Consider the following 56,111-nt stretch of genomic DNA (forward strand, 5'->3'; position numbering starts at 1 on the left):
CTCCCTCTTTGCAGATGACATGATCTTGTATTTAAAGAATCCCATAGACTCCACTCCCAAATTACTCAAGCTGATTCAAAACTTTGGCAAAGTAGCAGGTTATAAAATTAACCCTCAAAAATCAGTCTTTTCTGTATGCCAACAAAGAGAAAAGTGTGGCTGAAATTACGAAAGCAACTCCATTCATAATGGCTCCACAAAAAATAAAGTACCTAGGAATTAACTTAACAAAAGAAGTGAAGGACCTCTATGTTGAAAACGTTAAAAAAAAAATTGAAAAAGGAAATCAAAACAGAACTTAGAAACTGGCAAAACCTCCCATGCTCCTGGATTGGAAAGATCAACATCATGAAAATGGCAATACTTCCCAAGGCTATCTACACATTCAATTCAACCTATCAAAATCCCAACCTCATTCTTCAAGGAAATAGAAGAGGCAATCCAATAATGCATGTGGAACAATAAAAGACCCCGAATACCAAAAATGCTCCTCAACAGAATGAATAGTGCTGGAGGAATATCAATACCAAATTTCAGACTCTACAATAAAGCCATAGTAATCAAAAGAGCTTGGTACTGGCACAAGAACAGACTTCAGGAGCAATGGAATAGAATTGAAAACCCAGCAATGAACCTACATACCTATAGCCATCTAATCTTCGATAAGGGAGCTAAAAAAATAGAATGAAAGAAAGACTGCCTCTTCAGTAAATGGTGCTGAAAAATTGGTTAACTACTTGTAGAAAACTAAAGCTAGATCCTTATATATTAGGTTGCACCATAATCAACTCCAAATGGATCAAAGACCTCAGAATTAAAACAGACACTCTGAAAACATTACATGATGGAATAGGAGAAACCGTAGGTCTCCTTGGCACAGGCCCAAATTTTCTTAATAGAGACCCAGAAACAACAAATCAAAGAAAGGTTGGACAAATGGGATTACATGAAATTGCAGAGGTTCTGCATGACAGTGGACATAGCTAGAAAGATCAATAGAAAGCCCACGGATTGGGAGAAGATCTTCAGTAGCCCTACAATGGACAAGGGGCTCATATCTAAAATATACTTGGTACTCAAAAAATTAAATCCACCAACAACAAATCTTCAAAGAAGCAACTGCCCAATAAACAAGTGGGCTAAAGGCCTAAAGAGAAACTTCTCTGAAGTAGAAAGAAGAACGGCCAATAGACACATGAGGAAATGCTCAACCTCCCTAGCCATAAAAGACATGCAAATCAAAACAACATTGAGATACTACCTCACTCAAGTTAGAATGGCTAAAATGAAGAACTCTAAAAACAACAGATGCTGAAAGGGATGTGGATAGAAGGGAACCCTATTGCATTGTTGGTGGGAGTGTAAACATGTTCCACCACTTTGGAAGGTAGTATGGAGGTTCCTCAAAAGACTCCACATAGAGCTCCCCTAGGACCCAGCAATCCCACTTTTGGGCATTTACCCAAAAGTTTACAAACAAGACTCCACATAGAGCTCCCCTAGGACCCAGCAATCCCACTTTTGGGCATTTACCCAAAAGTTTACAAACAAGACCACACTAAAGCGACCAGCACGACTATGTTTATTGCAACACTATTTACTATAGCTAAGAAATGGAACCAAACCAGATGCCCCTCAGTAGATGAATGGATCAAGAAAACGAGTTATATATACACAATGGAATTCTATGCCTCCATCAGAAAGAATGACATTGTCCCATTTGTTAGGAAATGGAAAGGCTTGGAAAAAACTATATTAAGTGAAGTTAGCCAGGCACAAAGAAACATAGGTCTCATGGTTTCCCTTATTTGCAATATCTAGTATATGTCTGAGTCAAGCAGAAAAGGTCAGATAATATGATGTTAGGAAAATGAACCTTAAGATATGTATTCAAATGTTTTTTTCTTTCATGTGATTGTTTCTAATGCATTTATAAGATTATTTCTTTGTTGCTTTGTATGTCCCTCCTTCACAGTATAACCCCTGCTTTCACTGTATTTGATGTCGGTATAATTTGTTGAAGGGAAGGGGAAGACAAATTATTTAAATAGGGATACAGGCGGATCCACTGCAACAATGAGATGTGCAAGTTGTTATGTTGAAAGCAAACTTTACAACTTTGGTGGGGGATCCGGGTAAGCAGGGATGATTTGTGGGGGGGGGTGGATGAGAAGGGATGGGAGGAGGCTACAATGCTTGATAAGAAATGTACTCATAATCTTGCCCATGTGATTGTAACCCCTCTGTACAGTATTTAAAAAATATACAAATAAGATATATATATATGTATATAGGTATATGAATATCTAGATATATGTATATATAAACATGTATGTATATGTCTATATACATTATAAATATATATGCATATATGTATACACAAATATATGCAACACATATATATGCAAATATATTTATTCATATATATATATTTCCTTACTGTTATGCAGAACATTTTAATTTGATGTGTTTCCCATTGTCATTTCTTGCCCATATGCAACAGGATTCCTGTTTATAATTACCTGTGACCTTATTTTCAAGTATTTTTCCTTGTTTTCCTAGGGTAGTTTTAAAATTTCATGTCTCACATTAATATCTGCTCTATTTGGCATTTTATTTTGAAATTGTGTGGTCAAGGAAATAGATTCTATATTCAGTATGTAGATACCCAGTTTTCCCATCCCCAATTTTTGAAGACACATTCCTTTTTTTTAATTGTGAAAATACGACATAGAGGGGTTACAATTACATGGACAAGACAATGAGAACATTTCTTATCAAGCATTGTTGCCTCCTCCTTTGTTTCTTCTTCCCATGCCGGTCCTTCTCCCCCACCCCCACAAATCCTTCCCCCACTGCCAAAGTTGTAAAGTTCATTTTTGGACATAACAACTTGTACATATTGTTGCAATGGGTCCACCTGTATCCCTATTTAAATGATTTGTTTTTTCCCTTCCCCTTCACAAATTATACCAACATCAAATACAGTGAAAGCAGGGGTTATACATTGGAGGAGGAACATTCAATGCAAAAAAGAAATCATCTTATAAATATGTTAGAAACAATCACATGAAAGAAAACACATTTGAATACTTATCTTGGGGTTCATTTCAACTAACATCAACTTACCTGACCTTTTCTGCTTGTCTCAGACACATGTGCTCATTTTGCAAATAAGGGAAACCATGGGACCTATCTTTCTTTGGGCCTGGCTTACTTCACTTAATTTATTTTTCCAAGTTTTTATATTTCTTAACAAATGGGGCAATGTCAATCTTTCTGGTGGAGGCATAGAATTTCATTGCGTATATATACCACGTTTTCCTGATCCATTCATCTACTGAGGGGCATCTGGATCGGTTCCATATCTTAGCTATGGTAAATAATGCTACAATAAACAGTTGTGCTGGTAGAGTTAGTATCATCTTGTTTGTGATTATTTGGGTAAATGCCCAAAAGTGGGATTTCTGGGTCATATGGCAGCTCTATGTGGAATCTTCTGAGAATCTCCATACTACTTTCCAAAATGGTTGAACAAGTTTACACTCCCACCAACAATGCAGTATGGTTCCCTTCTGGACACATCCTCTTCAGCATCTGTTGTTATTAGAGTTCTTGATTATAGCCATTCTAACTGGGGTGAGGTGGTATCTCAATGTTGTTTTGATTTGCATTTCTTGTATGGCTAGATAGCTTGAGCATTTCTTCATGTGTCTATTGGCCATCCTTCTTTCCTCTTCAGAGAAGTTTCTCTGTAAGTCTTTAGCCCACTTATTTATTGGGCAGTTGTTTCTTTGAAAACTTGCTGTTGGGGGATTTAATTTTTTGAGTTGCATGTATATTTTAGATATGAGACCCTTTTCTGCTGTATGGCTAGTGAAGATCTCCCAATCTGTGGGCTTTCTATTGATCTTGCTAGCTATGTCTGCAACTTCATGCAATCCCATTTGTCTAACTTTTCTTTGATTTGTTGTGTTTCTGGGTCGCTATTAAGCAAATTATGGCCTGTGTCAAGGAGACCTAGGGTTCCTCCTATTCCATCATGTAATATTTTCAGAGTGTCTGCTTTGACATGTGGCAGGTTAGATAAAGTACCTGAGAACAAGAATTCCCATTTGCTCTATCTGGCAGGTGTTTACAGAGGTGGCTATGATTTATTGGTCAGGTCCAGGCAGGCCTTAGCAAATGGAGCAACTATGCAGGTGGCGGTCAGAAGCAAAGAGAGAACACCTGTAGATATTATCATGGCTTCTGTTGGATAAATACTTATGGGGCAAGATAACAATGCAGTATATTTCCCTCCTGTTTTAGGGTAATAGCATGAATTCCCAAAATTGCAAATATTAATAACTTGGAGGAGCAAATTAAATATTTTGGCTCTGAGCCAGCAGATTAAGAATGGAAGAAAGAAAGAAAAAAAGGAAGAAAGAAAGGAAGGAAAGAAGGAAGGAAGGAAAGAAGGAAGACATTGAGAACAGGGGTGATGCTGCCTCTTTGTCAATAGGAACCTGAGGCTGACAAGCTGACTGCACAGCTGTCATGGTGCACATGTGCATGAGACACTACTCCCACTGCCATGATTCTTTAGGTACTTGTTGATGAATAGATTCTATTTCAGTTGGTCTATTTATAAGCACACCCTACAACGATGCTTCACTTTCCAGGATTCTTTAAATGGAGTAAGATCTCCAGTTCACCCAGATGTGTGAGAACAAACGCTGCCCTCTGAGGTGTGATAAACCATGTTTGCCCAGTCAGGATGAATTTTCAGTAGGAGTGATAATTAAAGTGTCTTATAAGTGTATGTGGAAGTAATTGGAAGTGGAATGAATTTGAAATTTTAGTGCTATCCCAGAAACTATTTTTCAGAATCCTCAGTGATGAGCAACATATGCAATAGACATAAAATTCACACACTTGATCAACAGGGCCTTACGTTTCTAAGGAGAATCACGCTGGCTGACAGGAGTCTCAGGATGAGGGACATTTGCTGACTTTCCTTGAGATTAATGAGAACAGCAGGAAATCACCCAGTCCCACAGAGCAGGCAAAAGTAAGCTCCTTTCAGCTGGGTTCAATTTTGGTGAATGCTGAACATTTTTCTTCCTTGAATCCAAGCACCACATGGCAGGGCCTTTGTTACCTCAGGTTCTCAGCTCCTCTCAGAGCAAGAAAGTCATCCCTGCACAGAGGCTTCTGTTCCAAATCTCTCCAGTTTCTTTCAGAGCCTGAGAGTTGAGGTCAACCTTCACATCTCCACACTCAGGGAAACCACATGAATATTTAGAAAAATTCCTTCATAATTTTCTTTTGGTCCTAACTCGTTCCTACCTCACCTCAGTAAGATGTTCCATGGCATCTGCCTTCATCCAACATAGAGGCATTGTGATAAATCACTAAGACTCTCACAATTCCTAGATTCTGGGGTGTGAATCATGAAGGCAAAGTTGGCTGCTTTCACTGTGAAACTGGGCTGGGGTGTCCAAAGAAACAGCATGATGTGATATCTGATTGGTCAAACTTCTATATATGTTCTATCCAGATCCAAATTTTTCTTTAGAGACAGTTTTACTAGCTTGAGAAGAGATGAAGACTCTCTCTCTCTCTCTGTCTCTCTGTCTCTCTCTGTTTGTCTTCTTTTTCTTTGTTTCTCTCTTCTTCTCATAGAGAGGCAACTGTATATACTAGTTATCTGTTAAGGGATGATGATTCCACTAATTGAAAGGGTAAAGTCAGAGGCATGTATGTTTGGGTAGCAGTGATTTTTGTTGAAGTAAACATCAACACTTACATTTCATCCTGATGAACAGTGAGAAGTAATATCATATGGCACAATGGTAGCAAAATATGAGAGGTCTTGGTACAGGAAAACTACTGGGGATAGAAGATACTAGTGTTTTAATAGTAGCAAATTCATGAGTCATCATGAAGAAATCAGAGTAAACATGTATCTGCAAAATATGCTGCAACTATATCATAATGATAATCAAACTACTCTAAAGTAGTTTTCAATATACTCATTATGTTTCATATTTTTTTACTTAAAGAACTTAAGTGGCTGGGTACCTGTGCCTCACATTTGTAATACTAGTTACTCAGTAAGCTTAGATGCAAGGTTTGCAATTTGAAACCTACCCAGGCAGTAAAGTCCATGAGGCTCTTATGCATCTGTGTTCATCAGGGAAATTGGTCTGTAGTTTTCTTTTTTTGTTGAGGTTTTTCCTGGTTTGGGGATGAGATTGGGATAACTCCCTCTGTTTCTTTTTCTTGGAAGATTCTGAGTAGTATGAGAATTAGTTCCTTTTTAAAAGTCTTATAGAATTTCAAAGTGATTCCATCTGGTCGTTGGCTGTTCCTTGTTGGAAGATTTTTGATTGCTTCCTCTATCTTATTGTAAGACATTGGTATGTTTAATTATTTTATTTCTTCTTGGTTAAGTTAGGGCAATTTGTATTTGTCTAAATATTCATCCATTTCTGCTAGGTTTTCTTTCCGTAGTGAGTAGTGATTCTTCAAATAATTTTTTTATAATTGTGTGGTTGTTTGGGTATTTGTTCTAATTTTTCCTGTGGCATCCTTGATCTTATTGATTTGGGTTCCTCTCATGTTTTTTACTTGATCTTTCCAGAGGTTGATCAATTTTATTGAATTGTTTTAAAACACTAGAATTTTTGTGTATGTTTTTCATTATAGAAATACTATACAGAGGGTTACAATTACATGAGTCAGGTAATGAGTACCTTTCCTACTGAGCATTTTTGCTTCCTCCTTTCTTTTTCCCCTACCATCCCTTCCCTCATACTTCCACTACTACCCTCCCTCCTCTCAACAAAGTTGTACAGTTCGTTTTCAACATAGTGTCTTGTATATCTAATTGTTACAATGTGTTAAACTGTATACCTATTTAAGCATTTTGTTTTTTCCCTTCCCATCCCCAAATTTCAGAGTGTATATAAAATGTACAGGGCCCTGACAACAAATACAGGAAAAATAGGGGTTATAATATAGGAGAAGAACATAGAAAGAAACAGAAAAATCATCTGGTACATTATAAATGTGTTAGAAATAATAGCAAGAAAGAAAAAATGTGTGTCCATATCTTGGGGTTAATTTCACTTAACCTCATCTTATATGATCTTATGTACATTGCTTTTGACCTTATCTGCTTTTCCTACACATGTACTAGTTATTTCAAATATCGGACCGATGTTTTTTGGGCCTGGCTTACTTCACTTAATTTAATTTTTTCCAAGTGTTTCCTTTTTCTAACAAATTTGTCAATGTCATTCTTTATGGTGGATGCACAGAATCCCCCTATGACCCAGCAATCCCACTTTTGGGCATTTCTCCAAACAATCACAACCAAGGCCATACAAAGGCTACTAGTACAACTTTGTTTATTACAGCATTATTTACCATAGCTAAGATTTGGAACCAACCTAGATGTCTCTCAATTGATGAATGGATCAAGAAAATGTGATATACATATATCTATATATATACATATATAGATATGTATGTATGTATGTATACATATATATTATGGAATTCATCAGAAAAATGACAGCGTTTTGCTTATGAATTTTATTTATAGTTTTCTTAGTCTCTGTATTGTTAATTTCAGCTCTAATGTGGTTATCTTGCTCTATCTTGTAAATTTAGGTTCAGGTTTTTCATGCTGTTCTAGTAGTTTTAATTGCAACCTGAGATTAATTACTTGGTCTTTCTCTATTTTTTTGATGATGTGAGAGGAATAAATTTGCCCCTCAAGACTGCTTTTGCCAGGTCTCATAGGTTTGTTCATGATGTATATTCATTTTCATTGAATAGTAGGTACTTTTTTAAATAAATAAGTTTTTATTGTCAGAATACAGTACAAAGCAGGTGTTAGAGTTACATGAGCAGGATAATGAGTACATTTCTTCTCAAGCATGGTTGACTTTTCCTTTGTTTTACCCCTATCATTACTTTTCTCCCATCGCCACAAATGTACTCCACCATACCCCCCAAACCCACACCCGGCCTAAATTGTAATGTTCATTTTTCGACACAGAGTGGAAAAATAAAAAAAAAAAAACGTTGTTTCAATGGGTCAACCTGTATACCTGTTTTAAAATTTTGTTTTTTCAGTTCCCCTCTCCAAATTATATAAACAATAAACACAGTGAAAACAGGTTATAACCCACCTCCTCACATCCTATCCAAGTTCTTCTCTCAATATTACTTTGTTAAACTTGCATAATTTTTAAGTGTATCTCCTTTTTAATTTTAAATTTTTGTTTTTCAATTTTTTTCTTCTTTCTTTTTTTTTTGTGTTTCTCTTTCTCCTCTCATTCTATCCAATCCATTTCCAACTCTTTGAAATTAAGACTTGGTTAATTTCACTATCTTTTTACCTTTCCACAACCCTCTCACCCCATTTTTCCCCACATTTCTCCTTAAACCTAATAATTTCTGGTATGCCAAATCATTTTTTGTTGTTCTTAGCCCATTAATACATAGTTGTTTGATGTTCAATAGACTGTATCTGTTGCACTACATTGTATCTGTAGCCTTTGACTGTGCAATTACAGGACTTTGTTGATGTTTTCCTTAAAATAGTGTTCTAGCACAAAACTGGTGTTACTTTCAAACCAAATGAGCAGAACAAGCCAGAAAACACAAGAAAAATGGTAAGTCCAGGTATCTCGACTCCCACTCATGATAATCAGATGACTGAACAGATAATGAATAATCCAGAGGAGAGCTCCTAAAAAGCTCTATATACACTACTGGCAAACATGGTGAATGAAAAGTCTGAAAACCTTGCAAAGTACTCAGTGTGAGAATGATAGGGAGAGAGAGGAGGAAAACCAAAGATTAATACAGGAAACCAATGAGTATGAGGAAGCTACTCAAAGATTGATACAGGAATTGAATGAGCAGGCTGAGATTAATCAAAGAGATAGAAAGGAATTGTGTGAGCTGGCTGAGAACAGACAAAGAGAAAGTCAGGAATGGGGTGAGCAGGCTGAGAACACTCAAAGAGAACTACGGGGATTGGGTGAACATGAGGAAGATAATCAAAGAGTAATTCAGGAATTGAGAGAGCAGGATGAGAATAGACAAAGATCAATAGAGGTATTCATGGAATCCATTAAACACAGCTGAAATAACTCAGGGAGACCACAAAGGGCATGCTGAATGGAGCCCAACAGAAGGAATGGGAGTACAAACAAACCATAACCACATAATAAAAGAGAGTAAACACTGAACAACAAAATAAGGAAGTAAAAAAGTTCATAGCAGATCTAAAACAAAGCACCAACAAAGAATTTGAAGCCATTGAAGCCAACCGATTAGAAGGAAAATTAATTAAAAAAAAAAACAAAGTAGAAAGATATGACAGTAGGTTAGACCATGCAGAAGATCGAATCTTGAGGATTGAAGTCAGCCTAGCTATAATAGAGAAAGAACACACATCTATGGAAGACAAGTCAAAGAAATATGATAGATCTATTCAACACTTGGAACAAATCATCAGAAGGTCTAATCTGAGCATAATGTGTGTAGAGGAGCACCTGAAAAGAAATGAAACAGAAAGAAAGGAAGGAAAGAGGGGGAGGATTGGGTCGGGGTTCGGTGGGGAGGATGGGAAGGGATGCGGAGGTGAAACAAAGGAGGAGGCTACAATGCTTGATAAGAATTGTACTCATTATCTTGCCCATGTAATTGTAACACCTCTGTACAGTATTGTAACAATAAAAAAGGAAGGAAAGGAGCAAGGAAGGAAGAGGGAATAAGGAAAGAGAAAAGTAACAGAATGGACTCCAGAAACATAACTGTCTTTTCATAGATTTTATAAAACCAAGAGTACTTGAGATAATACCATATAAATACCTTAGTATTTCCATTTATTGGTAAATATTTTCCATTAAATGTATTATTAATAAATTGTCTGTTTTATAACTTCAATGTCAACAGATGCTTTTAAATTACCTATAAAATTTAAGCCACCTGACAAATATAGGGGAGAACTAAAATTATTTCTTTGTCAGTGGAAGGCCTCTGCACTTGTGATATGGTACAGGAAAAAGCAGTGTGGTAATGGAAGTTTACTAAAAATATACACATTCATATAAACTAAAATATTTATGAAAACCTAAAACAAGCAAAGGTCACTTGTTTACATAGTTAAACTTGAAAATTTGCAAGCCTAATAAGGCCTACAAGAAATTTTTATACAGCAATAACTTTTTTGTTTAAATTTTAATTTTTTGTTTTCTTAATCTCAAAATATATTCTCAGCTACTTATTTTTATTTCTGTTTTTCATCTAGCATTTGCTAAAACAATTCACTAAATTATTGTTAATTACAAATTATTTCAGCAGCAAAGAAGTAAAAGATTCTTCAAAAAACTCCTACTAAGTACAAAGCTTAACAAAACAGAAGATTATTTTAAGCAGACAAACCAAAAAGTTACCTCACCAAAAACAAACAAAAATCATGAACTCAAAAAGCAAAAGCCATCATTGATAATCTCACAGTGCTTCTGGGAAAACAGTCATCTACAATATTCAGGACCACAACAAGAAAGTAAGTTTCCTTAGGGAGCTCCAAAATAGAATGAGCACTTCCCATTCTCATTCAAACTACAACAGAAATTTCCAAATACACCCATTTTTCTCAGCTTCTCAGAGTCTTAGAAACTAGTATCCAAAGCACAGTAACTGTGATATTTTTTGGTCAAGTCTTTCAACGACAACATCAGTTTTGTTTCAGGAAAGAGCCTTAAAAGGCTGACAAGTCACAAATGAAAGGAAACAATGGAACAACAAGGCCACGGATACAAGCAGCAAACCTTACTAGAGGGACAAATTTTTAATTCATAGGATACAAACCATTCCATTTTCTAGTCCCTCACTAATAGCAAAGGCTGTTGGCCCTGATTAAAAGGAATGGGAAGACTTAGAAAACATTATATTAAATGAAGTAAGCCAGGCACAAAGAAACATAGGTCCCAATGTTTCCCTTATTTACATTAACTTGTAAATGATGGAGACAAGCAGAAATGGTCAGATAAGTTGATGTTAGGTGAAATGAACCCCAGGATAAATATTTAAATGGTTTTTTCTGTCTTGTGATTGTTTCTAACATATTTATAAGATGATTTCTTTGTTGCTTTGTATGTCCCTCCTGCATGGTTTAACCCCTGCTTTCACTGTATTTCATGTTGGTATATTTTGTGGAGGGGAAGAGAAAATAGAAATCGTTCAAATAGGGATACAGGTGAACCCATTGCAACAATGAGATGTGCAAGTTGTAATGTCCACAAACGAACTTTACAACATTGGCCTTAAAGAAGGGTGGTGGGGGAGAGAATGGGAAGGGGAAACAAGGAGGAGGCAACAATGCTTGATAAGAAATGTACTCATTGCCTTGCCCATGTAAATATAAATCCTCTGTACACATTTTTACAATAAAAAAAGAAAGTCACTGGGAGGGAGAAGTAGGGGAGGTGAGAGAGGGAAGTGATAGTAAGGAAAAAAACAACAAAGGAAGGGGTAACAATCTTCAAAAAAATGTACTCATTGGTTTACTCATATACAGCATCTTTACCGTGAAATAATTTTTTTTTAAAAAAGGAAAAATCCTAACAGAAATCTAGGCTTGAAAATAGCAGAGAGGATCTTGGTTCTCACATTTCATGCAGATCTGATGATACATGAGAAAAATCTTGAGTGTTTCACATCCAGACAATGAGCTTCCATAATATCCCTATATTATCAACTGAGTTCTGAATTATGTCTGATGTATTTTTGAATTAAGAGGTATACTACACAATGGTAGATGGATAGATATAGATTTAGATAGGTAGATAGATTGATGGAAAGATAGAGATGTTAAATGAATAGAGATATTAAACAAATTAAAAATATCCACAAATTCTATTCTTTCTATATCTTCACTTCTCTGCATGTTCTAAATATAAAGCACAAAATTATTGCTTTACTCTTCTCTCTTTCAATTGTCATGACACAAAGATTGAAAAACTCAAGTGAAATGGTCATCATCCCTGAATGCAACAAGTGATCTATTCAAAGGACAGTAGACTCATCACAGCTTCTGCTGAATGGATGAAACATATTCTCTGGGCTAAACTATGTGGGCACAGAGGAAATATTAGGATTTTCTGAGATGCGCTGGTCCTATAGCTGTTCCAAGCTTTACCCAGCTTTGCTGATTTGCATATGCTCAGAGCACAGCCTACTGCCCCAATGACTTCATAATAGGCTGCTCACACCCTGTGCAGCAGTCAGTCCCAGTCAGCACACAACATGGACATGAGAACCTATGCTCAGCTCCTGGGACTCCTCCTGCTCTGGCTCCCAGGTAAGGAAGGACAGCACTCCTTCCATATCTTGTGTTCTGTGATGCCTGGGTCTTCAGGGAAGGCCTCCTATAACATGACTAACAGTGTAGATGTTTGTGTTTATGTTTCCAATGGCAGGTTTCAGATGTGACATCTAGAGATGACCCAGTCTCCATCCTTCCTGTCTGCATCTCCAGGAGACAGAGTCTCCATCACTTGCCATGCCAGTCAGGGCATTAACTATTATTTAAACTGGTAACAGCAGAAAACAGGGAATGCTCCAAAGCTTCTGATCTATAATGCAAAGAATTTAGCCTCTGGAATTCCATCAAGGTTCAGTGGGAGTCAATCGGGGACAGAGTTCACTCTCACCATCAACAGCCTGCAGCCTGAAGATTTTGCCACTTATTACTGTCTACAGCATTATAGTTTACCTCCAAAAGCCGGGGTGAGCAGCTTTTCCTCTTACCTGCCCCAACTGCCTGTCCTGGGGAATTCTCCCGGCCTCACTTCTGATCACATGTCAGCCTGCTTATGTGAAGAATTATACAAGTCTCTCCATTTCACCAAATCTCATCAAAGGATGACCTAATGATGAAGTCTTCAGGAAAGAAGGGAAGGAACAGGGAGTTGAGCTTCCACACACAATCATAATGATCATGATGTATTGAGATAGCTGACTGTCAACAATAGTCAGTTTCCCCCAACTGTCAGAAATATTCCACCTAAGTGACTATGGAAATACATTGAGTAGCTCTGTCTTCTTTACTCTAAAAGCGATATTTTTCTATAATTTTCTATAATATCTATAATTTTTCTAGAATTTGGAGGAGACAATCTTGTATAATTTTGTAATTGAGGATATGATAGTAAATATTTGAATGTTTAAATCAATCTGATGGTGAAAATATTAAAATATCTCACCACTTTCTATGATACTTATCATCCATTTTTTACATATGTTTCAAACCACTTTGGTATTTTTTCATTATTTCTGTCTTCCTTAGACACTAATAGCTTTTGCATACTGTGAATAGATGTTGAATTTTAGAAGTATTTTAAGATACTCATATATATTGTTTCTAATCATGTTAGGATTGTGAATTTTACATATAAACCTACTGTATTAAAATCAATACAAGTGGAGCTGATGCTCCACTGGTAGAGTACAAGCTGAGGGACAACACCCAGTCCCATAGTTCAAGACCCACTTCCAACAACAGCAGTAAAAAATACAATCATGGAGTTAGGCACATGTGGCTCAGATCTGTAATCCAAGCTACTTAGGAGGCTGAGATTTGAGGATCACAGTTTAAAGCCAGTCCAGGCAGGAAAGTCCAGGAGACTCTTATCAAAATAAACCAGAGTACAGGAAGTGGTAGAGTGCTTGCCTTAAGCAGAAGAGCTGAAGAACATAGGAACAGTGCCCAGGCCAAGGGTTCAAGCCCCACAACAAACAAAAATAATACAATCATAGAATTTTAAAAGAATTTTCCAATTTAACTATATCAAATTATTTTCCTTGAGAGAAGGAGGAGAGAGAAAGTGGGAAGGAGGAATAGGAGTAAGACGTAGAAGAGAACAGGATGAAATTGTCCCTTTCCTAAGACAAATTTTGACAATAAGCAGAGGAGACCATAGGCTGAAAAATTTGACTATGTATGATCAAAGTTCAGAGGAAGTTCTTGTAAAGTAAGCTGAAGATTGGAGGACACGTGAAACATGGAAAAAACAGGACTGTATAGGACTGTAACCAACCTTTGCTATAGGTGAAGTGGCATGAAGCTCACACAAAAACATTGTGAAGCTGGTCAAATTGGTAATACTGGGGTTTAAAACTCAAGGTCTTTGATCCATTTGGAGTGGATTCTGGTTCAGGGTGATATATAAGGATTTAAATTCAGTTTGCATGTTTCTACACATGTGTAACCAATTCTGACAGTATCATTTGTTGAAGAGACTGTCATTCTTCCAACCTTTGTTTTTGGCTACCTTACCAAAGATTAGGTGGCCATGGGTCTCTGAGTTCCTTTCTGGGTCTTCAATTTTATTCCATTGTTCTACAAGCCTGTTCATGTGCCAGTACCAATCTGTTTTTTAAGTACAGCTTTATAATAGAGTTTGAAATATTGCTATTCCTGCAGCAGTGTTCCTCCTGCTAAAATTGCTTTAGCTATTCAGGTTTTCTATTATTCCACATGAATTTTTGGATGGCTTCTTCTTGTTGATTGAAAAATGTTGTTGGGATTTTGATGGGTATTGCATTGAATTTTAGATCTTGGAATTATTGCCATTTTCACATGTTTATCCTCCCAATCCTTTATTATGAAGAGAGTGGAGAGATCAGACCACCATGTCACAAACTTTAGAGGACATAGTTTTAACTGTTCACCATTTAGTATAATGCTGACTGTAGGTTTGTTCTATATAGCCTTTATTATATTGAGGAATGTTCCATGAGTTCCTAGTTTCTCCAAAGCTTCCCCGATTAAGACCATCCACAAGTTTTATGGTTCATTTTCAACATAGTGTCCATGAGTACCATTGCTGCATTTGTTCACCTTTTGTGCCTACATTTCTGTGACTCGCCTTACCCTCCAAAGATATATGAACTAACGAACAAACAAGACAAGAAAAGAAACACTGTAATAAAGAAAATATGTCTTATTTCCATGTTTTTGAGTTCCTTTTTATAAATGTTATTTTGTATGGTCAGAAATAAGGATACAGTACAACCCATTGTAACAATGAGATGTACAATACACTATGTTGAAAATGAACTTTACAACTTTGCTTGGGAGGTGGGTGGGAGATGTTGGAGAGGTGGGTAGGTAAAGGGATGGTAGAGGAAAAAATAACAGGTAATTCTGGATAGGAAATGAGCTCATTACAATACTGGATAGGAAATGAGCCCATTACCTTGCACATGTAACTGTAATCCCTCTGTACAATATCTTTACAATAAAAATTATATGTTTCAAGTAAAAATAAGTACACAGGCATCATATCTTTCTGTTTCTCTTTTAAGAATATCTTCCTTTAATCTCACTTTGTGTACATGCCTAGAGACCTATATTTTAGATATAGTTTCCCCACATGAAAGGAAACATGCACTACTTCTCTCTCTGAGCTTGGTATAGCACACAACAGGATTTATCCTAGTTCCATCCATTTCAAGGCATATGATATAATTTTATTTTTTCTAATGATTATGTACAATTCCTTTTTGAATAGGTAACACATTTCAACTGTTCATCTATTGTAGCGCAACTCTGCTTTTTCCTCAAGTTGGGTATTTTGAATAGTATGGCAATGAACATGGATGTGCAAGTGTCTATATGGTATCCTGGCTTGTGAGGTTCATGGCAGATGCAGAGTGGTATGGCTGGGTTTCAAGGAAGATCTATGTTTCATTTTGTGAGGAACCTCCAGCGTGTTCCAGAATGGTTATGTAGTTCATATTCCCACAAACAGTGCAATAAGATTCCTTTTCCTTCACATCCCTGCCAACATTTGTTATTTGAATTCACAAGTTGGCCAATCTTACTGGAGTGAGATGGAATCTATGAGGTGGTTTTATTTTTCATTTCCTCTATGAACAGGTATGAAGAGCATTTCCTTATGTGTTCCTTTGCCATTCTTACCTCATCTTCTAAGTCATCTATCCTTACCTCTTTGCCCATTAACTAACTGTTTTACTAGTTTTGGGATGGAGTAGTTTCTTAACTTCATTGGATAATTTGGGTATTAGGCTTTGTCTGATGTATTGCTGGTAAAGATCTTCTCATAGTCTGTTGGCTATCTTTCTAGTTTATTAATCATGTCCTTTGCTGTGCAGAAACTTTTTAGTCTAATGCAATCCCATTTGTCGTTTCTCTCCAATCTGGTATGCCTTTGAAACTCTATCCTAAAACTTTCTGCCGATGTCAATGAATTCTAGTGTTTCTCCTACTCTCTCTTGTAGTAATTTTAAAGTTTCAGGTCTAATGATGAGGTCTTTGATTTTCTATGAGTTGATATTTGTACATGGTGACAAACAAGGATTGATTTTTAGTTTCCTGCATATGACTGCTCAGTTTTCTCAAAATCATTTATTGAAGAAGCTATCATTTTTCCAAGGTATACTTTAACTTCAAATCAAACCATATCAAAAAGATGGTTTTATTTCTAGGTCTTATAGTCTGTTCTGTTAATTTTTGGGATTATTTTTGTGCCAGTTCCAAGATTTTCTGTAGTACAGCTCACAGTAGAGCTTGAGTCTTGAGATTGAGATTATATCAGCATTCCTTTTTTTGCTTAGAATTGTTTGGCTCTTTATTCTATCTCGAAATCCTAATTCTTAATCCTCAGGTGACTGAGATTTGAGGATCATGGCTCTAAGCTAGCCCAGGCAAGAAAGTCCATGAAATTTTTATGTCCAATTAATCAACAAAAATGCTAGTTGTGCAGCTGTGGCTCAAGTAGTATTACACTAGTTTTGAACACAAAAACACAGGGACCTTGCCCAGGTCTTGAGGTCAAGTACCATCACTAGAATGCACAAACATACACACACACACACAAACAATCACCAAAAGTATGGAAGTTATTAATTCTATTAATTTTATTTCATCTTTTTTAGGCAAAATTATGAAAGTGTTAGAAATTATTTGAAATATATTAAAACTGCTTTTCTGAGATCAAGTCTAGCTATAAAAAACTGAGTGTTAGGAAATGTACTTGCATGAGGGTTTGAGATCAGGAGGAAAGAGGTAGAAGAATAAATAGAGGAAATGAGTAGAATGCAGTTAAGAATGGAGTGCATATGCCACAGAACTGAGAAAAACAAGGGAGAGGGCTAGTCGAAGGGGGGCAGACATATCTCAAAATGCATTGTATGTATGAATAGTTTTGTTGTAACGACAAAACTTTCTAAACATAATTTAAACATTAACAAACATGGGCTAAGAAGATTGCTGAGTGGTAAAGTGCTTGCCTTACATGCATGAGGCCCTGGATTTGATTTCTCAGCTCCACATAAGCAGAAAAAGCTGGGAGAGGCACTGTGGCTCAAGTGGAAGAGTGTTCCCCTTGAACTGAAGAGTTGAGGGACAGTGCCTGGACCGAGAGTTCAGGCCCCACGACCAACAGAAAACAAAACAAAACAAAAAAATTGTTAACAAACATGTAGATAAGTGTGGTGTGAGAGGAGTGAGAATTTTATAAGGGATCACATTGAAGAGGGATTGTGTTCATAAACTGGTTTGCGGAATGGCAACTCCTTTGTACAATGTCCTACAGAAAATAAAAACATATTTCTTGGGTATAGGAAAACTCAGAAATTGAGAGAGATTCCTAAATTTCTAAAATCTTAATCTTAAATTCCTCAATATCATGGTCACTTTGGCCAAAGTAAATAGCCCTGAAAGCAGAGTTTTTGAATTTTATACATAATCGCAGGTGTAAAGTTCAGACTTCATTTCCCATTTTGATCATGTTGAATAATGTAGATGATGTCAATCGCTTCTGGTCAGTAATAAGTACAGAAGTATTTATCTATTGAGGAATGTATATTTTTTTGTATTGGCTTACCTTTAGTGAATATATTGCTCATTAGATCATTTTCACCTGTTTAATATAACCCCTCACATTGTGTTTATGATATGACAATGAAGTTTATCTACTTTGGTCAGGTGTGAAAATAAAATTTTATTTTTAAATTTTATTGTACTTATTAATTTTAGGCCAGTCGTGGTACTTATGTTAGAGCGTGGGTTCTGTTCTTGAGCTTTTTTACTCAAGGCTAGTGCTTGAAGATTTGAGACAAAGCTCTATTTCCAGATTTTGGGGTTTAAATGGAGATCTGAGTTTCACAGATTTCCCTGTCTTACTTGGCTTCAAACTATGATCCCCACATTTTTGCTACCAGCTACATAGCTAGAATTATAGTTATGAGTCACCAGTGCCTGGCAAGGAATAATATTTTAAACAAAATCAATTCCTATTTGAGAAACATCCAATCACAAAATTTTATATTTCCAACATTAGAGGCCATACAGAACTTTCTATTCTCACCACTCCAGGACAGCTCCAAATATCTCAGTTTTATAAGAGGAGTGCAGATTTGTCAGCAGACAACAGGCTTCTCTCTGGATGCTGAAGATCAGCACTAATCCAGAATATGTATCTCATGATCTCTTCCAGAACAAGTCTGAACAGCTCAGAGTCAACCAGGCTACACTTTCAAAGGAGCACTGGGTTCTGAAGAATCTTCAGACAAACCCATGTTCCACATATCCAATGTCAAGATAACGATCTAGTGTAGACAATAATTGACTGCATTGGAATATCCTGCTTATCTGCAAAGACGCCCATTTTGCTGTATGAATACTAACTGATGTCAGAACACTTGAACTTCATGTGTGAAAACCTTAATTTTGAAGGCTACCACCAGACAGAATCATGTCTCTGCCTGTGGAGCTGAGAGCAAAGGAGAGAGTTAGGATGCAGAAAAGCCTTTCTTGCCCTTGTACCCAAGCCTTGCAGTGACCTTCAGAGCCTGGCTGCTTCTAGAAAATACTCTCAGCAGGTAAACAGGAGTATCTGGAGCAACCCAGCCTCTCACTTAAGCTTCCCTGGGAGTTGTAGTTTATGAATTGAATCAGTGTGGGAGGAGTAATGTAACCTTGTGGACAGCTATAGGCAGGATGCTGAGTGTGAGAATGAACTCTGTCCTAGATCCATTGTAACTGAACCTAGACTGGGCACCTGATTCTATACTGACTGCAAAGTAGATCAGGACCTTAGGAGCTTTCAGGGTTTCTAATGATTCCAAGATAAACTGCTGCTAATGCTTGAATAGTATGGCAAGAGATGGTGAGTCTCTCTATTTCCTGGATATTATAAGGGAGGACAGAGACTGGGTCATCTGGATTTCATATCTGGCCACCAGGCAGAGGACACATGGAAATAAATACACTTACTGATAAGCGTGTTGCAGGAGAACTTCCATAGAATGGCAGATTGAATTCACCACACTGTGCTGAACAAATTTCCAGTGCTGTCTTTGTTTCCTGAAAGTCAGAGCATCAGGAGCTCCTGTAGCTGAGCAGAGAACTTCATGTTCATGTGGTGTGCTGACTGTGAATAACTCCAGCATAGGATATGACTGGGATGTGAAGAAATCCTCAAGTCAGTGGACTGTGCTTTGGGGATATGCAAATAAGCAGAGCCTGGAAAGAGCTGACCACATTTCAGCAATTCAGTAAAGGTCCAGTGTCCTCAAGAATCATCAGTCTTATTTGAGTAAATCAGCTTCAAATGCAGAAAACATGATTGTCTCTGGATGCTGAAGACCAGCACCTGTCAAGGATCTGTGGGTAGTTGCCATTTTGAGCTCTGCCAGGTCCACTGCATTCTGTCCCTGCTCACATTCCATTATGAAAGAGCCTGTCTGTTACAGTATAATCCCCAAAATTGCTACCTCTGACACATTCTTCACATCTCCCACAGATATTACTGATACCACAGATAATTACTCTTTGCTCTAATTCTATTATTATATTTGCGTGAAATTAGAGCAATGTAAAAGCAATATGAGGCAAGGTTCACAATTCTATGTATCTTTGCCTGATCATTCCTGGATGCCAGAGATTACTTTCCTAATCTCTATATACTCTTTTTTTGTTGTTGTTGTCGAGTTTGTGGTAAGGCTCTTCAGATATCAACTTCCTGTGTAGCTAGGATTACAAAAATAAGCCACTGGCCCCCAACTTTTTACCCACTGTTAATCTCATTTTCTTCAGTAGCAGGCATCCTGTTTCTACCAAGTGTTCATTCATTCGCCTGAATTTACTATGATCCAAAACCAGCAAATTCTAACAGGTCCCAATCTTTTAGTGCCTAAAGAAACACGTTTCGCATTGACTGTATTTAAGGCAACGTGGCCCAAGATTGAGGACAAAAGCATGTAAGGGAATGAAAGTAAGTCTTTCATTGGGGAGTTTGGCCATACTGGAGTCCAAAGGGTATCCTCACATGGGAACAGTGTTACTGTTGGCAAAGTGATTCCAACTAAGGAGAATAAGCAACAATATTCACTGTTAGTAGGGAATCCCACTGTGGGAATCAGACCCACATCAGGAGGGGAAGCTACCTATCAATGGGGCAAATGAACAATGATGACTACAGAATCATTGCAGAGAGAAGCAGGTGTGTGTTTGTGGATGTTGTCTACAATAGAAATATATATGATGGTGAAGACTAGGAGTGGTTATCAATGGAAGCATACATTAACCTTGCATTATTCATTGAAATAATTAGAGTCGAGATATTCACTCATAAATGTTTTTCATTTCTACAGAAAGACAATTGATATTAATTGTGGTTTAGAAATGCAATGAAAGGTATTAATATAGGCTTATATCTCTTTCATTCCATCTGTAGAAACATATGTACCCTTGTGCAGATAGAGAAGTATCTACACCGTTCTCCATTGCCTGGAAAATAAAATGACTTTTCAATCCCAAAAATACACCTATAGTGTTGGAATGTCATTATTCACTAATAGGAACTATTAATAGACAAATGTCTTTCTCTCCATTGTAAAACCAAGAAAAAAATGTAAGAAGATACTGATTTAACTTGAATCTAAGGACAAGCTCCAAAAAGAGATCCTAGTACAAACAAAAATGAGACAAGTAGTCAATTTCAGAAAAAATTAATTATAAGAATAAGATAAATGATTTAACCTATTAAGGAAAATATGACCTAAGGAATTGATACTGATGTTTTAATGAGGAATAGCTTAGTCATAAGGTGAAATGGTTTCTCCAAGCCTTAGATATTATAAATGTGGAGAGTGCCAACTCATGTGAGAATTCTGACACCATCTTCATCTTAGTTCAAGGTACAACTCACAGTCACGGGACACAGCAAATGAGAATGCTGGGAGATACTTGTTGGGTCTTCTGTCCCCCAAAAGACAGATGGGGTCCGAGAAAAGGAAAGTGTGGCTTGCGCCCCTTCCCCAGCCTCTCTCAGCCCAGGAGACAATCAGACATAGCAGGTAGAAAACTCATTTTTAACGGAGAGCAGCCCTTTTTAAAGCCAAAAATGGTGGGTGGCATGGCAGGGGAGGAAGAGGAACCAATCACTGTCAAGGTCATACCCGATCATGCACCTAAGCTTTCATGGCCTCATTACACACTAATCATAAGGCAAATTGGGCTCTGCCCTCTCTACTCTCTCTCACTAACATCTTGGCAAAATGCCGCAGTGTTCCTACTTATTTAAACTCAAGGGAAGCTGACCTTAATATCTAGTAGCTTATTTCAAAATTATTTGGTTTGACACCTACATATCATCTGTGTCAATTCACTTTATATCTTTGTGACTTTTAACAGGTGGTCCAAAACCTTTTCATCCCTTTCTATTTGTAGAAAATGTAATAAGCCACTAATAATTTTGTTTGATGTATATTTTTTCAGACACTAATTTCTTCTTCATTATCTATACCACTAAATTTTAACTTAAAAAGTTTTACAGTAATTTTAAATAATTTGGAGGTCCACAATTCTTATACATAGGTAATCTTCTACATTAAATGGTTTTCATTCCAATGGATCAATCATTGTTATTCTTTATTTCTTTCCCCTGTCTCCAAAGAATTGTGTGCTCAGTAGCAATCTAGATTCATATTTTCAATGCTTATCTTTCCATGGGTGATTGATACATAGTACTAATACTCTTCCTTGATACCAATCAGAGGTACCAAGCAACAATTTCCAGTAGCCATGTATAAATATATATATGTACATACACACAGAGACACACACACACAAACATATCCTAATCAGAAGAGAAAACAAACACTACATAACAATATATCGGAAATATATAATTATTATATAGATAGGCTTTTGTTAGATGTATTTACCCATCAGCAGAATAATGGAAGTGTTCAGAGAAATGTAAGGGAGTGTGGCTACCTAAAATGGTTCTGCAGGATATTTGTAATAAATGCATTTTTTTTGTCATTTGTGGCGCTTGAACTCAGCCTGGGTGCTCTCACTCAGCTGTTCAGCTCAAGGCTAGCTCTCTACCACTTTAACCACAGTGCCACTTTGGTTTTCTAATTGGTTTATTGGAGATAAGAGTCTCACAGACTTTCATGACTGGCTGCCTTTGAACCTTGATCCTCAGATCTGAGTCTCTTGAGTAGCTAACATTACAGGACATTCAGGCCATTTTAGTATAAGCCACTGGTGCCCAGTTTGTATTATATGCATTTTTGAGGAATAATATATCCACCCTAGAATGGATTTATTTAGATATAATGATAATGTTTAGCATACTTTTCGCTCTATTCTTAAATTTTTTTAAAACCTTGCAATCAACATTCTTAATAACATCTTAATAGACTCAATATATGTTTCTGTATATGTATTTTGTATGTGTATGAAAATAGGTGAAGAATTCCTCCTAAGTTGATGACCACCCACAGTGGGCATCATTCCCAACGTTGGCTATTCTTTTTAAATTCATGGCAATTTATTTTTATGAGTTCATCTATTTTCTGATCCCTCAGATTTATTTGAAAAGTTGCTTATGTCAAATCTTTAATACATTGGTAACTTATTTCCTCCTCACATTGGCAAATTGTGTCTTTCCATTGTGTTTTTCACCATTTTTCACATTTATTTTATTTTGATTATTAAGGTGAATAACAGAGGGATTATAATTATATGAATCAGATGAGTACAGTGATAATGGATAATGAGATAATATTGTACTATCTCTTCTGTTCCCTCATTCTCTCCCAGTCCCGCCCTCATGTCTCCACCTATGAAATATATAAAGTTGTCTAGTTCACATCAAGGCATGTGCAGTGAGCTCCACTGCTGCCCCAATTCATAATTATTACATCAAATTCCATACAATTCTGTATTCCCTCAACCGTCCTGAGTATGTACACTTGAATTCACCATAGATGAATAAAACAGAATCACCAATAATTAAAAGAAGTAAGACAGATCTTTTGTTTTGTATCATTGAGTTCATTTAGATATATAGGACTATATACATATAATTTTATATAAATATGAAGAGACATGTAGACATTCTGCCCAATGGTTTTTCTCCTAAGAGTATTCTCTTTTGGTCTGATTTTGTGTAGATATTTAGAATCCTGTATGATTTATCATATCCCAATGCTGTCTTAGAATCCACATTTTATTTTATGTTTATATGTGTGTTTTGGAATAGAATGAGAAATAAAAACAGGTTATATCCCAAGTTTTTTCTTGGGCTCTGATTTAGACCAAAACCAAGCTGTCCTCATTTTGACCATTCCTTCCACCAGGTGGCAGGATTTACACACCAGTATCTAGTGAAGAAGATTAGGGGTAGGGCTGGCAACCTTGTAACAATAGGCTCTTAATATATTTAGCCAATGATTTCTCCAGGCCCTTTGCCTGCAGACCTCTGGAACACTAGAGTCAGCCTGTGTAAGTTCGAGATAATAGAAACTTATTCTCTTCACAGGTAGAAAAAGCTCTTACACGCCTCTGGCCCAAAGCAATTTGGCTGGTTAGGAGGGTGTGCTATCAATCTGCCTTGCTCTCCACAATACCTGTTACAGACAACTTCTCTAAGCTGATCTAGCTTCGAGATTGCTAATATTCACAGACAGAAAGGAAGAGTCTGGGTCTCATCCTATTTATTTGCAAGGGTAAGAACATAATGAAGACCCAGAGAAGATATCATAACACTGGAAGACCAATGAGAAAGAAACAACATGATTTATAAAGACATTGTCTCAATGTCCTTTCTCTTACACACTGATTTGGTTCTGACCACCTTCCATGTGAGACTACATGCTTCTTAATTTTTAGCGTTCCACATGAGGAAGCAGATTTTGGATAAATTAATCTCCTTGCATTTTTGAATTATTGTATTTCATAATAAGATTATTAAACATAGCATGTACTTTGATAACATGTGGTCTTAAGTCCAATATTAAAACGTCTGACTGGAGATAGTGGCATATCACAAATACTGAGGTAATTTTGGTCTTTTCTGTTACCAACAAGCATTTTTTTCAGCCCCTTAGTCATCAAACCACAGGAAATGGCTTACTGAGGCCATTGTTATAATTGCTTTCCTTGCTTTAAGTGTTTTTATAATTTACATAGTAAAGCCAAATAAGGGAAAGTCTGCCTCAGCCTTATACCTGATCTAAAGGAGAATCCACATTTCTGGGGGTGGGAGGGATGGTTGAGGGGCTTGAACTCTGAGCCTAGGCGCTATCCCTGAGCTCCTCAGCTCAAGGCTAGTGCATTACTACTTGAGCCACAGTGTCACTTCCATTTTTTCTGGTGGATAATTGGAGATAGGATTCTCATGTATTTTTCTGTCCAGACTAGCTATAAACCACAATCCTCAGATCTGAGCCTCTTGAGTACCTAGGATTCCAGGTGTGAGCCACCGAGGCCCAGTTAGAATCCACATTTTATTTTATGTTTATATGTGAGTTTTGGAATAGAATGAGACATAAAAATAGGTTATATCTCTTTTCTACAGCAGTGAGATGTTCACATGCATAAAGTTATTAGACCAGTTTAAAATGTCCAGAAACTCTATTCTCCCATATCTTTACTTCCTCCATATACGGAATATAATACAATTATTTTGCCTTTATCTTATCCCTTTCAAACTCATTACAGAGAATTGGGATTAGGACACACGGGAAAAGCAGGTCCTCATCCCTGCAGGCACCAGTAGATTTAGGCATAGGACAGCAGAATGATTGTGACTTGTCCTGTTTGAATGAATCATATTCTCTAGTCTAAAACTAAGACACATGGGCATCATGTACCTATGATGATTTCCTGAGATGAGCCAGCCTTGCAGGAATATCCATCTTTGTCCAGCCCTCCTGATTTGCATTTGTCTTCATCACATCCTACTGCCATAATGAAGTCATAATAAGCTGTTCACACCTGTGCAGCAGTCAATCCCAGTCAGTACCCAGCATGGACAGGAGGACTGCTACTCATCTCCTCCTGCTGCTCTGCCTCCCAGGTAAGGAAGGATAAAACTTCTCTCACCCTGTGTGGTCAGTGATGCCTGTGGATTCAGGGAAGTCCTGTAAAACATGAGTAATAATGTGGATATTTGCTTTTATTTTTCCAATGCCAGGTACCAGTTGTGACATCCCGATGACCCTGTCTCTATCCTCCCGGTCTGCATCTCCAGGAGACACAATCATCATCTCCTGCAGAGCCAGTCAAGGTATCCGCAGGGTATCAAACAGGTATCAGCAGAAACCAGGGAATTCCCCAAAGCTCCTGATCTATTACACGTCAAGGCTGGCCTCTGGGTCCCATCCAGGTTTAGTGGCACTGGATCTGGGACAGATTATTCTCTCACCATCAGCAGTCTTAAGCCTGAATATTTTACTACTTATTACTGTCAACAGCATATCAGTTACCCTCCCCCAGTGATATAAACCATAATAAAACCTTCCCAGGAAAACAGGCTGGGCAGCCCTAGCTGCTTTGCCTAGTTCTTCTACCTGTTGATAGTGCTTCTCAGCTGCAGCCAGATTCTAAAGGAAGATTTGTCTGCAATCTAGCATTCTGTTCTTCTTAGCCCCAGCAAAATACCCATGGCACTGAGTCTGTGATTTAATAGTTGAAACCAATTGTTACATATGAGGAGTGCCCATCAATTATTTTGGACATTCCACTTCACTAAAATATGTAACAGCTTATTTTCAATCAGTTTCTTCATAGAAACTAAAACAGCTGCTCCAATAAAAATGGTCTTTTTGAGGTTTTCTGAATTGCCATCTTAAAGAATATACAACACATTTTATATTGGCCACTGATCTTCAGCAAGTCAATGTCTTCCTTTCCTCTCCAAGCACATCTGTGTCAAGTGATATTTCCATTTCTTACTTCACAAATATCCAGCTTACAGAACAAAACATTTCTATAGACGGTCATTCAACTGTTATAAATGTCCTAACCCCTGGACACCAACCTAGATCAGAAGCTTAGGAGCTTTACTAATTTTGGTTGATGTCAATATACCAGCTGGTGTCCACCTGACTCAGGAATCAACTACAATGATAATAAAGACTTCCAATTCTTTTGGCAAGTCTGTCCTCTTCAAACTTAATTTTCATTTGTTAGAAAAGGTGTATACTACTGTTCCTCAGGACAAACATAAAAATACAAGAGCAAGATGATCTCAAAGACAAGGAGAAATGAGATAATATCAGAAAAGTGAGCACACTTTTTGAGAGTTAGTATTTCAAGGAGCTCATGCAGGCTCCTAAATATGTGCTCAGAATTGTGAATGTAAACGTAAGAATTAAGAGGCATCACATTGTAGCACAATTCTCAGTCCAATTTGTTTGTAATATGTAATGGAATCAGAAATGAAGATAAACAGGAGTTCTGACACAATGGCCTTCTATTGGCATCCTCACAGAGCCAAAGACCAGGAGGGAGAAGGAACCAGGACCAGCACCACATCAGCAGTGTTGAACCTGGCTTCAGAGTACTTCAGAAGCAATGAGAACTAATTTGGTGCCCTCTCCCATGGCTCAATCTAGCCAAATCAAAGGTACAAACCCTTGTGAGGAAAAATCTCATTCCACAGCCCTCACATCATTCACCTATAAAATGTTTCAGAATTTTTAATAATGTAATTCATAATTGTAAAACTTATGAAATGTGGTATATTTTATGTCAATATTCTTTTAATCTACATGCTTTCAATGTAAATTTAAAAAGAGAAGCAGACAAAAAATCCATTTAAATCTATGAAAATTTTTGCAATAACAGGATGTGACATGTTTAATACATTGCATGACAAAGTGGAGAATATATTTATTTTGTTGAAGCTTCCAGACTCCTACACATGAGCCATTCATCATCCATTTTTATTTTTCAGATAGATAGCATTCTTTTTTTGTATTATTTTATTTTATTTCATTTTTGTGAACATACTGTACAGTTTATAGCTCTGAGCTCCTATATCAACATATTGGAGAGATCTGAAACCAACAATTTAATGACACATCTAAACCTCCTTGAAAAAGAGCAGCAAGATAAACCCCAATCCAGTAGATGGAAAGAAATAATTAAAATTAAATCAGAATTAAATAAATTAGAATCCAAAAAAACTATAGAAAGAATCAACAAAATGAAGAGTTGGTTCTTTGAAAAAAATACCAAAATTGACAGACCCTTAGCAAATCTTATCAGAAAAAGAAGAGAACAGACCCTAATAAATAAACTCAGAGATGAGAATGGAAACATCACCACAGAAACAACCATGATTCAGAACATTATAAGGGAATACTTCTCAAAACTTTATGCTAATAAGATAGGTAGCATTCTTGTACCTTAATTCGTCTGGCAATGCACTTTCAACTTCAGACTTTGTATTCTCATAATATGGAAAATGAGTTTGGATCTTTTCACAAATATTCACTGAAACTTAACATCCAGGATGAACTTGGGTTAGGAAGGGTTCAAGATTTCCCTTTCTTCCATGATCATAAACCAGGCACCACTCTGAGCTCCACCAATTGTAAATAGGTATAAGTTGAGATCCAGCTTAACTTAAAAGAGATTTTTCTACTGCAGTCCTAATTTTTTCTATGAACTGTACAGTCAATAGATGTTTACAAATATCACTGGGATTGAAAAGTGTCTCTCTCTAGAAAGCTCTTGCGAATGTACAAGACCATTAAGGTATTAGAAAAGAATTAGGTCCTGAGACAAGTTCTACAAACACCCACAGGCAAACCTGGACAGTAATTAGAGACACATTCACTGGATCTAAACACACAGGTCACATGGATTCCCCAGAGCTCTGAATCTTTCTTGAATAGAGTACTTGCATCCTCCACAGGGAGGAGACCAGAACACAGTACCCTGGGACTATGCAACCTGTCCTTAGTCCTGTTTCAATTGGATTCCATATTCCAATGGAAGAAAGTCATTGGACTTCAAATTAACAGAACTCATTTTCCTTTTTAATCATTATTAAGATTTTATTGTGACAATACCATACAGAGGGATTACAATTACATGAGTATAGTAATGCATATCTCTATTATCATTGTTGCCTCTTCCTTTGTTTCCCCTTTCCATCCTTTCCCATCTTCCCCTCTTTCCCACTCCTTCCCCCCATCTCGGCCAAAGTTGTAAAGTTCATTTTTCTTTTTTTCTTTAATTGTGAAAATACTGTACAGAGGAGTTACAATTACATGGGTAAGATAGTGAGTACATTTCTTATCAAGCATTGTTGCCTCCTCCTTTGTTTCCCTTTCCCATCCTTTCCTATCATCTTCCCTTCTTCCCCCCTCCTCCCCTCCCCTTTGGCCAAATATGTAAATTCATTTTTCAACATAACGACTTGTATATCTCATTGTTGCAATGGGTCATTTTACTGGCTGGAGAAGAGATCAAGACTCTTTCTTTTTCTCTCTCTCTCTTACTCTGTATATGTGTGTGTGTGTCTATATTTGTCTCTCTTTTTCTATATCTGTCTCTTTTTTCTCATAGAGAAGCAACTAGATATATTAGTTATCTGTTAAGGGATGATATTTCCACTCACTGGGAAAGGATAAAGACAGAGGCATGTATGGTTGGGTAGCAGTGATTTTTGATGAAGTAATCATGTCCGGGATCAACACATCACTTCATGCTGATGAACTTTGAGAAGTAATATCAAAGGCCCAAAGGTGGCAAAATATGAGAGGTCTCAGTACAGAAAAAAATACTGAGAATAGATGATACCTAATGTTTCAATAGTGGCAAATTTATGAGTCATAATCAAAAAGTCAGAGTAAACATATATCTGCAAAATATGTTTCAACTATATCATAATAATCATCATCAAACTACTGTAAAATAGTTCTCAATATATTCAGTTTGCTTTGTATTATCTTTTTACTTAAAGAAATTAAATGGCTGGGCACCTGTGCCTCACACTTGTAATCCTAGTTACTCAGTAAGCTGAGATGCAAGGATTGACATTTGAAACCAGCCCAGGAAAAATCCATGAGGTCTTACTCATCTGTGTTCATCAGAGAAATTAGTCTGTAGTTCTCTTTTTATGTTGGGATTTTGCCTGATTTGTGGATGAGATTGGGATAGCTCCCTCTGTTTCTATTTCTTGGAGTAGTCTGACTTGTGTGGGTATTAGTTCCTCTTTAAAGGTCTTATAGAATTTCATAGTAATTCCATTTGGTTCTGGGATTTTCCTTGTTGGAAGACTTTCAATTGCTTCCTCTATCTCATTGTAAGATGTTGGCATGTTTAATTGATTTATTTCTTCTTGGTTCAGTTTGGGCAATTTGTATTTGACTAAATATTCATCCAATTCTGCTAGGTTTTCTTTCCTTAACGAGTATAGATTCTTCAAATAATTTTTTATAATTGTTTGGATGTTTGGGTATTTGTTCTAATTTTTCCCGTGGCATCCTTGATCTTATTTTTTTCTTTGTGAAATTTTTATTGTGAAAATACTGTACAGCGGGGTTACAATTACATGGGCAAGATAATGAGTACATTTCTTATCATGCATTGTTGCCTCCTCCTTTATTTCCCTTTTCTATCACTTCCCATCTCCCCCTGTTCCCCCATTCCTCTCTATTACCACCCCCACCAAAGTTGTAAAATTCATTTTTAGTCATAATGATTTGTATATCTCATTGTTGCAATGGGTCCACCTCTATCTCTATTTAAATGAGTTATTTCCCTTCCCCTCCACAAATTATACCAACATCAAATACAGTGAAGCAGGGGATATACCATGGGAGAGGGACATACAAAGCAACAAAGAAATCCTCTTATAAATATGTTAGAATTAATTGCATGAAAGTAAAATCATTTGAATCGTTATCTTGAGGTTCATTTTACCTAACATCATCTTATCTGACCTTTTCTGCTTGTCTCAAACATATACTAGTTATTGTAAATAAGGGAAACCATTGGATCTATGTTACTTCGGGCCGGGCTTACTTCATTTCTTGTAATATTTTCCAAATCTTTCCATTTCCTAACAAATGGGGCAATGTCATTCTTTCTGATGAAGGCATAGAATTCCACTGTGTATATATACCACATTTTCTGGATCCATTCATCTACTGAGGGGTATTTGGGTTGGTTCCATATCTTAGCTATGGTAAATAATGCTGCAGTAAACATAGTTGTACTGGTAGCTTTACTATGGTCTTGTTTGTGATCATTTGGGTGAATACCCAAACGTGGGATTGCTGGGTCATTGGGGAGTTTTATGAGGAGTCTTTTGAGGAACCTCCATACTACTGTCCAAAGTGGTTGAACAAGTTTACACTACCACCAAAAATGCAGTAGGGTTCCCTTCTGGACCTATCCCCTCCAGCATATGTTGTCATTAGTGTTCTTGATTATAGCCATGACCCGGAATACCAAAAATGATCCTTAACAGAAAGAACAGTGTTGGAGGAATATCAATATCAAATTTCAAACTCTACTACAAAGCCATAGTAACCAAAACAGCTTGGTTACAGGCACAAGAATAGATCTTAGGACCAAGGAAATAGAATTGAAAACCCAGAAATGAACCTACAGACCTATAGCCATCTAATCTTCAATAAGAGATCTAAAGAAATATTATGGAAGAAAGACATCCTCTTCAGTAAATGGTGATGGCAAATTTGGTTACTCACTTGAAGAAAACTAAAGCTAGATCCTTATATATCACCCTGTACCACAATAAACTCCAATTGGTTCAAAGACCTCGGAGTCAAAGAAGACACTCTGAAAACATTACAGGAAGGAATAGGAGAAACCCTCGGTCTCCTTGGCACAGTCTGAAATTTTCTGAATATAGACCCAGAAAAATATAAAATCAAAGAAGTGTTGGACAAATGTGATTGCATGAAGTTGAAGATCTTCTTCATGGCAAACGACAATGCTAGCAAGATCAATAGAAACCCCACTGATCGGGAGAAGATCTTCACGAGCCATACCATGGAAAAGGGTCTCATATCTAAAATATACCTGGAACTCAAAAAATTTAATCTCCCAACTAAAATCTTCAAGAAACAACTGCCCAATTAATAAAAGGACTAAAGACTTAAAGAGAGACTTCTCTGAAGATGAAATAAGAATGGTCTTTAGACTCATGAAGAAATGCTCAACTTCTCTTGCCATAAAAGAAATGCAAATAAAGACATCACTGAGATTGCACCTCACCCCAGTTAGAATGGCTATAATCAAGAGCTTATGTTCTGTCCCTATGTTTTATGCTAAAGCTAGCATTCTTCCTTGGGATTTACAACTCAACTTGGGGCTTTTGGCAGTTTACTGGAGATAAGAATCTCACTTTCCTTCTGAGTCTGGCTTCAAACATAACTCCTCAGATTGCAGCCTCATGAATAGCTAGAAATGCATTCACTCTAGAGTCATCAACACCTGACAATGAAATACTCCATAACTTTTGTAGTTGAATGAAATATTTCCCATGATTTTATTAAGTAAGATAATATTTCCCATTAAACAGACAAACACTATTGCCCACAACTATAATAAATATTTGATTCTTAGTTAATTTGTTGTATCCTTTAACTGACAAATCATATTTCTAGATATAACTTTTCATTAACTCACTGGTCTAAAATAAATCTCCTTGATTACATAACACTATCCAATGTGTTTGTATCATCTTCTCATTCTATAGTAGAACTTGAGGTTCCTCAGCTACTGCTTCCATTGGTAAGGACAAAGATCTGAGTAAAAGAACAGATCTGATTTTTTTCTTACTCAAATTAGGACGCACAGCAATCATTCCACTATCATTGGAAATCTAGGGGCTAAATAGATCTTGTTTCAAAATTAAACAGACAGGAAAGTCTTTACCCAAAGGAAGGTAAAATAAGTTCATGCAGATTGGGAACCTACCAGTCTTACTATGTAACCCAGGCTGGTCTAACTATGTGAGTAACCTAGCAACCCAGAAAGGCTTCCTTGTTCATTGGTAAGACCAGCTCACTGACTACTGTAGCAAACTCGCACTTCACAACCTTTCCAGCTCTGGATGGCATGTGGAGACATGCTGTCCAGGAGATGTATTCAGGAAGACAGCTCCCCTGCCCCCACCTCCAGCTGAGTGATTTCACTCCTCTACTAACTCTATTGACTTCCTTTTGGAATGTACTGCTGTTTGAGATGATGTGACAACTTCAAATTGAGGAATACAAAGCATATCTGAGTGACATATATGTGGAAGGGCAACCATGGCATGTTCTCCCACATGGCATCTCAAGTAGAAATACAATTTCAACAGAGAAATTCACAAATTACTGGAAATACTCCAGTTACACTAGAAAATATTCAAGATTATTTTTGTCTTGTGTAGCCACAACTCCCACTGAGTTATAGAAAACCCATGTCTCCTTTAAACATCAAGGCAAGACCTTTTAAATTAATTTGCACATTGTGTCATTACATAACAGTATAGGTTGCTCAAAACTTCTTTAGAGGCAGGTTCTGAGACCTGAAAAGCACTGTCAAACCTCTAGCTCTTCTGCTCTGGGCTCCAGGTGAGGTTGGCAGAAAAGGTTAGTCACAATCTTCACAGCCATTGCTGCTGTTTGATTTGCAGGTTTCTCACACTGATTGATTCAAGTCTTTTTGCTCAATTTTCTGTTATTAAAGTGTCTTCCCTGACAAGTTATAGCTGTCACTAATGCAATATGCCTACATTGGGATGGTCTCAGTACATCTGTGACCATTTGTGAGATATGATTACCATTCCAGGGTCCAATGGAGACATTGTACTGATTCAAACTCCTGCATCTCTGGCCCTGTCTCCTCAAGACATGGCCATCATCATCTGCAGAGCCAGTGAGAATGCTGATAATGAATTTTAGAGAGTTTCATATGGTGTTAACAGAAACCAGGACAGCCTCCAAAACCTCTGAGCTATACAGGATCCAATAGGGAAAGTGGGGTCCCAAACCGGTTCAATGGCAGTGGGTCTGAGACAGATTTCAACTTCACCATAAATCCAGTGGAGGCTAAAGATGCTGAAAATTGCTATGGTCAGAAGAATAACAAGTATCCTCTCACAGTGCTTTGGCTCAAAAAAAATATACTTCAGACAGCTGCTCACTGAGGTTCACTGTCTCAGGTGTTTCTCTTCTACTGAGCACTTCAATCAACTCTTTAAATTTGTTTGTATGAAGTGGTCAAAGTATCAGAAAGAAAATTCAACAACTGGAGTGTGTGTGTGTGTGTGTGTGTGTGTGTGTGTGTGTGTGTGTGTATACAACAAAATCAGATGGATCATTTGGTGTTTTCCTTCCTGAGAACCACTTAGGAATTTCAGACTTTGCACTTTTTTCTAGATGAACAAGGCCCTTGCAAAGAAAAGTATTCTGAATTTTCAGAAATACTTACTCTCAATGTGCTTGATCTTCCCTGCAATCACAATCTCTGCTATGTGGAGGACAAAATTAGGAGGGCCAGAGTTTCAGGACATCCCAGAAAAGTCACAAGATATATTTCTGGAATAAAAGACATGATGGCACATGCCTGGATTCTAATATATGGGAGAAGCATAACAACAGGTGTGTAGCCTGAGACTGGGCTGGAAAATTGTGTGAGACCCAATGAGTGAAAAATAACTTAAACATATAGGGTGGAAGACGTGACTCAAATGATAGAACATCTGTTTGCAATGTCAAGAGTTCAAAATATATTGATATTAATTTAATTACTTCACTACACTAGTAGATGAAAACACATTTCAAAAATAAAAGTCTCTGAATAGACAAAAATCTATCACTCTTCCATATATAGGCTGATATTCCTATATTAATTTGAATTTTGAGTTTACATTAAAAGGCCACTGTACTTGCTCAGAGAACTAAGAAATGTGAGACAGTATTCCTACATTATGTTATTCAGGTATGCCTATGTTCATATCATTCTGTAATCTAGATTCTCAATTCAATCAGAATTAATATACTCTATCCTCACCGTACAGAGGCCATGTCCTCTTTCTATCATACTTTTTGTTCTCATGTTCACCACCTTCTCTCAGCAACTCTCAGCTTCTTTTTACTATTTCATGAGTCCCTCTAATATTGCAGGTAGAATACTTACAGAGAAAATCACATGATCAAGGATAGCCTGGAAGTCATTGTAATATCATATCAAAAAAGAAAGAAACCAAACAGAAAGAAAGGAAGGAAAGAAGTAAGGAAGGAAGAGGGAAAAAGAGAAAATAACATAATGGACTCTATAAAAATAACTGCCTTTCATTAGATTTTATAAAACTGAGTACTTGAGATAAGACCTGGCAAGGACCTTAGTATTTCCATTTATTGGTAAATACTTTTCCATTAAATGTATTATTAAAATTTTTCTTTTGTATAACTTCTCTTTGAACAAGTGCTATTAGATTACGTTAAATTTAAGCCACCTGACAAATATAGGGAAGAATTAAAGTTATTTCTTTGACAATGGAAGGCCTCTGCACTTGAGATATGGTACAGGAAAAATTTATGCGGTAACAGAAATTACTAAAAATATGCACGTTCATTTAAACTAAAATATTTACAAAAGGCTAAAACAAGCAAAGATCCCTTGTTTATATGGTTAAACTTGAAACTGTAAGTCTAAGTAAAAATTGTACCTGGTGACATGGCAAAACACAAAAACAACAAATTTTTGGCTTCTCTGGTAGCAACATGCTTTTGCTTCAGCCCTCCAGCCATCTAACCACAGGACATGTTTACTAAAACCTTGATATAGTTGTTTTCCTTTGCTTTGAAAATTTTCCTATGTAGTAAAATTTTCCTTTACGCAGTAAAGTCAATAAGGAAAGTTGGACTCAGCCTTTTTACCTGCTTGGGAAGAATCACATTTTACTTTGTGTATATGTGTGTTTTAGAAGAGCCTGAAGCATGAATTGTTTGAAAACTTAACAACTTAAATTTCTCTAGCTTTGTCAATGAGATATTAAATGCATAGAGATATTAAACAAGTTAAAAATATCCACAAATTCTATTATTTCCATATTTTCACTTCTCTGCATGTTCTGAATATGAAGCACTCAATTATTACTTTACTCTTCTCCCTTTCAATTGTCATGACATAAAGATTGAAAAACTCAAGAGAAATGATCATTATCCCTGAATGCACCAAGAGATCTGTTCAAAGGACAGTAGACTCACCACAGCTTCTGCTGTACGGGTGAAAAACACTCTCTGGGCTAAACTAAGATATGTGGGCACAGATGAAATATGAGTATTTCCTGAGTTGAGCTGGTCCTATAGCTATTCCCAGCTTTACCCAGCTTTGCTGATTTGCATATGCTCAGAGTACAGCCTACTGGCCCAATGACTTCATAATAGGCTGCTCACACCCTGTGCAGCAGTCAGTCCCAGTCAGCAAACAGCATGGATAGGATGACCCCTGCTCAGCTCCTGGAGCTCCTGCTGCTCTGGATCCCAGGAAGGAAGGACAACACTCCTCCCATCCTGTGTGTTCAGTGTTGCCTGGGTGTTCAGGGAAGGTCTCCTATAATATGACTAACAGCGTGGATATTTGTGTTTATGTTTCCAATGGCAGGTTTCAGATGTGACATCAAGATGACCCAGTCTCCATCCTTCCTGTCTGCATCTCCAGGAGACAGAGTCTCCATCACTTGCCATGCCAGTCAAGGCATTAGCAATGATTTACACTGGTATCAGCAGAAACCACGGAATGCTCCAAAGCTTCTGATCAATTTTGCAAAGAATTTAGTCTTTGGAATTCCATCAAGGTTCAGTGGGAGTCAATCTGGGACAGAGTTCACTCTCACCATCAGCAGCCTGCAGCCTGAGGATTTTGCCACTTATTACTGTCAACAGGATAATAGTTTACCTCTCACAGTGATAAGAGCCATAACAAAAACCTCCCATGGAAGCAGAAGTGAGAGGCTGGGCTGCTCAGCTGCTCCTTTTGGGGCCTCCATCTGCTGATAGAGCCTCTCAGATGTAGCATCACTATGAACACTTTCAAAGGTTATTATTTAAATGTGAAGACTCCTCTTAATCGATGTCCCTTTTCCCGTCCTATATCCCAGAAGCACAAACATGGCCATGCCTATTCTCATATAATGACACCTTTTCTGGTTCACACAGTAAAACAGAAGCCAGACATGAATCTCTAAGAAGAAATTGTTTTAATACAGGACATGAGTCTATTCATTAGGTTCTTTACTGCTAGGTCATCAGAGAAGTGGGAAGGAGAAGTGTGGCATTCTCTGGTTCAGTGAGGCTGTCTGAGGGCTTTTGAGCACATAATCCTGTGATTCTCCACCCTGTGAAAAAGCCAGGGTGAGCAGCTGATGCTCTTACCTGACCCAACTGCCTCTCCAGAGGAATTCTCCAGGCCCCACTTCTGATCATATGTCAGCCTGCTTATATCAAGAATTATACAAGTCTCTCCAGTTCACCAAATATAATCAAAGGATACCTAATGATGAACTCTGCAAGAAACCATAGAAAGAATAGGGATTTTAGCTTCCACACACAATCATAATGATCATAATGATGGATTGAGATAGCTGACTGTCAATTATGGTCACTTTTTGCCAACTCTCAGAAACAGTCCTCCTAAGTGATGGCATTAAAACTCACTTAAATGTCATTGTAATTTGTTTTACCAATCTGGGAAAATGAACTTTTTAAAAAAATAACAAACTTCATTAATTTCTTTGCAGGAAACTATCAAAAGCTGGAAATTGTATGAAACATCACAAGTTGTTCATGATCTTACACAGCAACAAACAACAAATAATTTCTTGACTAGCAAATCAGATGCAAAACCAAATTACAATACCAAAAAAGGAAAATGCATTACTTGGGTTAAGATTTCTTTTCCTTCAATGCGCTAGTGACTCAAAACTGCAATCCTAGCTACTCAGGAGGCTGAGATCTGAGGATTGTGGTTCAAAGCCAGCCTGGGCAGGAAAGCCCTTGAGCCTCTTATCTCCAATAAATCACCAGAAACCGGAAGTGGCACTGTGGCTCAAGTGTGTTTGCCTTGAACTGAAGAGCTGTGGGACATTGCCCAGACCCAGAGTACAAGCCCCACAACCACAAAAAAAAAAAAAAAAGAAACCACAGGAAAGGACAGGACAGGACAGGAAAGGATTGGAAAGGAAAAGAAAGGAAAGGAAAGAAAAGGAAAGGAAAGGTGAAAAGGAAAGGAGAGAACGTAAGAAAAGTTTCAATGCATAAGTATTTTATAAAGAAAACACAGAGATTTATTTCCAGGAAAAATTATTGGGAATGAATAAAAGATCTACGTAGAAACAAGAAGGTTTCAATATATTTATGAAATACTCTATTACCACTGTTTCTTCTGTGCATTATACATTTTGAAAATAGTCATAAAAGTGTCTTCTACCATCAAATCATGTCCACATACTCTGCAGGCAAATTCAGGGTCCTCTTTTCTAGTCTAGGAAACTTTTGGACACAAGGCCTGAGGTTATTCACTGAGTTGAGCCAATCCTGCAGATGTGCCCAGCTCTGCCCAGGCCTTGCTGATTTGCATGTGCCCAGAGCACAGCCCACTGCCCTGAGCACTTCATAGTCTGCTTACACTCTCTGCAGGAGTCAGTCCCAGTCAGCATATACCATGGATATGAAGGCCTTGCTCAGCTTCTGGGGCTCCTGCTGCTCTTGCTCCCAAGTAAGGAAGAACAATGCTGGGATTTACTCAGCCTAGTACAGCAAGGGCCCTCTGGTACTGCAAGGAAGGCCTCTAGTAACATGATTATCAAGGAGGGTATTTGTTTTCTGTTTCCACTGCCAGGTGCCAGATGTGAAATATAAAAATCCAGTCTCTATACTCTCTTTCTACATATCTGGGAAACAGAGTTTCCATGGCTGGCAGGGCCTGTGAGGGCCTTAGCATTTCTTTAGAATGGTCTCAGCAATGATCAGGGCAAGCTGCAAAGCTCCTCATGTATGGTGCAAAGGAATTACTATCCTGGTCCCTTTCAGATTTGAGGACAGTGGATCTGGGGCAGAGTTTACTCTCACCATAAGCAGACTACAACCTGAAGTTTTTCCCACTTATTACTGTCAACAGCATAGTAGCTGCCCACTCACAGTGATACAAGCCATAACATTAAGCTCCCAGGGAAGTAGAGGTAAGAGGCTCCGCTGTCCCAACTGCCCTTCCGGGTGCCTCCACCTGATGCCCAGCTTCTCTGATACATCCAGAATCTGAAGGTCACTTGAAGGTTTTGGTAGAATCATCTCGGCAGAATTCCCTGTACTCTATCTCTCTGTCTACAGCAGTACACACTTGGCAATGCCTCTCCAGATTCAATAGAGCACACAAATCATAAGGGAGGAAACTTTGAGAGTGTTATTTGAGGTTCTTTTGTGAAATTGAGACATGTTAGTTAATTCAAGCAAGTATTGTTTCTTTTTGAATAGAAGAAATTATTAGCCTATAGCCATTCCAAGACTGGCTTATGTTATTGAGTGAAGCTAAACACAGAACTGGAGTATTCTCTGGCGTCCCTCAGACCCAGATCATCTACTTGTGAAACTGGAGGCTTTCTTACCTAGGGCCTTTCTCTGTCTAGAAAACTAGGGGTGAGTACCAATGCTCTCAACTGCTTGTAGATCTTGGCAGGTGATCCTCCATTCCTCCCTTCTGTCCTAGCATCTGCCTGCAGTATTCAGTGCATTGTAATGTAGTCTCTTCTTACTGTCCATGTTCATTCAGACTCATCAGTATTTCCTACAGGAAATACTGGTGGCTTCCACAAGGAAATGATTAGAAGAATCTACAAAGCACAGCAAAACAATAATTACACCAATCTATTCCACACTCCATTCTTTTGTTAGAAATCACCAGGTTGTACACTGGTGGACCAGTTCCTTACTCCTTTTCTTTTTGGTTTGTTTAATTTTGGTTCTGGTCCTTTGGCTTGAACTTAAGGAAAGCCTTCCTTGAGCTGTTTGTGTTCAAAGCTAGAATTCTACCACTTGATCCACAGCTCCACTTCTGGATTTTTACGTGCTTAATTGGATATAATTGTCTCATAGACTTTCCTATTCAGGCTGGCTTCCAACATCAGTCCTCAGCAATTACCCTCATTACTAGGTAGGACTATAGGAATAATCCATTAGTACTTGGCTTCTGACATTTTTATTGTTATTATTAAGGAGTTTACAAAGGACTTACAATTCCATGAGCCAGAAGATGTGTATTTCCTGTTTGAGCTGTCAACTTGACTATTTTTCTGTTTGCACCTACTGCATGTACACTGACTTAACCATGATGCTCTAAGACAAAAGTGAAAATAAAGTTGGAAAACATAAGGGTAAATTTCTGAGCTTAATACTTTCTGGGCTATCCTGAGTGTCTTAAATTGCCATGGAAATTCTAGATTTACTTTTTCTACTTTAAATATTCTTTGAGGGAATATTAATTATGCATTGTTTTATTCTATGTTTCAAACTACAGAAAATTTGAAATAATGTTGTACTCCAATTTATGACTGTGGAAATACTTTTGAATAGCTGTGTCTTCTTTACTCTAAAAGAGTTATTTTTCTATTCACAGTGTTTGCATAGATTCTACTGAGTTATCATTATATCCTATGATTAATTTTAATATTTTAATAAATGTGTAAAAATTTTATAAGCAAATCAAGATACCTGGCTGCATCACTTCTCCAATTAATGTCTTCTTATTACTCTTGCTTTATAGAATTTGGAGGGGAACATCCTGTATAATTGTGTATGTGAGGATATGATAGTAAATATTTCAACATTTAAAACAATCTGATGGGGAAAATGATAAAATATTTCACCACTTATTATGATACTTATTGATTTTTTACATATGCTTCAAACCACTTTGGTATTTTTTCATTATTTCTATCTTCCATAGACACTAATTGCTTTTGAATATCATGAACAGATGTTGACTTTTAGAAGTATTTTAACTAATATACTCAAATTATCTTGATTCTAATCATGTTAGGATTGTAAATTTTACAGATAAACCTATTTTATTAAAGTCAATAGAAGTGGGGCTGATACTCAACTAGTAGAGTACTAGCTGAAGGACAACACCCAGTCACTGAGTTCAAGACCCACTTCCAAGAACAGTAGTAAAAGATACAATCATGGAGCTGGGGGCAGGTGACTCAGTTCTGTAATCTAAGCTAATCAGGATGCTGAGACTTAAGGATCAAAGTTCAAAGCCAGCACAGGCAGGAAAATCCAGAAGACCCTTATCTCCAATCAACCAGCAAAAAGAAAGTGGTAGAGTGCTTGCCTTGAGCTGAAGAGCTGAAGAGCATAGGGACAGTGCCCAGTCCAAGTGTTCAAGACACTAACAAAAATAATACAATCATGTAATTTTAAAAGAACTTTCCAATTTAACTTCCTCAAAATATTGTCCTTGAGAGAAGGAGGAGGGAGAATGTGGGAAGGAGGATTAGGAGTAAGAGGTAGAGGAGAGCAGCATGAAATTCTCCCTTTCCTAAGAGAAATTTTGACAATGTGCGGAGGAGACCATTGGCTGAAAAATTTGAGTATGTATGATCAAAGGTCAGAGGTAGTTCTTGTAAGCTGGAGATTGGAAGACATGTGAAACATTGACAAACAGGACTGTAACCAAACATTGCTATAGGTGGTGTCATGAAACTCACACAAATATACCGTGAAGCTGGTAAAATTGGTAGTACTGGGGTTTGAACCTCAAGGTCTTTGATCCATTTGGAGTGGATTCTGTTTCAGGGTGATATATAAGGATTAAAATTCAGTTTTCATGTTTCTACACATGTATAGCCAATTCTCTCAGCACCATTTATTGAAGAGATTGTCATTCCTTCAACCTTTGTCTTTGGCTACCTTACTCAAGATTAGGTGGCCATGGGCCTGTGAGTTCCTTTCTGGGTTTTCAATTTTATTCCATTGTTCTACAAGCCTATTTATGTGCCAGTACCAAGCTTTTTTTTGTAAGTATAGCTTTATAATAGAGTTTGAAGTTTGGTACTTCTATTCCTCCAACAGTGTTCTTCCTGGGAAGAATTGCTATAGCTATTCAGGTATTCTATTATTCCACATGAATTTTTGGATTGCTTCTTCTTGTTGATTGAAAAATGTTGTTGGGATTTTCATGGGTATTGCATTGAATTTTAGATAGATCTTGGCAGTATTGCCATTTTCACAATGTTAATATTCCCAATCTTCTATTATGAAGAGGAGTGGAGAGAGCAGATGCCTTGTGATAATCTTTGGAGGAAATAATTTTAACTTTTCACCATTTACTATAATGCTGACTGTAGGTTTGTTATATATAGCCTTTATTATATTGAGGAATGTTCCATGAGTTGCTAGTTTGTCCAAAACTTTCTCCATAAAGGCACATCCACAATTTTTATGGTTCAACATAGTGTCCATGAGAACCATTATTGCATTTGTACACCTTTTGTGTTCACATTTTTGTGATTCTCCTTACCTTCCCAAGATATATGAACTAACAAACAAATAAGACAAGAAAACAAATGCAGTAATAAAGAAAATCAGTCTTATTTCCTTTTTTGAGTTCCTTTTTATTAATGTTATTTTGTATGGTCAGAAATAAGGATACAGGATGACCCATTGCAACAAGGAGATGTATAAGACACTATGTTGAAAATGAACTTTACAAATTTGCACTGGGGGTTGGTAAAAGGAGTTGGGGAGGTGGGGAGGAAATGGATGTTAGGCTAAAATAAAACAAGGGGATAACAATGCTGGATAGGACATGAGCTCATTACCTTGCTCAAGTAATTGTAATCCCTCTGTACAGTATTTTTACAGTAAAAAATATATGTTTAAAATTAAAAATAGGTACACAGGCATTGTGTCTTTCTTTTCCTCTTTTAAGAATATACTCCTATATTTTCACTTTGTGTACATGCCTAGAGACCTATATTTTAGATATAGACTACTCACATGAAAGAAATAACACACAACTTTTCATTTGTTTTTTGTTTTTTTTTGGTCCAGTCATGAGGCCTGAACCCTGGGCCTGGGCGCTGTCCCACAGCTCTTCAGGTCAAGGCTAGCATTCTACCACTTGAGCCATAGCGCCACTTCTGGCTTTTTTCTTTTTTGCTTATGTGGTGCTGAGGAATCGAACCTAAGGCCTCAGGCATTCAAGGCAAGTGCTTTACCACTGAGCCACCTTCCCAGACCCATGCACAACTTTTCTATCTGAGCTTGGCATACCACACAACAGGATTTGTCCTAGGTCCATCCATTTCCAGACAAATGACATAATTTTATGTTTTCTAATGATTATATACAATACCTTTGTGAATAGTACCACATCTTTAGCTGTTCATCTATTATAGGGCATCCCAGCTCTTTCCACAACTTGGCTATTTTGAATAGTGTGGCAATGAACATGGATGTGCAAGTGTGATATGGTGTTCTGACTTGTGAGGTTCAAAGTAGATGCGTAAGAGTGGTATGGCTGGGTTTCAAGGAACATCTATGTTTCATTTTGTGAGGAACCTCGAGACTGTTCCAGAGTGAGTTTACATTCACACCTAAATTGCAATAAGATTACTTTTCCTCTACATCCCTGCCAACATTTGTTATTTGAATTCACAATGTTGGCCAATCTTACTGGAGTGAGATGGAATCAATGAGTTGATCTTATTTTTCATATCCTCTATGGACAGGTATGAAGATCATTTCCTTATGTGTTCTTTTGCCATTCTTACTTCATCTTCTATGTCATCCATCCTCAGCACTTTGCCCATTAACTAACTGATTTACTAGTTTTGAGTGGGAGTAGTTTCTTCATTTCATTGTATAGTTTGGATCTTAGGCTTTGTCTGATGTATTGCTAGTAAAGATCTTCTCATAGTCTGTTAGCTATTTTTCTAGTTTAGTAACAGTGTCCTTTGCTGTGCAGAAACTTTTTAGTCTGATGCAATCCCATTTGTCAAGTTTCTCTCCTATCTGGTATGCCTTTGGAACTCTATCCTAACACTTTCTGCCTATTTCAATGACTTCTAGTATTTCTCCTACTCTCTCTTGTAGTAGTTTCAAAGTTTCAGGTCTAATGTTGAGGTCTTTGATCCTCTATGAGTTGATATTTTACATGGTGAAAACCAGGATCGATTTTCAGTTTCCTGCATATGGATGCCCAGTTTTCTCAAAATCAATTATAGAAGAAGCTATCATTTTCCCACTGTATACTTTGACTCCAAATCAAACCATATCAAATATATAGTTTTATTTCTAGGTCTTCTAGTCTGTTCTATTCATCTTTGGGATTATTTTTATGCCAGTATCAAGATTTTTTTTGTATAGCTCATACTAGAGCTTGAGTCTTGGGTTTGAGATTATATATGTATTCCTTTTTTGCCTAGAATTGTTTGGCTATTTATTCTACCTTGAAATCCTAATTCTTAATCTCTCAGGTGACTGAGATCTGAGGATCGTGGCTCAAAGCCAGCCCAGGCAGGAAAGTCCATGAGATTTTTATCTCCAATTAATCAACAAAAATGCAAGTTGTGGAGCTGTGGCTCAAGTGGTAGTATATTAGTTTTCAACACAAAATGCAGGGACTGTGCCCAGGTCTTGAGTTCAAGTACCATCACTAGAATGCACAAACACACACACACACACACACACACACACACACACACAATTACCCAAAGTATGGTAATGATTAATTCTACTAATTTTATTTCATCTTTGTTAGACAAAATTAAGAAACTGTAAGAAATGTTTTGAAATATATTGAAACTGCTTTTCTGAGATCATGTCAAAGTGTAAAAAAATTAGTTCTAGGAAATGTACTGGCAAGTGGGTTTGAGATCAGGAGAAAACAGGTAGAAAAATAAATATAAGAAATGAATAGAATGCATGTAAGAATGCACTACATATGCCACAGTACTGAGAAAAATAAGGGAAAGGGTAGGTCGAAGGAGAGCTTACATATCTCAAGGTGCATTGTATGCATGAATCACTTTGTTGTAAAGGCAAAAATATCAAAACATAAATTAAAATGAACGAACATATGCTAGGAAGGTGGCTCAGTGATAAAGTACTTGCTTTACATGCATGATGTCCTGTGTTCGATTTCTCAGCACCACATAAGCAGAAAAAGCCGGGGGTGGCACTGTGGCTCAAGTGGGAGAGTGTTCCCCTTGAGCTGAAGACCAAAGAGACAGGGCCCGGACCCAGATTTCAGGCCCCATGACCGGCCAAAAAAAATTGCTACTAAACATGAAGGAAAGTGTGGTATGAGAGGAGTGAGAATTTTAAAAGTGATGACATTGAAGAGGTATTGTATGCATAAACTGATTTGTGGAATGGCAACTCCTTTGTACAACGACCTAAAGAAAATAAAAAACCTTTTTTTAAAAACTGCTCTTTTGGGTATAGAAAAGCTCAGAAATTGAGAGAGATTCCTAAATTTCTAAAATCTTAATCCCAAATTCCTCAATATCATGGTCACTTCGGCCAAAGGAATTAACCCTAAAAGCTGAGATTTTGAATTTTGTAAATAATCGCAGGAGTAAAGTGCAGACTTCATTTCCCATTTTGATCATGCTGAGACTAATCTAGATGATGTCAATCCCTTCTGGTCAATAATAAGTACTGAAGGATTTATCTATGGAGGAATGTATAATTTTTTTTGTATTTGCTTACCTTTAGTGAATATATTGCTCATTAGATCATTTTCACCTGTTTAATATAATCCCTCACATTGTGTTTATGATAGCACTTGATGAAGTTTATATATTTTGGTCCCAGATGTGAAAACAAAATCATTTTTTTAAATTTTATTGTACTTATTATTTTTTAGGCCAGTCTTGGGGCTTGACCCTGGAGCCTGGGCAGTGTTCCTCAGCTTTTTTACTCAAGACTAGTGCTTGAAGACTTTAGACAAAGCTCTATTTCCAGATTTTGGGGTTAAATTGGAGGTCAAATTTTCACAGACTTTCCTGCTTAGTTGGCTTCAAACTATGATCCCCACATCTCTGCCACCACTTATATAGCTAGAATTATAGTTATGAATCACCAGTGCTTGGCAAAGAATAGCACTTTAAAGAATATCCATTCCCAGTTGAGCTACATCCCATCTACCAAATTTTATATTTTCAACATTAGAGGCAATATGGAACTCTTTCTATTGTAACCACTCCAGGACAACTCCAAAGATCTCAGTTGTATAACAGGAGTGCAGATCTGTCATCAGAAAATAGGCTTCACTATGGATGCTGAAGATCAGCACTAATTCAGGATATGTATCACATGATCTCTTCCAGAACAAGTCTGAACAACTCAGAGTCAACCATGCTGCACTTTCGAAGGAGCCCTGGGTTCTGAAGTAGCTTCAGACAAACCCATCTTCCATATATCCAATTTTAAGATAATGGCTAGAACATAGACTTCAATTGACTGCATTGGAACAATCCTGTTTATCTGCAGACTCCCATTTTGCTGTATGAATACTAACTGATTTTAGAGCATTTAAACTTCATGTGAGAAAACCTCAAATTTGAAGGATACCAGTAGACAGGATCATGTCTATGCCTCAGGAGCTGGGAAAAAGGGGTGGGTTAGGATGCAGAAAAGCCTTTCTGGCTCTTGTACCCAAGCCTTGCAGTGACCTTCAGAGCCTGGCTGCTTCTAGGAAATACTCTCAGCAGGTAAACAAAAACACCTGGGGCAGCCCTTCTCTCACTTCTGCTTCCCTGGGAATTTTAGGTTATGACTTGTAATCACTGTTGGAGGAGTATTGTAACCTTGTTGACAATAATAGGCAGGCTGATGAGGATGAGAATGAACTCTGTCCTAGATCCATTGTAACTTAACCTAAACTGGGCAGCTGATTCTAAACTGACTGTAAGGTGGATCAGGAAATTAGGAGCTTTCCTGGTTTCTAATGATTCCAAGATAAACTGCTGCTAATGCTTGAATGGTATGGCAAGAGATAGTGACTCTCTCTCTTTCCTGGAGATTAGAAGGGAGGACAGAGACTGGGTCATCTGGATGTCACATCTGGTACCTGACAGAGGAAACATGGAAATAAATACCATTACTGATAAGCATGTTGTAGGAGAACTTTCATAGAATGCCAGATTGAATTCACCACACTGTGGTGAACAAATTTCCAGTGCTGTCTTTGTTACCTGTAAGCCAGAGGTACAGGAGTCCCCGGATCTGAGCAGAGAACCTCTGTTCATGCTGTGTGCCGGAGAATAACTCCAGCATAGAATATGACTGGCTGTGAAGAAATCCTCAAGTCAGTGGACTGTGCTTTGGGTATATGAAAATAAGCAGAGCCTGGACAGGGCTGAGCACAGTTGCAGTTCTGTCTTACTTTAGCAATTCAGTAAAGGCCCACTGTCCCCAAGAATTGTCAGTCTTATTTGAATAGATTAGCTTCAAATTCAGAAAACATGATTGTCTCTGGATGCTGATGAACAGCACCTATCAAGGATCTGTGGGTAGGATACCATTTTGATCTCTTCCAGATCCACTACATTATGTCCCTGGTCACATTCCATTATGAAATGGCCTGTCTGTTACAGTATAATCCCCAAAATTGCAACCTCTGTCACATTCTTCACATCTCCCACAGGTATTACTGATAGCCCAGATGGTTACTCTTTGCTCTGATACCATGATAATATTTTGTGAAATTAGAGCAATGTAAAAGCAGGAGTGTTCTGACTTATAAGAAAGACCATGACCATTCATCCTTATACCATTAACTTTGGATAATAATTTGCCTTGCTCCATTTGTAATTCTTCTGTATCTCAAAGTTGAGACTACTGTCCTTTCCCATCTGAGGCAATGTTCACAATTGTATGTATCTTTGCCTGATCATTCCTGGATGCCAGACATTACTGGCCTGACCTCTACACACTGTCTTATTTTTGTTGTTGAGTTTGTGCTAAAACTCTTCAGACCTCAGCTTCCTGTGTTGCTAGGATTTTAGGAATAAGCCACTGGCCCCCAAATTTTTACCCACTGTTCATCCCATTTTCTTCAGAAGAAGGCATCCTGTTTCTACCAAGGGTTCATTTATTCACATGAATTTACTATAATCCCAAATAAGCAAATTCTACCAGGTCCCAATCTTTTAGTGCCTAAAGAAACATATTTCTCATTGACTGGATTTAAGGCAATGGGGCCCAAGATTGATGAGAAAAGCATGTAAGGGAGTGAAAGTATGTCTCCCCTTGGGGAGTTTGGCCATACTGGAGTCCAAAGTGTATCGTCACATGTGAGCAGTGTTAGTGTTGGCAAAGTGTTTAATAATTAAGAAGAATAAGCAACAATATTCACTGCTAGTAGGGGATCCCAGTGTGGGAATCAGACCCAGGCCAGGAGAGGAAGCTACCTATCAATGATGACCACAGAAACATTGCAGAGGGAAACAGGTGTGTGTTTGTGGCTGTTGTCCACAATGGATATATATATATATATATATATATATGATGGTGAAGAATAGGAGTGGTTATCAATGGAAGCATACATCAACCTTGCATTATTCATTAAAACAATTAGTCAAGATATTCACGATATTCACTTATAAATGTTTCCCATTTCTATTGAAAGGCAATTGAAATTAACTATGGTTTTGAAATGGAATTAAAAGTATTAATGTAAGCTTATGTTTCTGTCATTCCTTCTGCAGAACATATGCACCCTTGTGCAGATAGAGAAGTATCTACACAGTTCTCCATTGCCTAGAAAATAAAATGACTTTTCAATCCCTAAAATTCACCTGTAGTGTTGGAATTCCTTTATTCACTAATAGGAACTATTAATAGATAGATGAATGTCTATCTCTCAATTGGAGAAGAAAAAAATGCAAGATGATTCTGATTTAACTTGAAACATAGGACAAGCTCCAAGAAAGACATCCTAGTACAAAAAAATGAGACAACAACTAGTGAATGCCAGGAAAATTTAATTATGTGAAGAAGAAAATGATTTAACCTCCTAAGGAAAATATGAGCTAAGGAATTGATAATGATGTTTTAATGAGGAATAGCTTCTTCATAAGGTATGACATGGCTTTTTCTCCAAGTCTTGTTTATTATAAAGGTGGAGAGTGCCAGCTCAGCTGCGATTTCTGACACCATCTTCATCCTAGTTCAAAGGACACAGAAAAGATACTGCTGGGAGATACTGAGGTGCTTTCAAATTGTTCAATGTGAACTTACAATACATATTTACACTGCAGAAGGGTCTGAGTTGGAGGAATGAATTGTGCAATCTGTTCTTCTATTTAGTAGCATGAACATATTTTGTGCTCTGACATATGTATGCATATTAATAAAGTTTTGAAATTATATGTTCACATTTACATACTCTGTTAGTAATTTACTTTTCTATATTGATGTTGGCTAATTAGAATGATTTAATATAAAGCTATTTTGTATGTATAAACTTAACTGGAGAATACAGATCATTACACTTTTGATTCTGAACTTTCAGTACTCTTATAATCAATCCTATTAAGATAAGGTATTTTGTCTTTTATCACTTTAAATCCTCTTGCTCATTGTTAACACACTTTGCTCTCAACCTTGATGAAGATTTACACAGGATCCACAGGACCATGGCTGGATGCTCAGACCTCTGGTTACAGGATTTATCAAAAGAAGATTCTGGAGTGATTCAGATGAGTGTGGACATCAAGAAAGTGCCATCACACACATTCCTCTTCATCCTGCTTCTGGGGGGTTAGACAGGAGGTTTAGGTGAGTGATATCCTGAAGAACTAAAACTTGATTTGGGGAGTATAGATTAAAGCAAATCATCTATATTAGTTTGAAAGTTGTTGTATAGGAAAAACACTTAAACATTCACATTTTAATGTGACCAATGATGCAATGTGTGGCCATTCTCTATTCCTGAGAGAAAGTGTCTTTGAGGAATTGATGATTATTCTATCTCTAAGCTCTGTGACTATATGTATAGGAAAGATGGTCACCAGGATCATCAAGTCAAGCCAGTCTTTTAAAGAGCTCCAACCAGAAGAATGGTTTAGCCTAGGACCAAAATAAAATAGATCCTGCTCCTACAGTGCCCATCTGGTGACCATTTTCTTGGATATCTGGGTCCCTGGTGGGTTCCATAACCAACTATTACTCTCTACAGTTTTGTAAACTTGTCTCTCAGCACTTCAGCCTCCACCACAAACTTCACAAAGAATGAATCAGAGATTTTGCTGCTCCAGCTGTGTCCTCTCTTCTGAGTCCTGCTTTCTCCCATGGTCATTGTTTGCATCAGTGGCTGTGATCCTGCATAATCATGGAAGAATATGTAGTGGCAAGGGAAGATGGAGTAGAACAAACTAACTAGAGAATATTTGAAGATAAGCTTCACCATGAACATTATTACATGACATGAACCCTTCTCTATCTATTCAGAATGTTTCTCATCTTTGAAACTGTTGCCTAACAAGGGAAACTGAGGCTTCAAATCCTTTTGGAGATAGGGTTAGTGCCCTGACAAACTGTCTTTTCCCTGTGCCCAATGAAACAGAAATTCTCATATTCTTATTTTTATTTTCATTGCATTTTCTTCTGATATTCCATCATGACTGTAATATAGGGTAAAGACAAGGTGTCTTGCAGTCACCCCATCTTTGCTTATTACCCCAATGCTAATAGGCAAGGAGAAGAAAAGTGGGCAACATGCCCTGGCGGATGTTCCTACTCATTTAGAAACTCAAAGGAAGCTGACCTTAATATCTAGTAGTTTATTTCAAAATTATTTGTTTTGACTTCTGCATGTCTCCTGTGTCCATTCACTTTATAGCTTTGCGACTTTTAATAGGTGGTCCAAGACTTTTCCATTATTCTCTATTTGTAGAAACTGTAATAAGCTAAGTAATTATTTTGTTTAATGTATAGTTTTTCTGAGGCTAATTTTTCTTCATTATCTATACCACTAAATTTTAAATTTTAAAAGATTTACTGTAATTTTAAATATTTTGGAGGTCCACATATCTCATACATAGGTAATCTTCAACTTACACTGGTTTGCATTCCAATGGATCAATAATTGTTATTCTTTTTTCATTTCCACTGTCTCCAAAGCAGTATGTGCACAGTAGCTATCTAGATTCATATTTTAAATGCTTATGTTTCCATGGGTGATTGATACATAGTACTAACATTCTTCCTGATACCAATCAGGGGTACCACACCACATTTTCCAATTAAATATACAATGATTATAAAAATAGGCTTTTTGTTACATGTATTTGCCCAACAGCAGAATCATGGAAGTATTCAGAGAGGCATGTAAGGTAGCTTGGAAACATAATACGTTTCTGCAGGATTTTTGTAATAGATGCATTTTTTGTCATTTGTTGGGCTTTTACTCGGCCTGGGTGCTCTCCCTCAGCTGTTCAGCTAAAGGCTAGCTCTCTACCACTTGAGCCACACTACCACTTGGGTTTTCTGAGTGGTTTATTGGAGAAAAGAGTCTCACACATACTTTCCTGCTCAGGCTGGCTTTGAATCCTGATCCTCACATCTGAACCTCCTGAGCAGCTAACACTACAGGCCATACAGGACATTGTAATACAAGTGTCTGGCGCCCAGCTTGTATTATATGCATTTTTGACAAATGATATATCCAACCTACAATGGATTTATCTGGATGTAATGATAGTGTTTAGCATAATTTTCACTCCATGATTGAATTTTTTATAACCTTGTAATCAGCATTCTATAATATCTTAAGAGACTCTATGTTTGTTTCTGTATATGTATTTTGTATGTGTATGAAAATAAGTGAAGAATTCCTCCTTAAGTTGATGAACACCCACAGTGAGCATTATTCCCAATGTTGTCTATTCTTTTTGAATCCATGGCAATTTATTTTTATAAGAGTTCATCTACTTCCTGATCTCTCAGAATTATTTAAATGTTGCTTATGTCAAATCTTTAATATATTGGTAACTGATTTCCTCCTCACAATGGCAAATATTGTCTTTCCATTATGTTTTTCTCCATTTTTCCTGAGGTTTATAAGTACTAATCATCTTTTAATAATATTTATTTTATTGTAATTATAAAGGAGATTTACAGAGGGATTATAATTATATGAATCAGATGAGTACAGGGCTAATGGATAATGAGATAATTTTGTACTATCTCTTCTGTTCACTTGATCTCTCCCAGTCCCGCCCTCATGTCTCCACCTATGAAATATATAAAGTTGTATAGTTCACTTCCATCCATGTCCATTGAGCTCCAATACTGCCCCTATTCACAATTTTTACCTTGAAATCCATACAATACAGTATTCACTCATCCCTCCTGAGTATGTACACTTGAATTTGCCATATGTAAAGAAAACAGAATCATCAAATATTATAAGAAGAAAGAAAGATTTTTTTTTCTGTATCATTGAGTTCATTTAGATATATATGTATATATATATATATAATTTTATATAAATATGAAGAGGCATGTATACATTCTGCCTAATTGTTTCTCTCCTAAGAGTATTCTCCTTTGGTCTGATTTTGTGTAGTTATTTAGAATCCTGTATGATTTATCATATCCCAATGCTGTCTTTTCATAAACCATCTTTACCTAGATTTTTCTTGGGCACTGACTTAGACCAAACCATGCTGTCCTCATTTTGACCATTCCTTCCAATAGGTGGCAGGATTTACACACCAGTATCCAGTGCAGATCATTAGGGTAGGACTGGCAAGCTTGTAACAATAGGCTCTTGATATATTTAGCCAGTGATTTCTCCAGGCCCTTCACCTGCAGACCTCTGGAACACCAGACTCAGCCTGTGGAAGTTCAAGGTAGTAGAAATTTATTCTCTTCAAAGGCAGAAAAACTCTCAAAGGGCTCTAGTCCAAAGCAATTTTTCTGGTTAAGAGGATGGGCTCTGCCTTGTTCTCCTCACTACCTGTTACAGACAACTTCTCTGACCTGATTTAGTTTTGAGATTGCTATTATTCACAAACATAAAGGAAGACTCTGAATATCATCCTATTTAATTGCAAGGGTAAGAACATAATGAAGACCCAGAGAAGGTATCATAACACTGGAAGACCAATGAGAAAGTAACAACATGAAATATAAAGCCATTGTCTCAATGTCCTTTCCCTTACTCTCTGATTTCGTTCTGACCACCTTCCACGTGCGACTACATGATTCTTCATTATTACTGTTCCATGTGAGGAAGCAGATTTTGGATAAATTAGTCTCCTTGCTTTTTTGAATTATTGTATGTCATCATAAGATTGTTAAACATAGCATGTACATTGATAACTTGTGGTCTTAAGACCAAGATTAAAAAGTCTAGTGGAGATAGGGGCATATCACAAATGCTGAGGTAATTTTGGACTTTTCTGGTAGCAATAAGCTTTTGTTTCAGCCTCCTAGCCATCCAACCACAGGAAATGACTTACTGAGGCCATTGTTATAATTGTTTCCCTTGCTTTAAATGTTTTTCTAATTAATATAGTAAAGCCAAATAAGGGAAAGTTTGCCACAGTCTTTTACCTGATATTAAGGAGAATCCACATTTGTGGGGGTAGGGGAGTGGTCGAGAGGCTTGAACTCTGGGCCTAGGTGCTATTCCTGAGCTCTCAGCTCAAGGCTTGTGCTCCAGTACTTGAACCACGGTGCCACTTCCATTTTTCTGGTGGTTAATTGGAGATAGGATTCTCATGGACTTTCTTGCCCAGACTAGTATGAACCATGATCCTCAGATCTCAGCCTCTTGAGTAGCTAGGATTACAGGTGTGAGCCATTGGGGCCCAGAGAGAATTCACAATTTATTTTATGTTTATATTGTGTGTTGAAATAGACTGAGACATAAAAGCAGCTTTTATCTCCCTTGCTATGGCAGGGAGAATGTTCCAATGCATAAAGATATTAAACCAGTTTAAAATGTTCGGAAACTCTATTCTCTCTGCATCTTCACTCCTCCATATACCTATATAAAACACTCATTTTGCCTTTATTTTAGCCCTTTCTAGAATCATTACAGAGAATTGAGATTAGGACACATAGGAAAAGTAGGTCATCATCCCTGCAGGCACCAACAGATCTATGCACAGGACAGCAGACTGATTGTGACTTGTCCTGTTTGAATGAATCATATTCTCTAGTCTAAAACTAAGACACCAGGGCACTATGGACCTATGATTTCCTGAGCTGAGTCAGCCTTGCAGGAATATCCTTCCTTGTCCAGCCCTCCTGATTTGCATTTCCCTAGATCACTTCCTACTGCCACAATGACTTCATAATAAGCTGCTCACACCTGTTCAGCAGTCAGTCCCAATAAGCACACAGCATGGACATGAGGACCACTGCTCAGCTCCTGGGGCTCCTGCTGCGCTGCCTCCCAGGTAAAGAAGGATAATACTTCTCTCACCCCATGTGGTCAGTGATGTCTGTGGCTTCAGGGAAGTCCTGTAATAACATGAATAATAATGTGGATATTTGCTTTTATGTTTCCAATTCCAGGTACCAGATGTGACATCCAGATGACCCTGACTCCATCCTCCCTGTCTGCATCTCCAGGAAGACACAATCACCATCTCCTTCAGAGCCAGTCAGGGTATTAGCAGGGAATTATACTGGTATCAACTGAAACCAGGAAATTCCACAAAGCTCCTGATCTATTACACTTCAAGGTTGGAGTTTAGGGTCCCAACCTGGTCAGTGGCAGTGGATCTGAAAAAGATTATTCTCTCACCATCAGCAACCTGCAGCCTAAAAATTTTGGCACTTATTACTGTCAACAGCATGTTAGTTACTCTCCCACAGTGATATAAGCCAAGATAAAAACGTCCTAGGAAAGCAGAAGTGAGATTCTGGCCTGCCCTTGCTGCTTTGCCTAGTTCCTCTACCTGTTGACACTGATTCTCAGATGCAGCCAAATTCTAAAGGAAGAATTGTCTGCTATCTAGCATTCTGTTCTTCTTATCCCCAGCAAAATACCCATGGCACTGAGTTTGATTTAATAGTTGAAACCAATTGTTACATCTGAGGAGTCCCCATAAATTATTTTGGAGATTCCACTTCACTAAATTATAAAATAGCTTATTTTCAATCAGTTTCTTCATAGAAATTAAAACAGCTGCCTAAATAAAAATGATCTTTTTGTGCTTTTCTGAATTGATGTATTAAAGAATCTACAACACAATTTTTGCTTGCCACTGATCTTCTGCAAGCCAATATCTTTCTTTCCTCTACAAGCATATATGTGTTAAGTGATATTTCAATTTCTAACTTCACAAATATCCAGCTAACAGAACTAAATATTTCTAAAGTTGGTCCTTCAACTGTTAGAAATGTCTTAACCCCTGCCTCATTCAAGCTAGCTTGGATCAGAAGCTTAGGAGCTTTCCTATTTGGTTGATGTCAATATACCTGCTGGTATCCACCTGACTCAAGAATCAATTGCATGGATAATAACGACCTCCAATTCTATTGGCAAGTCTATCTTCTTCAACTTAATTTGCATTTGTTAGAAAAGGTGTCTACTACTGTTTTCAGGAGAAACATAAAAATACAAGAGCAGGATGATCTCAAAGACAAGGAAGAAATGAGATAATCTCAGAAAAGTGAGCATTTAGGGTTTCAAGAAGCTCATGCAGGCTCTGAAGTGTGTGCTCAGAATTGTGAATGTAAAAGTAGGAATTAAGAGGCCTCACATCATAGCACAATTCTCAGCCCAGTTTGTTTGTAATTAATAATGGCCTCAGATAAAAAGATAAAGATGAGTTCTGACACATTGGCCTTCTGTTGGCATCCTCACAGAGCCAAAGACCAGGAGGGAGAAGGAACCTGGACCAGCACCACATCAGCAGTGTTGAACTTCCGAGTACTTCAGAAGCAGAGAGGACTAATTTGGTGCCTTCGCCCATGGCTCTATCTAGCATAATCAAAGGTTCAAAGTCTTGTGCAGAAATATCTCATTCCACAGTCCTCATTCACCTATAAAAGGTTTTAGAATTTTTAAACATGTAATTCACATAAATGTAAAGCTTATGAAATGTGGTCTATTTTATGTCAATATTCTTTTAATCAATATGCTTTCAATGCAAATTCAAAAAGAGAAGTAAGCAAAAAATCATTTAAAACTAAACAGATTCTTGCAATAAGAGGTTCCAACATGTTTAAGACTTTGAGTGACAAATTGGAGAATATATTTATTATGTTGAAACTTCCTGACTCATACGCATGAACCATTCCTTATTTATTTTTCAGACATCTAGCATGCTTGTACCTTGTCATGTCCAAAACGAGCTTTACAACGTCGGTGTGGGGCGGGGGGGAGAAGGTGAGGGAAGGAGAAGGATTGGGATTGAGGGGGAAGGGGGAGTCTGGGAAGAGATGTGAAGGGTAAACAAAGGAGGAGGATGCAATGCTTGGTAAGAAATGTTCGCATTATCCTGCCCATGTAATTCTAAGTCCTCTGTACAGTATGTTCACAAATAAAATAAAATTAAATTTAAAAAAAAAAACCTTCCATAGTGGGGCTGGGAAGGTGGCTCAGTGTTAGAGCACTTGCCTTACAGGCCCTGGGTTCGATTCCCAGCACCACATAAGCAAAAAAAAAAGCTGGAAGTGGTGCTGTGGCTCAAGTGGTAGAGTGCTAGCCTTGAGCTGAAGAGTGAGGGACAGCACCCAGGCCGAGAGTTCAGGTCCCACGA

The 56,111-nt window shown here is 37.4% G+C and overlaps 1 gene segment (V, D, J or C); it reads left to right on the top strand.

The window, feature by feature from the left end:
* The first annotated feature begins 12,276 nt into the window (after nt 1-12,276).
* On the top strand, nt 12,277-36,372 carry LOC106000751. The segment is given in 2 exon segments: nt 12,277-12,373; nt 35,981-36,372. Coding segments are annotated over 2 exon segments (447 nt in total).
* The last annotated feature ends 19,739 nt before the right edge of the window (nt 36,373-56,111 follow it).

The sequence above is a fragment of the Dipodomys ordii genome, unplaced genomic scaffold, assembly GCF_000151885.1.
Source record: "Dipodomys ordii isolate 6190 unplaced genomic scaffold, Dord_2.0 Scaffold237, whole genome shotgun sequence".
Taxonomy (NCBI): Eukaryota; Metazoa; Chordata; class Mammalia; order Rodentia; family Heteromyidae; genus Dipodomys; species Dipodomys ordii.